The sequence below is a fragment of the Camellia sinensis genome, chromosome 13 (genome assembly GCF_055761805.1).
Source record: "Camellia sinensis isolate YWXY chromosome 13, ASM5576180v1, whole genome shotgun sequence".
NCBI lineage: Eukaryota > Viridiplantae > Streptophyta > Magnoliopsida > Ericales > Theaceae > Camellia > Camellia sinensis.
In genome coordinates this window covers 6,089,776-6,161,864 of record NC_138973.1, presented here as the reverse complement: position 1 = coordinate 6,161,864, position 72,089 = coordinate 6,089,776, and the positions used below count along the sequence as shown (strand labels likewise).

Genomic DNA, 72,089 nt, shown 5'->3' with positions numbered 1-72,089 from the left:
TATCAGAGTTAGGTTAACTACTAAGTAATTTTTTGTATAAATCCTGCGTTGGGATTGATCTCTCATATTAGTTAGTCAATACGGCCGGATATCAATCCAAATATATATATATATATATATGTATTTTTGAGATCATATTAGTCAGTCATTACGGTCGGATACCAATCAAAAAATATATATATTTTTGTAAGTGGGTTGAGGAAAGATTAAAAACAAAGGATAACAATGAGTTGCTTGGAGTTTTTGGTGATTGAACATCACATTGTTGTCCTCGACCCCCTACGGCCATTGATGGACACTTGGACTTCATAATTTTCTGAGACTTTACCTGTTGAGTGATCAACATGGAATTAATATGCCAAATGACCGAGGAATGGAGGGCCATATTTTAGAAGATTTAATTTTAATTTCTACATTTGGATTTTAAATTTGTCAATAGAAATGGCAAGAAAAAAAAGAAAAAACAAGATAAAAAAATTCATAATTCTACAAGTTTGGGAATAACAAATGCCTTCAAATAATAATATAATAGGTTTGAGAAAACTTCACAACAAACTTAACATATTTTTCCTTGTATTTTAATTACTTTTTTGTTAGTACATAAAAAGAAAATTATAAATATGTGCAAGAAAGATCCTCAAAACACATATAAAAAGAAAAAGCCCACATCTACAAAGGGAATCAAACCTTTTTTGAAGAAAGGAAAATTCTATAATTCAGAGCCTCTAGATATAGAAGTCTGGCCCGTTTGGACCAAGCCCTACAATAAGCCCACAATTTTCTTGTATGACCCCACAGCCTAGCCCAACCCATTACATCGTATGCAATAACAACAGATCTAAATCGAGCCCACAGCCTAGCCCAACCCCTTAAGCTTTTTTTTTCTTTTTTTGTTTGTTTGTTGTTAATTTTGGCTAGTACTTTGTTCGGTGGTACTGTATGGGTGTGCTTATGTGATGTCAAACTTGGGTTATAAATTGATGTTAAAGAAATCAAATGTTGTTATTAAAATGTGATAATTTTCCCGTCTTCTCTAATAGGATCAAAATTTCGTTTCCCTATGTTCTTTCAGTTAGGTTGGAAATGAAAATAGAATTGGAAACTTTTCAAACTTTTCGAAAAGTTTGAGAAATAACAAAAGGATTTGAAAGTGTCTGAAAATATTTAGGAAAAAAAACAAAAACTTTGATTGATGTTAATAAATTCTCAATAGTTAATTACTTGAACATGTTGAGTGTTATGCATGCTTAGTTGGATAAAGGGGTTTCCCATTTTAAGAAAAGTATATTAAAAGAAATTGCGAAATTCTCGTAACAGTAGGCATGGAAAAATAAACAATCGGTGCATTGCTCCTTAATGGATTCTAGACTACGAGCACAATTGGTAGCTAATTTGTTCTCACAATAAAGTCTCAAAAAATCTTTTTTGGTTGGTCTTAATTCTTGTGGTGATTTTTAGCCAAAAGACCCATGCCTAAAGGTACTCCTGTGCAATATATGTGGTGTTTGGTCTCAAATGTGCTTACTTCATTATTTTGAAATAATTGAGTTACTTTGAATGCAAAGTGTAGGTATGGAAGTTGTGAGCATTATGTTTTATTACAATGGCAACTCATCTTTTATTGATATATGTAGGATTCTCAATTCAGAAAGTCACATGGCAACAGTGAATTCACTGATGCACCTTACAGTGACCATGCCTTTATTTTGTCCGTATATGCAGATGGATTGTCAAGTCATGTGACTTGGTGCACAGGATTTGGTTTTCTCGATTTTTTCCTCGATTTTTTTTTATTACAGTGGCAACTCATCTTTTATTGATATATGTGGGATTCTCAATTCAGAAAGTCACATGGCAACAATGAATTCACTGATTTACCTTACAGTGAGCACGCCCTTATTTTGTTCGTATATGCAGATGGATTGTCAAGTCATGTGAGTTGATGCACAGGCTTTGGTTTGCTCAATTTTTTGATTACAGTGACAACTCATCTCTTATTGATAGATGTGAGATTCTGAATTCAGAAAGTCACATGGCAACAGTGAATTTACTGATTTACCTTACAGTGAGCGTGCCCTTATTTTGTCCGTATATGCAGATGGATTGTTAAGTCACGTGACTTGGTGCACAGGTTTTGGTTTTCTCGATTTTTTGCTCGATTTTTTTATTACAGTGATAAGTCATCTCTTATTGATATATGTGGGATTCTCAATTCAGAAAGTCACATGGCAACAATGAATTCACTGATTTACCTTACAGTGAGCATGCCCTTACTTTGTCAGTATATGCAGATACATTGTCAAGTCACATGACTTGGCACACAATATTTGCTTTACTCTGTTTTTCCATTCTAGTGACAACTCATACCTTGTTCGTATATGTGGGACTGTCATGCAGAGGCATCTTCCTAAAGCTGTTCATAACCAACTATATAAACAACTAAAGGTGAAGATACAACCTTACAACTTATTTCGCCCTACGAAATTATCATTCATTTGTTTTAAAAAGTTAGCATGGCTACATGGTTCATGGGAGGGAGTGGGAGTCGCAGAGGTGGTAGGAGCTTGCAAAGGGGTGACAGTTCACGACGAGGAGGGGGAAGGGGAAGTGACGATGCTGAAGATGAAACACCATTTGCTTTGTTAAATGCCTCTTGTGTTTATCATGATAGGTTTGGGAAGCGACATTTTGTTATGCCCAAGTACTATCGAGATCCATGTGGTTTTGTGGAGGATCCATCAGATAATCAAACAAGATATGGTTTAGCAAACGCTAGACTTTTGAAGTGGCCCGCACTATTTATAGAGCGAGTGCAAATGGAAAGATTATGTCGGGAAAATTGACTGAAGGTGCCAAAAGCACGTTCTGTTGAGATCCAAAAGGAAGATCCTGATAATGTTGATCGACTATGTGAAAGACTACAACGTGAGATTTCTCAAATGGGCCGTAGGTTAGCCCGTGATATGCAGCTACACATAGTAAGAAGGATGCCCAGAAGAACAGAACATAACCAAATGTTGCGGCTATCAAGGGTATCATGGAGGATCCTGAACTTGTCTCTGACGTTGAGCTTTCGGATTGTTCAGACTCTGAGCCACCTGCCGATTTAAGCGCGAATTAGGTGTTAATGTCTACACTTCGGAAATATAACAACTTGCATTAATATGTAATGTCTGTGTTAGACTAAGTGTTTCCGTAATGAGTTTGTCAGATTGTCTACCTAATATTTGTCTGTCTAACTATTATGTTTATGTATTGTGTGTTCAGTTCATGGTGTCTAGGATGTATGTATTGTGTGTTCAGTTCATGGTGTCCAGAATGTATTTTTGTGGGAGACTTATGTCTGTACTACCTATGTAACTGAAAACTGTTAGATTTACAACTTCAGTTATGTTGTTTTCACGCATGTATGAGTATTTAGTAAATTAGTGACTTCTTATATTATGTATTAAGTTTTATTACAAAAATGTTGACAAAATTTATTTGTGGAGAAATACACTTTTATTTGTATTAAGCTTTCAATGTTCATCAAATTTTCGGCCCCAAACAGTGAAAGCGTGTTCTGTAATAGCGCTTTAACCTAGTTTGGAAATTCCGTCCAAACTAGGCCTAGTTTGCGAATTAAGATGATAAATTGGCTTAATATATGAAAAGCCCCGAAATATAGTGCACATTAAAAAAATAAAAAAATATTTAAAACATAAAATATTTATTCCCACTCCAGGGTGGGTTTTGTAAACACTTTGAAATTTTGAAAATTTTTTAAAAGTGATTTTGGATTTTTTTTTTTCAAAAAATTTCAACTGCAAAAATTTGTTTTTTCTGTTTGTTTGTATTTTTGGCATTTAGTGTATTTATGCTAGGTATGTTTAAAAACTTAAAATATTAAAAAATTCAACAAAAACAAAAAAAATATGAAAAATAAGAAAGTAGAATTTTTTAAAAAATGTTTTAGAAAACTCAAAACAAGCATTACGTTTTAATTTTTATTTTTATTTGTGCTGTAATTTTCTAAAGAAACTCATCTTTGAATGCATTGAAATTGCTGCTCTCTTACTCATCTTTTCATTCCCAAGTTCAACCTTCCCACATGAGAAAACATAATTAAAAAAAAAATTCTAAAACCATTTTTTATTAAAAATATTTGTCATCAAAAAATATTTATGTTGAAAATATAAATTTAAAAAATTAATGTAAAAACTTTATATTTTAAAACCACTTTTTATTAAAAATATTTTTTGGTAGTTTTCATATTTAAGTTGAAAATATAAATTTTAAAAAATTAAAAATTAATGTAAAACCGGTTTTTCTAAAACGATTTTTCTAAAACCGTTTTTTATTAAAATATATTTTTGGTCATAACATATTTATTTTAAAAAAATTAATGTAAAAACGACTTTTCTAAAACCGGTTTTTATTAAAAAAAAATTTTGAACAAAAAATATTTATGTTGAAAATATTTATTTAAAAAAAAATTAATGTTGAAAAGCGACTTTTCTAAAACCGGTTTTCATTAAAAAAAAATTTGAACAAAAAATATTTATGTTGAAAATATAAATTAAAAAAAAATTAATGTTGAAAAACGGCTTTTCTAAAACCGTTTTTCATTATAAAAAAAAATTGAACAAAAAATATTTATGTTGAATATAGCGATCCCGGGTTTACCCTTGTTATATAGTGATCCGGACATGTGTCCGTGGATGTTGGTAGTTGTTTATTATCTTGTTTACATCCTTTCTTACGTTGTATTTGAGTTATAGGATGTGTTGAGCGGGTTGGTTACAGGTTGGTTGAGTTTAGAAACCAAAACTAGTTGCCCAGATTTTTGGCCTGTACGCTCGAGCGGAGGTGTTGGCGCTCGAGCGTAGATTACGTCCATCCAGTATCTTGTTGTGCAGTGTTGTGAGCTCGAGCGTAGGGTTGGGAGCTCGAGCGGAGTCCTGGTTCTGCAAAAGTGCTGGGCGAGTGCATTCTGCGCTCGAGCGGGAGGTTGGCCGCTCGAGCGGAAGTCTGTGAGTGTACGCTCGAGCGGGGTGTTTTACGCTCGAGCGTAGACCTGGGTTAAAGACCCGAAATTGTGACTTTCCAAATCACTTTTTGCTTTCTCTTCTCTCTCTTACTTTTCCAAAAAGCCATTTTCAGAGCTTCTCACTCTAAACCGGCCCTTCTCTCTTAGATTTGATCTAGTAAGGATCGTTTACTCACCTTTTGTCTTCACAAAAGTTGTGTTGATCGTCGAGAGCTTCCTTTTGATCTGAAAATTTTGAGGTTTGGAGCATTTTGGTTTTGGTCTTCATCTCCTTTGAGGCTCCGGATTTGAGGTAGGGATAACCTACTCCTCTCTATGGGTTTTGTCTTTAAATTTTGGTATTTTGAGATGTTGGGCTTGGTTTGGTAATCTTGTAAAGGTTTGGGGCTTTTGTGTAATTTTACAAAGGTTGGGGTTTTATTCATAATAAACCTAGATGCATGTTTGGCATAGAAAAATGGAATGATTGTTGAATCATTGATGAAAATGGGACCTAAGGGTTGAAATGGTAATTATGGAAAATGGCCTAATTACATTGTTTAATTAATTGGGATAATTAATTGATGAGAAATGAGGAAATGAAATGTTGACTGAATATCCATTTGTGCATTTATTTTCTGTTTTAGAAATAACTGCTTTGGGCTATCGGTGGAGGATAGTCGTGATTGTTGTAGACAATGTATGTTGATTAGGCAAACTGAAACTAATCAATGGAATGTGTCATGGAATTTGATGGTTGATAGAATACATTAAATGTGTGTATTGTGTGACTGTATATAGAACCAATGTGTTTATATACGTTATGTGTAGAGGAGGAGATAGGGGATGTACTCCGCGGTTTAGGGGAAGATAGGGGATGTACCTCTAAACCGGATAAGTATTTGGAGGAGATAGGGGATGTACTCCGTAGACAGAGCTCATATGCTTGTCTAGAGAAGTGAAGATAGAGCTCATATGCTTATCTTTGTGAAGTGAAATGTGGATACAGCTTGTATGCTTATCTGTGGATATTGTTGATATACATATCTGATGTAGAATGTGGATACAGCTTGTATGCTTATCTGTGGATATTGTTGATATACATATCTGTTGAGAATGTGGATATAGCTTTTATGCTTATCTGAATGTGAGATATAGTTTTTATACATATCTGTGGAAATGATGATAGAGCCAGTATGCTTATCTGTTGTTAAAAGGAAAATGAAAAGTAATTGGGACTTGTAAGTCGTTGACATAAATATGTAATTTGTGTGATTGTATCAGTGTTGACCAACTATCAATTGCTAATGTTTTAGTCATTGTCCATGGTTGGTTTAGTGTATTTCTACTGGGCTGTGGCTCACCCTATATGGGAATATCATTTTCAGGTGCAGGAAGCATGCCACCTCCAAGGACATAGCTGGGAGGCTTGTGGCGGGCATAGTTTTGTCGTTTCACTTTTGATGTGTTATATGTGTAACTTCAAGCCAAGGGCTTAATGTGTAAACGAGTTAGAACTCTTGTTGTAACCAAGTGTTAACTTGGAAAGCTGTAAGCCCGTAGGGCATTTTGTTTTGATGATAACATGTAATACTAATGTGACGGAACTCTAATGAATAAAGGAATGTGGTTAGTTTATATATCAATGCATGTCTTATCTGATGGGTTTATTGTTATTATTTTGAGGGCGTTACAACTTGGTATCAGAGCGTACCGGGTTCGAATACTTTGGGTACGTGGGAAGTGATTAGTATCACAATGGGTTTGTCTCGTTTGATAGAGACTTAGATGTAGTACCATATGCTATGTACTTATTTGATAACATGCTTATGTGACTATGTGGGTATGGGATTTAATTTCTAGGATGTTGATTGGATCCTTGAGTTTCTGGGAGTCTTGTTGGAAAAGCACTTGATCAATGCTGTTTCTAACCGGAACTCTAGTAACGTCTCGGGACTATCATTATCCGGAAATGAAATTCGTAAGTGCTTATGTGTTTATGTGCTTATGTGGAGTGAATTACAGTTGTCCATGTATTAGGACGTGAGTGTATAGTTTCGGCACATTTATGAATGTGCTAATGTTCTGTGTTGCCTTTATTAGGATGTCAGGACGAGGAAGAGGTGCTAGGCGTGGTAGACCTGCGAGGCAGGAAGTACCGTTACCGGGTGAGATTCCGGCAGTGCAGGAGGGAGTTGGGCAGGCCAATGTGGCCGAGCCAGTAGGTCAGCAGGCTATGGGTGCCTTGGCCAGAGAGATAGCAGGAGCTTTAGGTATTCTTAGAGCTGGGAATCAGGCAGCTGAGACAGGGCCTTCCTTCTTGAAGAGGGAGTTCTTTCGGTGTAATCCGGACGAGTTTATCGGGGATCCTAAAGAGCCGCTTAAGGCAGATGAATGGCTCGAACAGACAACGAAGACGTTTGAGATGCTTGGCATCGAGGACGGAGCACTGAAAGTGACCTTGGCATCCTTCCAGCTGAAGGGAGATGCGGGTCAATGGTGGAAGTACGAGAAAGCTCGTGTTGGTGGTACTTGGGAGGCATTTGTGAATGCTTTTCAGGAGAGGTTTTTGTCTGCAGTAGCTAGGGAGAAGCTGAGGGATCAGTTTAGCCGGCTTAATCAGCAGGGCTTGTCAGTGGCCGAGTTTGAGGCTACTTTTACCAGTCTGTCTAGGTTTGCACCTGAACTGGTGGCGTCTGAGGAACGTCGTTGCTATGAGTTTGAGCGGAAGTTGAGGCGGGGCCTCAAGTTGAGAATTGGTGGGTCTTACATTCGAGAGTATAGACACCTAGTGGATGCTGCAGCTCATATGGAGCTTATGATGCAGGAGGAGGATGAGGGGCAGAGAGGCTCCAAGAGGAGCCAGGATAGTCAGGGTGATGGCAGGAGGCAGAGGGGTTCTAACCCTCAGCAGTTGCCGAGTGGTGTTGCTAGATCGACCTTCCCAGTGCCGAGTGCAGGCTCCGGGAGAGGTGGTCTGGGGGATTTCACTTGTTACAAGTGTGGCCAGCTGGGTCACAAGGCTTCTGTTTGCCCGCTGAAGGGTGGAGGTCAGAGAGCTGTTTCTTCTTCAGCTAGACCGCAGAGTCAGAGTTTAGGCAGGGGGCAGCCCTTGTCTTGTTATCAGTGTGGACAGCCTGGGCACCTGAAGAGGTTTTGCCCGCAGTTGAGTGCCACTTCGGGAGCGTCTGGTTCTAGGCAGACGCAGGGTTTTCAGCCAGCTCAGTCTGTGCAGGCCTCGAGGGCCAATCCGGGAGTTTCGTCATCCCAGTCTGTGCAGCAGTCTTTTGCTCCGAGAGGTGAGCAGGTAGACCAGGGGCCTACGGGGCGCGTGTATGCTGTTACCGCGCAGGATTTAGTACCGGCTCCATCAGTGGTGAGAGGTACTTTTCTGTTTTGCAACTCAGTTGCTAATGTGTTGATAGACACGGGTGCATCTCATTCTTTTGTATCTGCTGCATTTGCATCTGTTTTGGAATTGGAGTTAGCACAGTTAGCATCTCCTATTTGTGTGGTATCACCTTTGGGTGGTGAGTTGATCCTGAAACAGGGTGTTAGAGGATGTGATATAGAGGTCGCCGACTATAGGCTTCCTTTTCCGTTTGTTGTCATGCCCATGAAGGGTTTTGATGTTATTTTGGGTATGGACTGGTTATCGTCATACCGGGCTGTTATTGATTGCTACCGCCAGAGGGTTACATTGTGTACCTTGAGCGGGGAGTGGTTCCATTTCTTGGGAGACCGGGTTGGTAGTGTTTTGCCACCGGGGTATGATTCGCGAGGGCGAAGTGAGCTTAGTAGTCTATTTGCTAGCTTTGAGAGTGGTGGGAGTGGTGAGACCCAGCATGTATTGCCGAGGGTGGTTTGTGAGTATTCGGATGTCTTTCCCGAAGATCTTGTTAGTTTGCCACCTCACCGAGAGATAGAGTTCTCTATTGATTTAGTGCCTGGTACGGCGCCGATTTCTATGGCACCTTACCGTTTTGCTCCAGCAGAGTTGGTTGAGTTGAAAGTTCAGCTCCAGGAATTGCTCGATAAGGGCTTTGTTCGCCCTAGTGTTTCACCGTGGGGAGCACCGGCCCTCTTTGTTAAAAAGAAAGATGGTGCCTTGAGATTGTGTATAGACTACCGGAAGTTGAATCGGGCTACGGTTAAGAATAAGTACCCTATGCCCCGTATAGATGATTTGTTTGACCAGTTGAAGGGTTCCCGTTGTTTCTCTAAGATAGACTTGAGATCGGGTTACCATCAGTTAAGGGTCAGGGAGGAAGATATTCCTAAGACGGCATTCCGTACGCGGTATGGCCATTACGAGTTTCTGGTGATGCCATTTGGGCTTACCAATGCACCGGCAGTCTTTATGGACTTGATGAACCGGATTTTCCGGGAGTTCTTAGACCGCTTTGTGGTTGTTTTTGTGGACGATATCCTTATCTATTCGTCATCTAAGGAGGAGCACGAGGAACACTTGAGAGTGGTGCTTGAATTACTTAGAGCCCATAGGCTGTATGCCAAGTTTGGGAAGTGTGAGTTCTGGCTGGGGGAAGTCAAGTTCTTAGGCCATGTGGTATCCGGGGAAGGGGTGTCTGTTGATACATCCAAGGTTGAGGCAGTGCAAGATTGGGCACAGCCTAAGAGTGTGTTTGAGATCCGCAGTTTTCTGGGATTGGCTGGGTATTACCGTCGGTTTGTGAAAGATTTCTCCAGGTTAGCGTCACCATTGACTAGGCTGACTCAGAAAGGAGTCAAGTTTGTGTGGAGTGAGATTTGTGAAAAGTCGTTCCAAGAGCTGAAAGTTAGATTGACCACCGCTCCGGTGTTGATTATTCCGGAGAGAGGGTTGGGTTATGCGGTTTATTGTGATGCCTCACGAGAGGGTTTGGGTTGTGTGTTGATGCAAGAGGGGAAAGTGGTAGCTTATGGCTCACGTCAGTTGAAAATACACGAGAAGAATTACCCCACACACGACCTAGAGTTAGCAGCAGTGATCTTTGCCTTGAAAATCTGGAGGCACTACCTTTATGGTGAGAGGTTCGAGGTATTCTCGGATCATAAGAGTTTGAAGTATCTGTTTACACAGAGAGACTTGAATCTGAGGCAGAGGAGATGGATGGAGTTCATCGAGGATTATGATTTTGAGTTGCATTATCATCCGGGAAAGGCCAATGTTGTGGCCGATGCCCTTAGTAGGAAAACCATTAGTGATGTAGCTTGTATAGCCATCCGGGAATGGGTGATGTTGGAAGCACTTGGCGAGTTTGATTTGCTACTGGGCGAATCTGTCGAGGCTGCGGCCTTGTTTTCTGTTGTTGCGCAGCCTACACTTGTGACTAGAGTGTTAGAGGCACAGAGAGGTGACCTTGAGGTAGAATCTCTCCGAGAGAAGATCTCCAGTGGGAAAGTTGAGAAGGGTTTGACGGTGTATCCCGACCTGAGTGTGAGATACCGAGACCGTTTGTTTGTACCGGAGTCTTGCCGAGAGGAAGTACTCCGAGAGTTTCATCATTCGCGCCTTGCGGTGCATCCGGGAGGTACTAAGATGTATCAGGATTTGGGTCGCCAGTGTTGGTGGCGGGGTATGAAGAGAGATGTGGCTGTTTTCGTATCAAGGTGCCTTACTTGCCAGCAAGTGAAGGCCGAGCATCAGAGGCCAGCGGGTTTGTTGCAACCCTTGCCTATTGCCGAGTGGAAGTGGGAGTATGTCACTATGGACTTCGTTGTAGGTCTTCCGAGGACTCAGCGGGGTAGTGATGCTATTTGGGTGGTTGTAGACCGGTTGACTAAGTCGGCGCACTTTATTCCTATGCGCGTGAGAGATTCGGTAGATCATCTTGCCGATTTGTATATTCGGGACGTAGTGAGATTGCACGGGGTCCCAGTGACGATCGTCTCAGATAGAGATCCTCGTTTTACTGCTAGGTTGTGGCAGAGTTTGCAGAGTGCCTTGGGCACTAAGTTGACCTTTAGTACGGCTTATCATCCTCAGACTGATGGGCAGTCCGAGCGTACTATTCAGATCCTCGAGGATATGCTTCGGGGTTGTGTCCTGGATTTCAGTGGGACGTGGGAGAGGCACTTGCCATTGGTAGAGTTTGCCTACAACAACAGTTTTCAGTCTAGCATCGGTATGGCACCGTTTGAGGCCTTGTATGGCCGACCGTGTAGGTCTCCAGTGTGTTGGGCCGAGGTGGGTGATGCACCTTTGTTGGGTCCGGAGTTGGTTAGGGAGACGACGGAGAAAGTTGAGCTTATCCGTAGGAGGCTTGTTACAGCCCAGAGTCGGCAAAGGAGTTATGCCGACCGTAGGAGGAGACCTTTGGCGTTTGAGGTAGGTGATCATGTCTTTCTGAAGATATCACCTAGGCGAGGTCTGATGAGGTTTGGGAAGAGTGGGAAGTTGTCCCCTCGGTTTATAGGTCCTTTTGAGATCCTTGAGAGGATAGGTGAGGTTGCTTATCGGTTAGCCTTACCGCCGCAGTTGTCCGGAGTGCATGACGTGTTTCATGTGAGTATGCTTCGGAAGTATGAGCCAGATCCATCACATGTGTTGGATTGGACTGATTTAGAGGTAGATGAGGATGCCTCGTATGAGGAGAGACCGGTTCGGGTCTTGGATAGGCGGGATCAGGTCCTGCGTGGCAAGACCATTCCTTTGGTGAAAGTCTTGTGGAAACATCACGGAGTGGAAGAAGCCACTTGGGAACGTGAGTTGGAAGTCCGAGAGAAATATCCGGACTTGTTTGTTGATATGTAATCTTGTATTTAAATTTTACATTTCGTTGAACTTAAGAGCTTTTATATATGTCTTAAGTTGTGAAACATTGAAAATGTTTTGGTTATTGGAAATATGTTTTGGGAACTTGCCTCATATGGAAGTTGAATATAACATTATATATGTTGATTATATTGTTGAAATTGGAAAGTTAATGCATAATGTTGATGCATGTTGAAAGTACATATGTTGTTTACATATTGTGATATGTCTCTTGTTAAAGGGATGGGATGACCGGTAATGGGTCGAATTGTTGAATGTTAAAATGTACCATTGTTTAAAATGGAGGAAAACTCGTTTTGAAAACTTGTGCTTAATTTCGGGGACGAAATTCTTTAAGGGGGGGAGGTTATAGCGATCCCGGGTTTACCCTTGTTATATAGTGATCCGGACATGTGTCCGTGGATGTTGGTAGTTGTTTATTATCTTGTTTACATCCTTTCTTACGTTGTATTTGAGTTATAGGATGTGTTGAGCGGGTTGGTTACAGGTTGGTTGAGTTTAGAAACCAAAACTAGTTGCCCAGATTTTTGGCCTGTACGCTCGAGCGGAGGTGTTGGCGCTCGAGCGTAGATTACGTCCATCCAGTATCTTGTTGTGCAGTGTTGTGAGCTCGAGCGTAGGGTTGGGAGCTCGAGCGGAGTCCTGGTTCTGCAAAAGTGCTGGGCGAGTGCATTCTGCGCTCGAGCGGGAGGTTGGCCGCTCGAGCGGAAGTCTGTGAGTGTACGCTCGAGCGGGGTGTTTTACGCTCGAGCGTAGACCTGGGTTAAAGACCCGAAATTGTGACTTTCCAAATCACTTTTTGCTTTCTCTTCTCTCTCTTACTTTTCCAAAAAGCCATTTTCAGAGCTTCTCACTCTAAACCGGCCCTTCTCTCTTAGATTTGATCTAGTAAGGATCGTTTACTCACCTTTTGTCTTCACAAAAGTTGTGTTGATCGTCGAGAGCTTCCTTTTGATCTGAAAATTTTGAGGTTTGGAGCATTTTGGTTTTGGTCTTCATCTCCTTTGAGGCTCCGGATTTGAGGTAGGGATAACCTACTCCTCTCTATGGGTTTTGTCTTTAAATTTTGGTATTTTGAGATGTTGGGCTTGGTTTGGTAATCTTGTAAAGGTTTGGGGCTTTTGTGTAATTTTACAAAGGTTGGGGTTTTATTCATAATAAACCTAGATGCATGTTTGGCATAGAAAAATGGAATGATTGTTGAATCATTGATGAAAATGGGACCTAAGGGTTGAAATGGTAATTATGGAAAATGGCCTAATTACATTGTTTAATTAATTGAGATAATTAATTGATGAGAAATGAGGAAATGAAATGTTGACTGAATATCCATTTGTGCATTTATTTTCTGTTTTAGAAATAACTGCTTTGGGCTATCGGTGGAGGATAGTCGTGATTGTTGTAGACAATGTATGTTGATTAGGCAAACTGAAACTAATCAATGGAATGTGTCATGGAATTTGACGGTTGATAGAATACATTAAATGTGTGTATTGTGTGACTGTATATAGAACCAATGTGTTTATATACGTTATGTGTAGAGGAGGAGATAGGGGATGTACTCCGCGGTTTAGGGGAAGATAGGGGATGTACCTCTAAACCGGATAAGTATTTGGAGGAGATAGGGGATGTACTCCGTAGACAGAGCTCATATGCTTGTCTAGAGAAGTGAAGATAGAGCTCATATGCTTATCTTTGTGAAGTGAAATGTGGATACAGCTTGTATGCTTATCTGTGGATATTGTTGATATACATATCTGATGTAGAATGTGGATACAGCTTGTATGCTTATCTGTGGATATTGTTGATATACATATCTGTTGAGAATGTGGATATAGCTTTTATGCTTATCTGAATGTGAGATATAGTTTTTATACATATCTGTGGAAATGATGATAGAGCCAGTATGCTTATCTGTTGTTAAAAGGAAAATGAAAAGTAATTGGGACTTGTAAGTCGTTGACATAAATATGTAATTTGTGTGATTGTATCAGTGTTGACCAACTATCAATTGCTAATGTTTTAGTCATTGTCCATGGTTGGTTTAGTGTATTTCTACTGGGCTGTGGCTCACCCTATATGGGAATATCATTTTCAGGTGCAGGAAGCATGCCACCTCCAAGGACATAGCTGGGAGGCTTGTGGCGGGCATAGTTTTGTCGTTTCACTTTTGATGTGTTATATGTGTAACTTCAAGCCAAGGGCTTAATGTGTAAACGAGTTAGAACTCTTGTTGTAACCAAGTGTTAACTTGGAAAGCTGTAAGCCCGTAGGGCATTTTGTTTTGATGATAACATGTAATACTAATGTGACGGAACTCTAATGAATAAAGGAATGTGGTTAGTTTATATATCAATGCATGTCTTATCTGATGGGTTTATTGTTATTATTTTGAGGGCGTTACATTGAAAATATAAATTAAAAAAAAATTAATGTTGAAAAACGGCTGTTCTAAAACCGATTTTCATTAAAAAAAAATTTGAACAAAAAATATTTATGTTGAAAATATAAATTAAAAAAAAATTAATGGGAAAACGGTTTTACAAAAACCGTTTTTAATTAATTCAAAATAATTAAAAACTTAATTAAAAACGACTTTAGAAAAGCCAGTTTCTATTTTCAAATTTTATTATTATTTTAATCGATGAATACGGTTTTTCAAAAACCATTTTCTGAAAAACGGCATTACAAAAACCGTTTTACCCTACTTTGGGAATAAAGATAAAAATACACCCTAAAATGAGACTAAAGTGTTCAAAATAGCACAGAGGGAAATTGGCCCATTTAAGTCGGTTTGATTTGGTTCTGTACTCAACATAAAACCGAATTAATCCATATAAATTTTTAAAAATTCACCCTAAAATGAGACTAAAGTGGGAATAAAGATGAATACGGTTTTTCAAAAACCATTTTCTGGAAAACGGCATTACAAAAAACGTTTTACCCTACTTTGGGAATAAAGATAAAAATACACCCTAAAATGAGACTAAAGTGTTCAAAACGGCACAGAGGGAAATTGGCCCATTTAAGTCGGTTTGATTTGGTTCTGTACTCAACATAAAACCGAATTAATCCATATAAATTTTTAAAAATTCAACCAAGGTCAAACCATCACCCCATATGAGCCGAGCCAAACCAAAAAATATCGGTTATTTGGAACCACTATTCGTAACAATTGAAACGAGCCAATTATGCGCCAAAGCCCAATTCTCATAGCTGGTCTAAGACATATTTTAGCCCTCATATTTAAAAAATTCTAAACATATATAAAAGTTATACAAAAAAAAAAAATGATCAGAATTATATAACAATATTATTATTGTAAATAAATTTATTTTCAATGATATTTTATTTTGAAGTGAAATGTCGAAATAAGTCACACTACAAAAAAATTGGTTTTTTGCGACGGCACAGTGCCATCGCTAATACTCTTAATGTCGTCTCAAAAAAGTTATAGCGACGGCAAATGACTTTTAGCGACGCAAAAAGGGGGTCACAACAAAATGCGTTGCAAAAACCTTTTAGCGATGGCATCATGCTGTGGCCTTTTTTTTGCAACGACAATTGTTACCTTTTGCGATGGCAACTTACTGTCACATATAATATGTAAAAAGTCAGACCTTTTGAGACGGCACCTTTTTACCGTCGCTAAAAGTTTTATTTGAGATGACAAAACATACCATCGCGAATGGTTTTGTTTTTTTGCAACGGCATGCCCACCGTCGCCAATGATTCTAATATTTTTTGCAATAGTGTGGTGCCGTCCCAAAAACTTGTTTTTGCGACGGTGTGATGCCGTCGCGAAAAAAAAAAACTACAATAAAATTATTAAAAATACTAAAATTACCTGTATTAAATGAAAAACAATTGAAAAAAAAAAAACTAATAACTACATAATAATATAAAAATTCTTGTATAGAAAAAATAATTTCTCCATAATAAAAATATTCTTACATTCATAACTACACATCAACAAAATTACCCCATTACATAATATTCCATAATACATATATAATGTTTAAATACATAATGTTGTTCATAATTCAAAATAACATAAACTAAAATTACAAGTTTTGCTCATCATTCTCCATGGGTAACAAAAACAAACGCATTCCACAAGAAGCAAACTCCTACTCGGGAAATATCTAAAAACAAAAAATAAATATATTTAGTGACAATATAATCATGTGTTAATATGTTAATTACAAAAAAACATAAAAATTTAATTACTATACAATTATAATGATAATTAAGTAAATAATTTTGCCTAGAACGAAATCCGGCTCTAACTCTCAGACCGGGAACCCGATTCGAGTCTCGTCTTCTCCCACAAGTCTCTCGTGCCTAAGCGGTCGTGTGTGTCAAGTTTCGTGCTACTTCGACGCCGTTTGGTGATTTTGGGACGTTAACATCTCGAATTCTAAGTTTCTTAAGAAACTAGTTTATCTAGAGTGAAATCCGACTCTAACTCCCAAACCGGGAATCCGATTCGAGTCCCGTCTTCTCCCACAAGTCTCTCCTGCCTAAGCGGTCGTGTGTGCCAAGTTTCGTGCTACTCTGACGCCGTTTGGTGATTTTGGGGCATTAGCACCTCGAATTCTAAGTTTCTTAAGAAACTAGTTTACCTAGTGTGAAATCTGACCCTAACTTCCAAACCGGGAACCCGATTCGAGTCTCGTCTTCTCCCACAAGTCTCTCGTGCCTAGGTGGTCGTGTGTGCCAAGTTTCGTGCTACTCCGACGCCATTTGGTGATTTTGGATCGTTAACACCTCAAATTTTAAGTTTTTTTAAGAAACTAATTTGCCTAGAAGGAAATTTGGCTCTAACTCCTAAACCGGGAATCCGATTTGAGTCCCGTCTTCTCCCACAAGTCTCTTCTGCCTAGGCAGTCGTGTGTGCCAAATTTCATGCTACTCCGACGCCGTTTGGTGATTTTGGGGTGTCAACACCTCATGAAAATTTATTTTTTTAGTATGTGTTGGTTAAGATAATTTTTTTGAGAGAAAGTTATAACATATAGCAACTTTTGTGAGAAAATTAATTTTCTTGTATTTTTTGCAAGGAATTAGAACCTAAATTACAATATTGATGTAGGTCGTCTCAACTAAAAACGAGAGACTAAAGTGAAATTTTAGGAGGAAGTTAAACGGTGGAACATGTAATTACCCAGAATGTAGTTTCAAAACTGATGTTAACTACACATTTATTATATAAGAGTACATACCCAAGAAGCCCATGCCAAGCCATAAAACAATGTCTGTGCATTTAAAAAAAAACACAAAAAACACTTCCATGAGATAAAATTTATACATACTTTCGACTATGATTAAGTCCAGAGCTGCAAGGACTTAAATTAAGTAAATAAAGGACAACTCACATAAGCTATTGATGAAAATAAGGTTGTGCAAAGTATCAGTTTCTCTCCAACAAATGGATTGATGAGAGGAAGAATCAAAATCTTGAAACAATGCCATGATAAGAAACATATGGTGAGTAAAGAAACTATAGATTTGAAGAACATTTCAAATAGTAGAGTTAATGGGCTCCTTCCGTTAAAGTAACAAAAGAAAAGAAAATGATCTTTAGAAAGAATACCTGGGAAACAATTGATCCTATTCCCACCGTCATCAGAATTTCTGAAAATTGATTTTTGTTGAAACCAAAGGCTGCCTTCAGATAGTACTGCAGAGGTAGCAAAGGGACTTTAATAACAATTGCATGTCTTGAAACCAAAGGCTGCCTTCAGATAGTACTGCAGAGGCTGCCTTAAGATCCGACAAAATTTAGTTGGGACTGGGCACTAAAAGCATAACTGATGGTTTGCAGATAAAAGCACCTGCTTACAACAATAGTTGTTGCATGCCTCATTGAATTGTATCATTCCTTGACAATCTTCAGTGCCTTGTGCAACCAAGGAGCATGTTGGTGATGTCTTGTGCGACATGCCGACACGACGATTTCCAAAAAAAAAAATGCCGGACATGATACGCCTACGACGCTTGTTCAAAAGTAAAATAAAAGCAACATGACATTAGTTAAAATTAAAATGCCATATATTCCATAACTTAAAAATCATCATTCATGTAACAACATGAAACAATTGCACTATAAAATGGAAAATAATTGCAGAACATTAATATACATAAGTGTCACGTCCAATATACACGTACAACACGACAAACCTCTTCTATAGAAATATCTGTGATTCTTAGCTTTCAAGTATCACCACTCTAGTTTATACCAAAGGAAATTTTCACAGCTAAATGCAGATACCAACATCAAATGCAGTTGGGATTCTTCAACATAAAGTTTTGGTCTATGTACAAATGTTCATAGAAACATACCAAAAGGGACTATAGTTGTAGATAAAGTGAGAATGAGCAGTGGTTTTCGCCCATACTCACCAGCAAGTTGGCCTAGGATTGGAAGGACCACCATCTTGAAAATTCCTACAACCTTTAAGTAGAAAAAAATTCAAAGTCCATGATAAAAATTCAGTTGCAACAATACAGTGATTAACAAAATGTCAACTTAAAAACTTTAAATAAAAAATAAAAACTTTAAAACTTTAAATGTCAACCTAAAATTCCGATCGAATATAAGAAACTTAACCTTCTAGGTTGGAGAAAATTCAGAAGAGACATACAAACTACTAGCTTTTCCTTTGAAACTTATAATCAAACATGAAGAGTGAATTGATTGCAATATTACCTGACTACCATCCCCAAGAATCGAAATGTAAAAACTTCTAAAACAATAGGACTGAAATATTATAATTTGGTAATCATATTAATAGAATAGAATATATTCGCACTATACACAATTATTAACTTTTTAGGAAGTCATTCAACTCAAAAAATAATTACTAAATATCACTAAAAAGTGATCAAGGTTAAAAATAAATAAATATTTAAAACAATGGATAGATAAGAATCAAAATTGAATAATTAGGTTTTCTTTTGAGTTACCATCACATCATAGATCTAAAAATTGATACATTTCCATTTGTTTCTTAGGTTCTCCAAGCAATCCTACAGTAAAAACGAACACCTATATTGTATAGCATAGTGCAATTATCAAAACCCACAATCTTACAACAACTCTGATATAAAAACTGTAAATCCATATTATATATACCTAACACAATCCATATTAAACCAAATTAGCTCCAGAAATTTACCTCAAAGTCGTTCTGTTGTGCTCCGGAGACCTCAAGTGCTTTGACATCGAAGGAATCGATCTGAGAGCCTGCCGAATGAATCTTTGCTCGGAATTCGAGGTGGCAAATCTTCATCATCCTCCTCGTCCTCGATCTCTGACTTGTCCTCGTCCTAAAATACCGATCGAGATTCAATCGAATCCATTGTCGATAGCCCCCCGTTCTCTCTCCGATCCATCCTTCACCATACTTTCTCTCTTTAGATTCCAAGCCGAGGTTGAGATCGATTAACGGCTGTGTCTAATCTGTGAAAACTGATGCTCCATTTTTGTGTATGCAAGTATGAGTGTGGAGACTAGAACCCTAGAAACTAGTGCAAAGATTGCCGATTGAGAGAAAGAGATAGGGTTTTCCTATTCTAATATTTTAACTTCTTTCGGTGTTGAAAATTGCTTATGTTCTTATTTGGCGCTTATTAATTTTCATTTTGGCGCCTTGGTTTTTGTGGTCCCAAATGAAAATTTAAGGTAGTGTTTGATAACGTTTACCTTTTTAGTTTATGATTATAATTTTTTTATAAATTAGTTTTTGTTTATTTTTAGAAAAACATAAATTATACACGTGTTTGGTTTAAACAAAACGTTTAAAAACATAAACTAAAAAACATGTTTGTCTAGGCCTAAAATATTTATATTTATTTTTTATTTATTTATGACAATGGGATCATACGCATTATAATTGAAAAAAAAATATTTGAAAATAAAATTATTTGAACAAAAAATAATTAAAAAAAAAATTGTTAGTCAAATTTTTATATTTCTGTTTAAAAACCAACGTAAACTCATTTTTTGAAATGAGTTTACAATTTTTTCTCAAATTTATAAACTGAGACGACCATTTATAAACGAAAAAAATTATCAAACAAGTTTTTATGATAGTTTTGTAAATTTTTGCAAATATAAACTGAAAACTAAAAACGAAATGATTACCAAATAGGCCCTAAACAATGAATTCATGGCTCATTTAGTAATTTTTTTTATTTGCGACGAGGGTATTGCCGTCTCCGATAACCTGTATTTGCGCCAGGGGAAGGTTGTCGTAACAAAAAAAAAAAAACTCATTTTTTGGCCAAAAACCTCCATGTCCCTTTTGCTGCACAATGAAAGCTAGGAAAAGATAGAAACAAAAAATGAGAGAAGCAATAGATGATCAGCGAGAGAAAGAGAGAGAGAGATGAATGAGAGAGATATATAGAGAGAGAGGGACATAAATAAATAAAAAAAAAGAGAAGAGAGATGATCAAGAGAGACAGAGAGAGATAGAGAAGAGAGATGCGTGAAAAAGAGAGAGAATAGAGATGAGCGAGAGACACAGAAAGAGAGAGAGAGAGAGAGAGAGAGAGAGAGACCCGTTTCATTTTTTGACTTTTTCCTCTTTTAACAACAATGGGCTCAGAGAAAGAGATGAGTGTGATTGAGAGAATGAACGATTGAGAGAGAAGAGCGATGAGTGAGAGAGATGCAGAGAGAGAAACAAGATGAGCGAGAGATAGACAAAGAGAGAGAGAGAGATAGCAAAAAGAGATGAACAAGAGATATATAGAGAGATAGATAGATAAGACAGATGAGCAAGAGAGATAGAGAGCGAAGAGAGATGAGAAAGCCAGAGAGATGAGCGATGAGTGAGTAAGAGAGACACAACGAGAGAGAGAGAGAGAGAGACAGCAAAAAGAGATAAACAAGAGATTTATATAGAGAGAGAGAGAAGAAAGATGAGCAAAAGAGATAGAGAGCGGAGAGAGAGAGAGAGGCCCATTTCATTTTTTGACTTTTTTCTCTTTCGACAAGTGATTAAGAGAAATGAGAGATGGGCGATTGAAAGAAGACAGAGAGAGAGAAGAGATCGATAAATCGAGAGGGAGATCGGCAAATTGAGAAGAGGAGAAGGAGAGAGTGAGCAACGCGAGCACAGTGAGAGAGAGAGAGAGAGAGAGAGAGAGAGAGAGAGAAAGACATAGACAGACAGAGAGAGTGATGAGTGAGAGAGAGAGAGAAGAGAGATGAGCGAAAGATAGAGAGAGACAGGAAGATGAACAAATGGGTATGGACAAAAACAAGCAAGGACATAATTCTCATTTTATGAAGTTGATTTTGGCCGTGGCACTCATGTCATTGCCATGAACACTAGATTAAAGTGTTTAATGTTTGGGACCCAAAATGACGCCCCGGTTTAAATGGTTAGCTTCCTTTTAGGTGGCTTCAAACAAAGAGAGGTGGCACTCCATTTTCACTAGGGAGATCCAAGTCCCATGTAATTCAACCTCTACCAAAGAAATAATTTTAACAAAAATACTTAACAAGTTATTATCTCAATTATTATATTTAAATCATGGATTAAAGTAGGAGTTTGGAATGAAAAAAGAAAAGGCAAAGAAAATTGAGCAAAAATTCTGCTTAAACTACAAAAATTTTAATTTTTTGCGATGGCAAAATGCTGTCGCTAATACTTCTAATGTCGTCACATCAAAACCGTCCCCCTTTCTTTTTTTCTTTTTTTTTTTTGCGACGGCATCTATTACCGTCGCAAAAAGCTCTCTTATTTGCGATTGCAGTTCATGTCGTCTAAAAAAAAAGCTTTATTTGTGACAACATAGGTTACCGTCGCAAAAAATGCACATTATTTGCATCGGTAGTTGTTACCGTCTCACAACGTTATTTTTTTTGTGATAGGAAGGGGTGCCGTCGCTAAAAATCCATTTATTGGCGACGGCAAGTGGTGCCGTCACAAAAATCACTTTTTGCGACGGTAAGTGATGCCATCGCAAATGCTTCCGTGTTATAAAGCCTCTTTTCTTGTAGTGCTCACATCATTATGTATGTATTTTTTGTTAGAGATTTCAAAAAATTTATTAAAATTTTTATCTCTAACATGTTTCTTAGAATAGTAAGTGTAAAAAAAAAAGTCAAGCCCACCTACTTATACAATGAAAAATATAATAAAGTTTATAAACAAAATGGTGTGACTTTTTAGTATTTTTTTAAAAAATTATATCATAATTTTTTATTTTTCCGATTCGTCTTATTGAGATGAATCTAAAAAATATAATTTTTTTGAAATTTTTTTTAAAAATTTGGAAAAGTCAAAATAAGCCCAAATTTAAAATAAAATAAAATAAAATAAAATAAAACTTATTTTTGTCTTTTCTAAACTTTTTTGGAATTTAAAAAAAAATACGATTTTTCTATTCATCTTGTCGAACTAAATCTAAAAACTTAAAATATTTTTAACTTTAAAAAAAAAATTACTAAAAACGAAAAAAAATAATAAAAAAATAAGTAAACTTCTCGTGAGATCTAACAAAATTATCCTCAAGTGCATCCAAGTGTTGGTTTTGCAAGAACCGCCAAGGAAGAAGATCCATTCTACCATCAACCACGTTGGCCCATCATGAACAAGTCAATCCATAGACCACCATTTACTAATAGTATCAAACTTTTTTTTTTTTTTGTTTATCTTAATGATAGATGTAGAATTGTGAAATTCACCATTCAAAATCAATAACTTATAGGGAGAGAGGCTTTTCTCCAATTCACATAATGAATTAGCGTATATTGTTGGATTTATAGGGCTCACCAGGGGTCTTGTTTCAATGATCCAAACCGTTCAATATGTAGAACTCGTCGAGTATTTAATATTTGTAAAAAATCCAGTTGATCGGATATTAGTAGCCCGTTGATCGAAATACATTTTTGTTAACAATTTGTTTTTAAAATTATTTTTATCATTGATAAAAATGTGTTCCGACCAAGGGGCTACTGATATTCGATCAATGTAATTTTTTCCAGGCATAAAGTACTAAACGAATTCTACATATTGACGGTTTAGATTATCAAAACAAAACCTATAATGTGTCTTACAAGCCCAACAATACGCTCCAATCTAGTATATGAACTCCAGAAACCTCTCCTTAATTTATAATGCTCCAATTATATTACGCACAGACGCAATATGTCTGACACCAATATGGGTCTGGTAGACTTTTTTTTTTTTTTTTTTTTTGGTTAATTACAAATACATTCTCTGAGATTTGTTTAAAATATATATTGTCTCTTGTGGTTTTAAAAATTACAAACACCCCCTTGATAAAAAAAAAATTATTTAACAGAATTAACTAAAAAAATAAAATTCATAATTGCTCTCCTATATAATAATAAAATTACCTAAATTGTTAATTGAAATATATTTCTAACATCATTAAAAACCGTTAATTGATTTGATAATTTATTAACAAAATGGGCGATTTATTATAAAATTAGAAACCTCAAGGGGTGAAATGTAATTTTTGGAACTATAAGGGACAATTTGTATTTTAATCAAATCTCAAGAGCGTATTTGTAATTTACCCTTATTTTTTTGGTCATCCTAAAGCAACCACACAAAAGTGCGATTGAGAGCATTTTCAATGGAGCTGTTAAAAGAGTTGTCAAAGTTATAATTTGATGAGCGAAAAAAAAAAAGAAAAAAAGGGTTTTCAATGGCCTGTTATTCTTCCTATCAAATATAAGAATTTGGGGATGCTGCTGCGCGGGGTGCGCAGCAGCATCTACTGTGCGGCGAAATGGGCCCATTTCGGGGCCTATTTTAATAATCTGAACCGTTCATATTTTAGAATACATCAAGTAGAACATGCCTGCAAAAAATGAAGTTAATCAGATATTGTTTACCTATTCATCCATTTACATTTATATTCATTTTAATAATTTAAATTACAATTATTATTTATTTTTATAGATAGAAATATGAGTGAATGAATGGGTAAACGATATCCGATTAAATTGATTTTTTGTAAGTATATTCTACTTGATGTATTCTAAAATGTAAACAGTTCAGATTATCAAAATGGACCCCCAAAATGGGCCCATTTCGCCGCACAAATTTATATAAATTTCTGAAGCAATCTGAAACAAATTTAGAAGATAAATACCTCGATTCCAGCATGATTTATAAACTTTTTCTTCATTTCAACCTCCATCGACCTCTAGGGCTTATTCTTCATCTATTTGTAGGGCTCGTTCCCACACCGATTAAGCTTCATTGAAGGCCAATCACTGGTGTTCCATTGAATTTGGCGATCGGCCATCAATGTTGGTAGTACTGATTGAAATCAGAGAGAGAGAGAGAGAGAGAGAGACATTCAGAGATAGCCGACTGGTTTTGCCGATCGGTGCTGGTGGTGATGATGATCAAAATGAAGATGGAGACAAAGGAGGTCGACTATGGTGGGTGGTTCAGGAAGAAGACAGGTATGAAGATGGGGAGAGAGAGAGAGCCTCAGCCTTGATGAAAATGAAGAGAGTTTGGGGATGTAAAACAGTTAAAGAATAGTCCAGAGAGCCAATCTCAGCCGTTGGATTATGAAATCATCCAACGGTTTGGATGGTGTCTTGGAATGCAAATTTATGAAAAATTATTATTTAGACGGTGTCTTGGATGCTCAGCCTTGATTATTGCTTGTTTTAGAATTTACGAAAATTTATGAGAATTTATTAACTTTTTTTAATTTTTGATAATTGTTTAGTCAGCTAAAATGTAAATATTTAATTTATTTTACAAATTTTTTTATAAAGGTCATAAAAGACAAAAAATAAATTACAAAAAATTCACTAAAAATTTTATATCCAAATAAACCTACAAAATTAGAGGAAAAATTGATTGAGATTTGCTAAAATGACATGTGATTATTGAAATACTATTGCTATAATTTGACAATTTACTATTATTTGTTGCCAAATTATAATAATGACAATTCTATTACAGCAAATGCTATTGGAGATACTCTAATGGTATCAATTGATTACCAATAAAAAAATAATGTTTCCCAATGTGGAAGTCACCACTCATACTAATGTACCATATTGGACGAATTGAGATTTTATTGCTATGATATGCTAGTTTCATTATTTATTTTTTATATTTTATTTTTTTGGTGGGTGACTTTCATGGTCTTTTTGGATTTTTGTTTTTTGAGTTTTTTTAATAATCAAGTATTCGGACTAATTTATGTTTATTTGGACTAATTTCAAAAAATAATCTCACTACATACTTACAGAAACCCTATTTATATGAATTGACCTCAAGGAATTTATTAGGGTTAGTGAATATTAAACTTGAGACCTGAAGAGAATATACCCCCTGGCCTCTAGTTATGTTCACTAATCCAACCTCTTAAGATTGATTGTTGAGAGACATTATTCAATAATCTCACAATATTATATATATATATATATATATTGGTATCCATAATTAATAACATAGTGTGAATTTTTAAAAATAAAATAATGTTGACTCACATAACTTTTTGTCAAATGATATATGATTGTATTAATTACTTTGTCATAGTGGACGATATACTTGTGGAAATTTGAAAATCCATTACAAATGTAATTGCTTATAAAGCTAAACTAAGATAGCACTAAGTGCTTCTAGAAACATGATTGAGAGAAGTTGACAGAGAAAGGTTGGTTGATGGCCACTTCAATTTCCTCCATCCCCATTAGTTCTCTCTTCTTTGCTTGCCTTGTTTCCCTATTTCTTCACTTCTTAGAGAAAGGCTATGCTTTGCATGATGATAATACTCTACAAAGCCACCATCATACCCTTCAAGTTAGCTCTCTTCTACCAGCATCTGTTTGTAACTCATCTACCAATGGTTAATACACATACCTTCACATCTCTCTCTCTCTCTCTCTCTCTCTACACACACACAGACATATATATATTTATATATTACAAATAGACAAATTATACATGTAGCATGTGTGTATGAAAGCTAGGGATTTCTTTATTCTTTTATTTCTAATGCATTGTTAACCACACAATTTAGTGAGAATTTTAAAACAAGAGACTTTCAATACATAATCATAGATTGAAAATGCATTAAGAAGAGAGAAATTCAACATTACAAATAAAAATAAAAATTTACACGTGGGTAGGCTAAGTGGGGGGCAATTGCCCTGCTAAACTTATTAATTTGCCCCTTTGAGATTTTATTTTTGCTCCTAAATTTTATGTTGCATGAATTTTTAAATAAAGCCTTTGCAATTGCTTGTTTAATATTTTACTAAGTAGACATTTTTTTTGATTAGTAATGAAATTGACAAACCATTGATATTACGCACAGACGCAATATGTATGACACCAACACGGATCTAGGAGTAGACTACATTTTTTTTTGGGGGGGGGGCTCATCTAAAGCAATTATACAAGAGTGTTATTTAACGCGGTATTTGATTGAGAGATTTAGAAAGGAATTTGGAAAGGAAAAAAGAAAAAATGTGTGAAATTAGATTAAATATAAATATATTTTACTTACTTTTTTCCTTTCTGTTTCCAATTATTATTATTTTATTTTATTTTTCAAATCTCCCACTGTGGAAGTCACCACTCATACTAAGGGACCATATCGGAGCAATTGAGATTTAAAACATGTTTGGTTGATTCTTTTTTTTTTTTTTTTTTTTTTTTGAAAAAAAGAGAGCTACTATTAACACCTACCTTTATTCTTTGACATCCTAATTTTAACTCTTTTTTTTAAAATTTTTTTTATTACAATTATAACCTAAAGTAAAATTACAATAAAGGATAACTTTCAATGGAACACCCACTACCAAATGAAGACAATTAGAATCACACTCTACAACATTGTACACCCACTTCCACCCCCACCAAATCATTTGACAAAGACCATTCACCAACCTAAACCTTAAAAGATATTCATCTTCTCATCACCATCTTAAACCCTAGACCATAAATCATTGTCACTGTGGGTTGAAATCGTTGGTTCAAATCATTGTCACCATTCGTTAATTTCACCATTATTGATATAAGAAATCAATAATTTAGATGAGTCAAACAAACTATTTTTTCTTCATAAACCCCTAACCTTGAATCTACTAAAAAAGCTTAACAAATTATTTATATTCGACAACACAGTGCTGAACAAATTATTTATGTTCATCAACACAGTGTTGAACAAATCATATACATTCGACAACACAGTGTTGAACGAATCGTTTTGGTTCAATAACACAGTGCTGAACAAAGAACCACAGAGATGGAATGGTATAAAAGCGAAGAGCTATCGTTCACCGTCGTTTAGTTTAAGACGAGATGCAATGATGTTTTCACTGTTAATGGGTTTAGGGTTTCAAATAAATCAAAGAGAAAGAGGGATCATCGTTTTTCAGTTTGTTGAAGGAGAGGAACCGTCATTCGTCGTTCACTGATAGAGAGGATGTGCAAATGAGGTGGATGTGCATAAATTTGGTATTTAGGATTCAAATAAATGGAGGGTCCAAAGAATAAAGATAAGTGTTAATAGTAGCCCTCAAAAAAATTTAAAATTACTTTCTTTTTATTACATATTAATCAATCATTTTTTTTTCTCTTTTCTCATTTTCAATCACTTTTTCTCCCAACATAGATCTAGGAGTAGACTTTTTTTTTTAGTCATCCTATAGCAACCACACAAGACTGTCACTAATGGTGTCAATTGATTACCAATAAGAAAATGATATTTCCCACTGTTGAAGTCACCACTCACTACAAGAAATAACACCTTTGCCGACCAAAAAATTGGTCGCTAAAAGCCCATTTTTAGTCTGCAAAAATTATCCGCGACCAATTTTTTTGGTCGCTACTTTGGTCGCCAATTGAGGGTCGGCAAAAGAAATTCGCGACTAAATTTTTGTTGGTCAGGAAAAGTTGGATTTGCCGACTAAATTTTTGGTCGCTAAATATATCATTACTGCGACTAATTCATTTTGTCGCTAAAACACTTTGGTCGCGAAAAGTGATATTTTTCCGACCAAATATCTTAGTCACCAATTGTCAGATTTCACGACCAAACAGATTAGTCGCCAAAAGTCGAGGAATCGCCGACTAACAATTTAGTTACCGAAAGGTAAGGAATTGCCGACCAATGATTTTAGTTGCAAAAGTGTTGAATTTGCCGACCAATTTTTTAGTCGCCAAATCTTTTTTATTTTATTTTATGAGAACAATCAATTTTTATTTATAAACATTCAATCCAATATCGAACAAAGTTCATTCAACCCAACCACAATTAAGGAACAATAACATTTAACAATAATTAACAAATTTCCTTTCTTTCACTAAATCATCAAACAATAATTGAATTTCATTTAAAATAAAAATAAAAATATGTAACCAACAAAATTACAATAATTATTGCAATCTATATAATAAGGGAGGACTGTTTTTGAAAATGTCCCAAATGTAACAGAGATACATTTGGTTTTAACGGCCAAGATGAATCCTGAGTTTAGATCAATGGTCTATATACATTTTCCCACCCGTTTGAGTTCATCTCTCCCTCTCTCCCACGTCCCCAAACACGTTCTCTTCAGCTCCCTCTCTCCCACGTTCTCCCTCTCTCCCAAGTTCTCTGTCACAATGTCTCTAATCACCACAGCCATTGAAGACCCTTCGAACCCTTCGATACCCACCCTCCCTCTTCGATACCCAACCCTTCGATACCCACCCTCCCTCTTCGCTACGCTACTCCTCCTTCCCTTACAACCCTTCTCTTCGACCTGACCGAGGCTATCACCGACCAGGCCTCCTTCCATCCGACGATCGAGTCGAGGCTCTCTCTCCGACGATCGAGTCTCTCGCCTGACTCGCTTCTCGCCGCTCAGTCCCGCCGGACTCTCTTCTGTCGACGCTCTGTCTTCTCTCGACTCTATCTCTCCGACCAGCCCAGTTCTGTCTCCGACCCGACCCAGCGACTCCAACCTACAGGTATATAACTACAAATTGAAATCTGTTGTTGTAGAATTTAGGTTTTTTTTTGGATTTTTTTAAGGGGGAAAAAAAATAAAAGTTAAATCTGTTGTTGTTGTTGTAGAATTTGGGATTTTTTTTTTAGGGTTTTTTGTAAGGGGAAAAAAAAAGAAAATTGAAATTGAAATGTGTTGTTGTAGAGTTTAAAATTTGTTCGACGCTCTGGTCGCTAGCAGAGACACAGCTCCCCCAAATTCTACAAATTGAAGGTGAGCAAATTTAATTTGTAGTGGCTATGCATTTTATTCTCCCACAGGGTTATTGGAAATGAGATTCTCCACTGCTATTTATGTTTGAACATCTAATTCATGTCGTTCACTTCATTGCATAAAGCTGCATGCTCCTTCTTTAAATTCTGAAACAAAAAATAAAAATTAGAGACAACTACAAGAAATTTATAACCAAATATGTCATTGAAATCAATGTTTAAGAGTATAAATTTCAAGATTTACCTGAACTTGGTATTTGCAGACTCATGTTTCTTCTACCCTTAAAGCTTCCCTTAGATTTTCAGCTTTAGTAAATGCAATTATGCTCAAGAATCTCATAAGGAAGGGAATTCCGGCGGTTTTACGGCCTAAGGTCTGGTTTTCGCTCTCCGGGGTAGCTAAGAAGAAATCTACGGTGCCTGAGAGCTATTACAATGATTTAATTAAGGCTGTCGAGAGTACGATCACGCCCGCTACAAGGCAGATTGATCAGGTGACTTTTTTCTTTCAGCATTACATTGGTTATTGTGGCACATTTATCATCATGTGAAAATTGGATGGTTGATCAGTTGTTTCAGATACAATGTTTATGATATAATGATCATTGTAAATTTGTAATGTTTGATGTTTGTGGGACTCCACTTCATTACAAAAGATGGATTGTTTTGCAATTGGATAACGGATTCTTATCTTAATAATGCTATTTGTTTGATCCTGAACATGAAATCTCCAGGTTCAATTGAGCTTATTTAGTTTGCATTACATTACTTAACGACATAATTTTTTATCATACATGATGCTTGCTTGAGGACAATGTTTACTGAGGGAAGAATTTTCTGTCATTGTCAATATCCAGAATGGAATAGAAATACTGGAAATGGCTTTGGAAACCTCTTTCTGCATTGAGTCAAGTGGCTGATTTTATTATAGGCCAATTGGGGAATCTCTTGATTTAGTTTAATATTATTCGAAGGAATACAAATGTCAATATTTTCTAAGTTAAAGAGTTAATAGATATAGATGGATTTAATAATTATGGAGATGAATATGAGATCATAGCCTATTTTAGGTACACTTCTACTTTTTTTTGGCAACATTTGATGTGATATGTAAGGACTGTGGAGACTTATAGCTGTTTTTTCTCTGAGAAATTTCTTTTTGTAATTTTTCATTTGTTTATGTCTTGGTAATGCATTTATGTCCTCAAGTTGAAGCTTATGGGTTGTGATCAAGCAGTAAGAATAGAGCATAAACAATATCTGTTTGTGTATGTATATGTTTGTAATTGGCTTTATTTAGAATATGTTTGTTCAAATTTCTGCAAAATTGGAAGAGTCTGCACTTCATCAGAACACATTTCTTGGGTTCCATGTCCATCCGAAACATCGCTATCGTCCATCAAAGCTGTATTTTCCCCAATAAATTCTATTTTTATTTATTTATTTATTTATATATTTGTGTTTTCAATTCATGGCTATATTCAGAAAAACTTTATGGATTACCTACTAGATCTGTTTGAATGATTTTGATCGATTTTGGTGTTTAACTGACTATCTTTGATTGAGTCTCAATTTTTTTTTTTTTGATTGACTATTTTCCGTCTGTTGCAATTCGGGTTTAAACTATGTATAATATTTTGTTTTACCTCTGATTTGGAGATATTATCTGCTTAATTTTATGGTTTCTTTGTGTATGTGGGCTATGTATGTATGTATTTACTTCATTTGTGAGGATGTGGAGGATTGCAAGGCAAAAACTTGGAGCTGGAGGATTTCCTGTTCCGGTAGGTCTTTCAATCGTATGTTTTGATTTTGAAAAAGGAAGATTTTTTTGCATCTAATAGATAGTATTTAATTTCAGATTTTAGAACAATCCTTGCAGAGGATACAGCAGCCTGCAGTATCCGCATTGAGATGTTATTCATCTGCTACCAAAGAGGTAGTTGTGGATTATGTTCGTTGTGTTCAATTTTTTCGTTTTTCTTTGATGCTTATTTGGTTGTTTAGAGATGTTAGAATTAATTTTATTTCATGAGCTGATTTTTCCTATTTTGAAAATCATGAAAACATCAATTAGGTTATTGAAAACTTAACTTCTCACTTTATTTTTTTAGTTAGTTATTTATTTAGTTCAAACCCGTTAGTTATTTAAATAACTTAACTCCTCTGAAGGTGTTTAACTGACTATCAGATAATATTTATTTATTTAGTTAGTTATTTATTTATTTAGGTCTCAATTTATTTATTTATCTGATAATAACTTCTCACCTTCAGATTCAAACTTAACTTCAATTAGGTTATTTATTTAGTTAGTTATTTATTTATTGTCAAATACCATGACCTGATTCTAACATATCCCTTTTTGGTAATGTTTATTGAGATGTTGGTAATGTTTATTTATTGAGATGTTGGTAATGTTTTTTTTTTCCAGTTAAATTCTCAAACTTAGAACTTTCTTTGTTTTTTTAATTCTGTTGTATGTGTATTTTTTATTTTTATTTATTTATTTATTTTTGTTCTAATTCTCAACCTTAGAACTTTCTTTTGTTCTAATTTATTTATTTAATTCCGATCGTACGAACTTTACTCTCTCTAATTGGATGTACTTACATTTGTTATATATTATTGCGAGAGCTTTACTTTATGGATTACCTATTGAATCTGTTTGAATGATTTTGATCGATTTTGGTGTTTAACTGACTATCTTTGATTGAGTCCTGTATGAATAGGATTGCTTTAACGGTAGTCTATGATAAAAAAAAATTTAAAACAAATTTTTTTTTTTTTTTTTGGATTGACTATTTTCCGTCTGTTGCAATTCGGGTTTGAACTATGTATAAAACCAGGCAACTCAAAGGTAATACTCTCTCTCTCTCTCTCTCTCTCATAGTAGTAGCAGCAGCAGTAGTAACAATATTCTCTCAAATTCTATCTTTAGATGGGCATATCCTTGCACACATCCTGGCTGCAACCTCCATTGGAGTCATCTCTGCCACTGCGTTTCACTACTACCATCGACAAATGCCCCAAAAACAGTTAGAAGATCAAACCGTAGTTCCATTGTTAGACAGGAATAAGTCTGGCTGTGTTGCCAAACTTGAAAAATTCTCCAATTATGTCGGTAAAAATCTATTCATCTCCATTCTTCTTTTCTTCTTTTTTTTTTTCATAATGTTTTTCCACTTTACAACAACTAAAATGTTTTATTGTTTTTGTTTTTTGGATTTTGGGGATGGGGATGGATCAGCTAGGCAGATAGGATTTGAAGATGGAAGTGAATGTCCCCAACTTTGCAAATTAGCATATGAGTACCTCAAAAAATCCAAAGAGTGTGAGAGTACTATCTATGAGTATTTTGCTGATGAGCCAAATGTTGATGAGCTGTATGTGAAGTTGGTTGAGGAGTTTGATAGGTGCATCCTTGCCTATATTGCATTTCATTGGAGCCAAGCTTCTCTCATGATCAGTCAGGTATATGCATATATATGTGTTTATAAATGTTTCAACAGAAATGTTTGGTAATCGAAAATTTTACTTCAAAAATTAGTCGGAAAAAAATATTGAATCGAAAGCTTTACTTCAAAAATTAGTCAGAAAAAATATTGGAGTAGTTGAGATTCATTTTAAATTAGGTCCCACTATATGTGTGTATGTTTTTATAAATGTTTCAACAACAATATTAGGTAATTGGAAAATTTAATTAGAAAATTACAAATTTTTTTTTTTTAATGATGGAGATTCATTTCAGGTTGGGCTTTTGATGTTTCAATTGCTTATTTTTGTGTTTTTGCCAATGTTTCAATTCAACAGCAATGTTAAGGAATCAGAAATTTTAATTAGAAAATTACCCAAAAAAAATATTGAATGATTGAATTTCATTTCAGATTGGGCTTTCTGATGTTTCAATTGCTGAATTTTCATTTCTCCTTGAAAATCTTTCATTCATTCTCTTCTTTTATTTTATTTTGGGAATGTGTGAATTGCAGGTATTGAGTATTGATTCTAATAAGAAAAAGTTGTGTTTTTGCAAATATATTTATGTTTGGGTACTTTTACAAAATGAATTTCAAAGTCAATAAATTTAATAAATTACATTTTAAATCAATACTTTTAAATTTAATTATATTTTAATCTTATAATTAAATTAGACACGGATATACATTTTTAAACCTCCAAATCAACCCTGGGGACTTGCTTGGTTAGAATCTATTAGCAGATAAATCAGTAGTTTGAAGGTGTTAAAATCTGAAGGTGTTAGAATCTATTGACAGAAGTTAAACTTTTTGAGCACTTTCAAGTTGTTGTAAGCTTTAAAGACTTTGGAAATTGGGTCATCAAAACAAAGACCATGCGGGCGGAATGTGATTGGTTGGACAGAAAAAGCAAGCAGAAAAAGCGATAGAGAGTGAAGTCTAAAATAATAAATAAATAAATCTATATAATAAGGGAAGATAGTTTTTGAAAATGTCTAATTTGTGTTAGAGATACTTTTGATCCAATGGTCAATATGAATCCCGGGTATATATCAATGGCTCAGATCTATATAGCTCCCGCCCAAACATTTCTCTCCCTCAGCCTTCCACCTACCCACGTCTCTTCCTCTCTGTTCTTCTTCTTTCCTACCCTCCCTCTTCTGCTGCTCTCCAGTCTTCTGCCTCTCGAACTCGGCTTTATCTCTCTCTCCCTCTCTGTTCTTCTTCTTTCCTACCGTCCCTCTTTGCTCGCTCCCGACTTTGCTCTTCAGTCTCGCAAGGTAAGATTTCTGCCTCTCCCTTCTCTCTCAGTCCGTGTCTGCCTCTCCAGTCCTCGAACTCGCATTTTGGGCTATTTGATTGTAAGATTGATTGTTGTTTTGATTTTGAAATCAAAAATTCGGATGTTAGGTAAATTACATAATCTATTGTATGCCCAGATGGGATTTTTGGTAATGGTGATTTTTGGAATTATTAAGTTAGGTAAATATCAGAGTTCCAATCACCCCGCATCGACTTCATCCTAATCTCTTTGTTCGTCATTTGTTTTTTCTACGTTTTATGCTTTCTTGATCTATGTGATTTTTATTTTATTTTATTTTATTTTGAAAATGATCAATTGTTGGAAATTTTGAAGAAAATAAACTAAAGGAATTTGTGATATCTCTCTTTTCTTGAACTGCAAATATGATTTCTAATTTAGTTGGTTGTTTAATTTATTTGTGAGCGAGTAATTAATATTTGGGATGTGTAACTTTGACATATTTTTTCTAATTTTGTTTACAAGAATACGTTTAGATTATCCTTAATTTGTTTAGTTACCATTACATTTACGTATAGGCTCCATTTGGATGGGTGGATTTGAAATGAAAGGGTTTGAGGAAGAAACTTCATAAAATTGTAGGAAGGTTATCTATTGCATGTATAGATTGATAATATTAAAATAGGTGATTGAATAGAGAATATAGATAGGAGAGTTGTATTTTGGTAAGATCCCTGTATAAGAATAATTCGTATAAGGATTTCAGGTAAGCTATATTTACCAACTATTTAAAATCCATCAATCTACAGCTCTTGAATCCATTCTTGATATCTAAATTTAAAATACTACACTGAATTAATAAGATATACTTCTTGAATGAATGATGCCAAATGTATTAATCTGAAACCCATAAATCCAAATGTAACCTCAAATTTTCATGTCATGTTGTGGTGTGCCTGACCTTCTGGATGTTGATGGATATGTAAATGGATGAAATTTGGATTTGAATTAAGAATGGAGCAGATTTGGATGAGGTTGAGCCATAATTATCATATTTCCAAACCGATAGAACAAGTTGATTAAAGGGTTTAGTTTAGCTTCCCTACCTTTTCTTTCTGCTGTGATTTGAATTTTTTTTAGAGAGAAGTCCCCCTGTATTTTGGTAAGATCCCTATATAAGAATAATTCATATAAGGATTTCAGGTAAACTATATTTACCAACTATTTAAAATCCATCAATCTACAGCTCTTGAAACCATTCTTGATATCTAAATTTAAAATACTACACCGAATTAATAAGATATACTTCTTGAATGAATGATACCAAATGTATTAATCTGAAACCCATAAATCCAAATGTAACCTCAAATTTTCATGTCATGTTGTGGTGTGCTTGACCTTCTGGATGTTGATGGATATGTAAATGGATGAAATTTGGATTTGAATTAAGAATGGAGCAGATTTGGATGCGGTTGAGCCATAATTATCATATTTCCAAACCGATAGAACAAGTTGATGAAAGGGTTTAGTTTAGCTTCCCTACCTTTTCTTTTCTTCTGTGATCTGAATTTTTTTTAGAGAGAAGTCCCCCCCCCCCTCTCCCGCGGCTGAACCGGGCTGCTCAGAAGACTAGGTTCACTGTGTTAAAAAGCTGGATATGTCAATTTGTTGAATTTCCTGTTAATGTGTAAATTATTCAGTCCTTATGTTCCTTTTGTGTAGGATGAGAATGTAGCATCAGATGATGCTGAGGATGATGGTGACGCCAATGGTAGTAGGCAAGATCGGAAAGGAGATGAGGTTGAAAAGGAAGATGAAGGCAGGCATGCAAAGATGTTGCAAGAAATCACTGGGCTTCCAGCTGAGGCTTTCGAAGGTAACATTAGTCATCAAAATTTTAATAAATTCTGAAGAGGTGACTGCTGGATTTTTAAACAGCACCTGTATCCATCATGACTTCATTTTTTCCTGCATCTTTTGTGTGCAATGGTTGATTCACACAGGCAGATTTTTGGCTGATTGTAGAGATGTTTGTTCAGGGGGAGTTGTTACCCATTAAAATTTTAAGTCCTTTTTCTAATTTATGTATTTTTTTACTACTAGCTTTCTATTGTCACTTTCCTAACATGAGAATTAGACGAGAGCTATGAAATTGGATCTAAAGTTTGCTCAACATCAAAAGTGGGTGATGTCATTGAATCCATATTTATTGAATTTGTAATCACAACTATCTTGATTTATTTGAATTAATTATATGTTATATTTGATTTATATTGTGATTGCATTAATTAAAATAAACTTATAATGCTAAGGACATATTCCCTCAAGCATTTAGAAGTCAATTTAAACTTACACAGTAAATTAATTTTCTAAGGAAGGTAATTTTCCTACGTAAGGATCACTTCTTCACCCATGAAGAACTTAGGTCGAGTCTTAATATCCTATTTCATCTAATATGTGAGGCTATCAAGTAGTATCATATATATCCAGTTTGCCTAATGTTCCTTAATCATAAATTGTTTTATGGGTGGAAAATTGGTGGGTTTGGCGTATGTTATCATACACTTGAGCCACACCATATCACAGAAATATCCACGAATCCCATTTTGATTTGTGGGTGGAAAATTGGTGGGTTTGGCGTTTTCCACCCATAAATCACAGTACCGGCCCGAAATGGAGTACTTGGGTTATGTGTAGAATTGTGGATACTTTTCTCAAGGTTTCAAATATTTTTTCGAGTATCACTGTAATTTTCCCAACATGAGAGTTAGGTTACACTACACTACCCAAAAAAATAAAATTGAATAATTTGAGATGTTCTAATCTGTTCAAACACGCGTCTGTTGTTGTGGAACTTTTCTCCAACATGTAACCTTCTAATGAAAATAATTTTGTTGAATGATAGAATTTATGTGTGTGCATTGTATTTTTTGTAATCAATTTCTTAGTCTCTACCATTTCTACATCCAAAAACTACTCTCTTTTTTTGTTTCTCTAAAAAATAAAAAATTAAATGATGAGCTTATTTGAGATTCTACTACTCTCTCTCTCTCTCTTACCTAATTTGAAAACAACCTCTCCAGAATATAATAATTATGTAGTTTTCTCTGTATGGTATATTTCTATTTGGTATTTTTTCATGTTTTTTTCTCCTATTAAATTTTTTTTCTCCTATTAAATAGTGTTGGGATTAAATTTAAATTTAAATAGAGTTGGGATTAAATTTAAATAGTGTTGGGATTAAATTTAAATTTAAATAGTGTTGGGATTAAAAAATAAATTTAAATAGTATTGGGATTAAATTTAATTTTATCAAATTAAAAAATAAATTTAAATAGCGTTGGGACTAAATAGTGTTGGGATTAAAAAATAAATTTAAATAGTGTTGGGATTAAATTTTATATTAAATTTGTAATTTTATCAAATTAAAAAATAAATTTAAATAGTGTTGGGATTACTTGAAGAACCGACCCGATTAGCAGAATACGATGGGGGAGGTTTCGACCACTCGGTTGTGGTTGAGATTGATGAATTTAATTCTTATTTCGGATAGATATTGAATTTAATATATAAAAAACCATATAATCGACCCAATCAACTTATTCATATGCGTACAAATTTATTAAATGTGGCATTGTCCAAATGTACATCTTTTGATCGTATAAGTATTCTTCTCCCTAAAGATAGTTTGGATTCTACTACAAATATTGTTTATCCTGAAGTATTGTTGTAGTGTTCCATGTTCATAAAATCACGTTTTATCAAAAGGTAATCATGTAAATTTATTTCTATTGATTATATATCTTTTTTAATAAAATTTCAATTTAATAATAATTGGAAATATGGATTTTTTTTAGGATTGGATCGAAAAATTTATGGAGTTTAAAAGGAGAAATACAACTAGCTTGCTTCGATGGGGATGTAATAAGATAATTTCAATCTCAAAGTATTTTGATATGTATAATTCCAACAAATATACCGGCTTATATAGATATTTTCTTTGTTTCCACAAATTACCAGATTGTTGTGCATGTTCCTCATTGGGGATACATACAAGTTGATACAAAGACTTTTTCGAGAGTAATGATGAGGAAGTTTGGGCAAATACATGTTTGAAGACATGCTATTGACACATCTTCTGTAAAGCATACAAATTTTGGAAAGCTTTAACCCACTTTTTTTAATAAAGTTTTAATCCACTCTTTTGGTGTATGACAATATAATTTTTGTTTTTCTTATGTAGTTATAATTTGATTTGCAACAGTAGCACTAACTGGTGTGCATTTTAGTTTTAATTTCTTTTAAATTGTAGAATATAGTCAGTTAAATATATTTTATAACTGCATTTTAATCTTAATATTATTTACACCGTGCCTTTAGGCACGGGCATACACTAATAATTGAATATGAGAAGAGATGTCACGTTGCAGTTCCCAAGCCCTTCAACTGATTTGCCATGCATTTGATCAATCCTAACATCTTCACCAACTAAATTAACTCTCAACAGCAACAGCATACACACACTAGCCTGCCTTCACTAGCATTGCAAATTGACACTGAGAAACAATACAGAATAGACCAGTAGCATTGCAAAAAATAATTTAACACATAGCAATCCACATAATTTAACACATTGCAAAAAAAAATAATGCATTCTTAGGACAATTTGTTTTCCTCTTTCACTTGAAAACAAGATTTTTTCCCCCTTCAATTAAGTAAATGTAAAAAATAGAGAATACACCACACCAATTACATAGATCTGCAGAGAGAAGCGAACACAGAAGTTTGCCAATAAATCATTATTTAACAGCAACTTTTAAGTAAAGAAAAAATACATACCCATTCCCGATGCACTAATTGTTCCAAGAGAATCAATAGTTATAGTTCTTGCCCTATGGAAATGAACAACGGATCCTTCTATACAACCTTCAACAAGGATATCCTCAACTCGGCAAATCTAAAGAAGCAGATGGATAAAGATGTTAAAATGACTAAATAAATAAACACCGAACCCTATCAATAAAAGAACCGATCCATAACCAATCAGTAATTCTGGGAGGGGGAACTAAATACTTTAAATACCCTCAAAGATAACAATAAAAAATGAACAATTATAATCAGACATCCACTTGCATGGATACTATAGAAACTACCTTCATGGGATTTGTGGCCCCCACTAGGTGTTTTGGAAGGTGAACTGCATACCACAGGCCCATAAGGCCCATGGTAAATCAAATATTTTATATTGGGTATTTTAAAATCCTAATGGTCAGGGTTGAACATGCAGTATAAGAAATCATAAAACGCAACCAAAATATGGTGAGACACAAGTGCTTACATACAGTTTGCCCATTTATAAAAACCATTCTGTTCAAGTTTCAAATTAAAAACAATCAAAGATGGCCATATACAAGGTTATATAATTACAGCTCTGAGTTATTCAGGGAGGATAATATCATCTCCAACACATTTAATAGTCTGTAGAACAGCTTCTTTTTCATTTGAAAAATCTATCATGATAAATTTAATAATGATCCCAGTTTTCTGAAAAAAATAACAGTCACCCTAGTATAAAGTATATGAGGATATACTTCAATAAATCCCAATATCATACTATATTTGTTGTCAATAATTAGAATACAAGATCACCATTGCCAACAAATTGAAATTTGTTTTGTCAACTACTAAAATTAGGAACTAAACAATGGAGAATCATGATAAATTTTACTTCCACCTCAGATAATGGTCACCGTAAGGTACTCACATAGATGTCTTCTTGAAGATGTATGGCGTTTTCTCGTATTCAATCTCAATATAAGAAGTGATACAATTGCGGATAATGTAACTGCACCTGCAATCGTCCCAAGTGCAATGCCAATCAGTGCTACCTTGCTAATACCAGATTTTGAAGAGGAGGGGTTCGCTGCAACAGAAACTAAAATTATGAGAAAAACCCTAAGAATTACAACAATGAAACACAGAAACTGCTAAGTGTAAGAATCAAGTTTAAACATAAGAAATAGGAAGGAACAAATCTAAGAATTACGATTCAGAGCTAAATCAGGATAGGCAAGCAGTGCTGGTTTGTCTTGGTCTCCATACACAATAACAGACACAGGACCATGGGCAATTCGTACAATACGTTCATACAGTAAAAGAAAAAAAAAATTTGTGCATTAGAAACACATCAATCATGGATAGGGAAGAAAAAAAGAAGCATTAATCAACAGAAGAAGATAATTTCCAAGAATTCATCGAAATGGTAGAAAACTATCAAGGTCCATCAAAAATTTAAAATGGGAACACCCTTGGTATAAGCAATCATTTGTTTTGTGTATATACCATTCAAATAAAGAAAAACTGCTGCTTGTTAATCTTATTCCAAGAAAATGATTGGCATGTGCACTGCCCCCTTTAGAGCCTGATTGCTAAATCAACATAATATTTATTTCTAAATGGAGATTAAACAAGTATTAAAGCACACACATATAGTTTTAGAAGATTTTGAACTTGTGAAACGTAGAGAAGCTGGAAACAAATGAAAATAAACCAGTTTCATATTAATTTAATAAACATAAATAAAGTTTGGAATTCAATCCAGAATTCGGTTATGTAAAATCTCATTGGCCCAATAAGAAAATCTAAATTTTCTGTTCTTCTTGTTTATAAGCTCTGTAGTGTGCATCATGCTTGATTACAGTGCACAAAACTTGGTCTTAACTTTGGCTACGTTGTGGCACAATATACCACAAGCAAAGAAGCTGCAAGCTGCAACTTTGCTGTCATGATGTCTAAAATTGATTTGTTATGACTCTACCTTTTCAAAGCAACAAGGCCTACCATAAGAAGCCCATCTTCTCTGTTACACCATTCATTGTATCTGGAATAAGCAAACTAATGGTGGAATAGCTTGCAAATGAAACTAATATCCTAGTCTTGTTGAAATCTGAAAATTGAGTCATTAGAACCAACTTGGGCAATTTATTCATGTCCTTCTCTCATTCATAATGTCTTTATGAAATGGGTAAGATGGCTCTTCTACTGTGCCTGAGTTTATGTAATTCTATATTAAGTAATTGGGATATTGCCGTTGTATGTACTTTAGGATTGGGGGTTGAGAAAGATTGTTTTTGTGATGGAAAGAAAAAAGAAATGAAGTATGGTGATAAGATTGTTAATTTACCCCATGTTTTCTTATCACCCATTAGTCAGATTTATATCCTCTCCTCTACTCATTGTTAATTTTTGCATAATTGGAATAAGTACAAATCTCCCAAATTCTGCTAAAATCAGATTGTGTTGATTGTAATGAGCTCCTTATAGAAGTGATCTGGACCATTTTCTAAAGGCACTGCACAATGCAGAGCAACATGAATGGATAACCTGCATTTGTGGTAACTGGTAAGAAATAAATATAATAAACAAAGTCTTAAAAGGTTCTTGAAGAATTGTGTTGAACTGTGTAGATTTAACTTCCATCATTTTTGCATCAACCAGGAGGATAATATAACCCATTTGAAGTTATTGGTAGCTATTGATGACTATGTAGGTTATTCCTCTTCTTGATACAAGAACTACAGAAAGAAGGAAGTATATACTTTATTGCTAACTAATTCATAAAGAATATTCCGTACTTATTTTCTTTAGAATAAATTCAGGGTATTTGTTCATGTAACAATCAGTTTATTTTACTTTGTTTGTTTGCTTTTTTGTATTGGTAAATTGAGTTGAGAAAAAAAATCAAAAGCAGTTGCTCAAAATCAAACCCATTAAGAAACCCATTAAGAATTCAGATTGAGTTGAGAAAACACTTCAGAGCTACATAGAATTGCATGAAATCAAATGGGCGAAGGATACAAAGTCCACATGAAAAGAAATTCTCAGTGTGGCATATTTACAAACACGTATGGTGCATTCGATTGGTCAAAAATCAAAAGCAGTTGCTTAAAATCAAACACCATATTTAGATTCCAGAAACAAAATTCTTCATATTTAACATGTAACTTTCCACTTTGATCTTAACTAACCAACACATAATAAATAAATAAAAAATCATCTTTCAGCTCAAAATTCAACATAGTGAAGGTTAGAGATAGAGGCGTTTGATCTAAGATTTGAGGGCAAAGCAAAGCAGAAAATCAAAGAGTTTTGGGCGAAAAGTGAGCAGAACAGAAGTAGAACAAAGAAGCACAAAATGAAGATGTAACATTAACAGAGTCAAAGATCTAAAACCCTTGAAAGAGAGGACAAAGATGTGAGATTTAACTGATGGAGAGAGAGAGAGAGAGAGAGAGAGAGAGAGAGAGTATGAAGAAGAAAAAGAAGAAGTAGGGTACCTTGATCATGTCGATGGGTTGGATAACACAGGTAGCGAGCGAGGCTCCGCCATTGACGAAGGGTTTCACTGCGGGCCATACTTCTATGGATTTTGGCTTCCCCTTTCCCATTTCTTCTTTTGTTTCTCACTGAAGGAAGAGGTCGTAACAATGGTGGAGCAAGGCTTTGTGTGGTCAACCACTACATTAGGGCTTTTTTTTTTAATTTTTTTTTTCTTCTATTTTGCTGGGTACAAAACGACGTCGTTTTACAATAGGCGACCAAATTTTTTTGTCGCAAAAAAATTTGAATTCCCACCTCCACGTTTCAAATTTCCCTTCCAAACTTTTGGCGACTAAAAGACCAGATTAGTCGCAGAAAAGGTACCTTCTCCGATAAACTTTTTTAGTCGCCAAATCTTAATCAACGGCGACTAAAATATTAGTCGCTAAAAGTACTAATTTGGCGACTAATTTTTTTTTGGTTGCTAAAAATAAGTTTTTGGCGACCAAATTTTTGGTCGCCAAAGAAAAAAAAAATTTATTTTTCATTCAGCGACTAAATTGTTTTAGTAGCCAAAACTTAATATACGGCAACTAAAATATTTTTGGTCGGGGAAAATATGTTTTTGGCGACTAAAATTTTGGTCGCCAATTCCACAACCAATTATTTTTTATCTTCCACGACCAACTTATTTTTTAGTCACCAAAATGTGACCTTCCGCGACCAAATTTGTAGTTGGTCGCCAATATATGACCTTTTGCAACCAACTCATATTGGTCGCCAAAAATAATGACCATTCGTGACTAATTAATATTTGGTCGCCAAAAGGTAACTTTTAACTACAAACTTTTAGATTAATCACGAAAAGTGGTCGCTAAAAGTGCAGATTCTTGTAGTAACTCCACACTAGGGGACCATATTGGAGCAATTGAGATTTAAAACATGTTTGGTTGAAAAAAAAATCTAAAATCATTTTTCTTTCTATTACATATCAATCAATTACTTTTCTCTCTCCTTTCTCATTTTCAATCATATTTTCTCTAAATTTTCTCCCAACATAAATCTAGGAGTGACCCCTTTGTTTTTTTTTTTGTCATCCTAAAGGAACCACACAAGAGTGTCACTAATGGTGTCAAATGATTACCACTGTGGAAGTCACCACTCATACGAAGGGACCATATTGGAGCAATTGAGATTTAAAACATGTTTGGTTGAAATTTTTTTTTAAAAAAAAATTAAAATCATTTTTCTTTTATTATATATCAATTTTTCTTTCTCATCTCTCAATCACAATCATTTTTTTCTCTCACACTCATTTATTCAATTAAAAAAAAACATCAAATCATGTCGAACTCTAAAACTCCAAAACCATTTTTAAAATATACAGTCAATTTTTTAAAAAATATTCTAAACTCTCTCCAAAAAATTATTTTTGAAATAATATGTTAAAACACAAACCAAAGAAGGCCAATGTGTGACACCCGAATGTTTTAAATTTAACATTACAATAAATAGAACTCAGAAAATAAAAATAAAAATAATAATAATAATAATAATAATAATAATAATAATAATAATAATAAATGCATAATTTAGGAAATTGAGAATTTTATTGTTAAGGAAGTACGTTGTGAAACACCACACATTAAATATTTTAATAAGTGGTAAGTGAGGTTTTATAGTTGGGTAGTGAGGGTTTTAGACATGAACCTAACTTATAGTCATATATAAATTTAGGAGTCATCATGAATTACCAAAGCAGGTAATAACTTTTCCTAAGTCCTAAGAGAGCCGAATGGTCCATGGTCAAAGTAAAAAAATCAAACAAGTTATTAAGTAATTAGATAAGGGTGGAATGGAGTGATCAGTAAGATTTCCACGCGTCAAATATACAGAACTTTCCGTATACTTGTCACCCACGAATTACTTCCTATAAATAGAGAAGAATGGCATGTTTAAGGCAACGGAAATAGAAAGCAGAATAGAGAACGGCGGGTGAGGATCTTGAGTGGTGAAAAGAAACAAATTAATTTAAGGTGAGTTATATTATACCTTGAGTCTCCAAAATGTATTTTACTTATGTTTTGACTTACCAAAATTTATTTTATACAAGGTATATTTTATTAGTATATTAATAAAAGTTATGTTTTATAAAGGTTCAGTTACGTGGATTATTTTCTGAGCCCTATTTGCCTAAAAAGAAACCCACTGATATGTTTGTTTATATTTTAAAAAGTATTTGTTTATGACCTTATAAGCAATTATGTTGTGTAAGTACCACCACGGGAGTCCCACGCCATGGGGGACTTAAATAACCATTGGCCCCTATTTGACCACTTTGGGGTCCCGTGTTTGTCATGGATCCATTGACCTCTATAGTGATTGTCACTTAGTGACCCTTATTCTGTTCCACTATGTACCGTGGTTATAGTTAATTATTTCAGTTTCTGGCACTTAATTAATTTGTGTATTCATCTCAAATTATGTTAATGTTTTAATGTTTTAGCTTAAATAAATATCCATGGCTATTTTGTACCCTTACACTCACAGTATAATATTTCTCACTCTGCTATGTGCTTATAGCTGTTACCCTTTCAGGTGACGAGGTTTAGCGGGATCAAGATGGAAAATGAATCGCTGTGTTGTTTTGTTTTTTTAAGATTTCTATCTTTTTATTAGCAGACTCCTGTAATACAATGAAGTTCAAATGACTATGTTTTGTTTCCTTTTAAATAAACAGTTGGTACCCAATTATTTTATTTAATTTATCCGCTTGCGTTGCAACTACAGAATTATCCGAATTATTTTGTTTTTATCTTGTTACGACACCGAGCCTTTGGGTACCGGGTTTGGGTTGTGACAAAAGTGATATCAGAGCAATGGTTTTTTTTATATAAAAAAATATATATATATTAACAATAATAATAATAATAATAATAATAAATAAATATATATATATATAGTATAAGTTTTAAATCTTTTTATAATTATTTACAATTCACATTATTTAAATTGAAATATAAAAAAAAAAAAAAAACATATATATATATATATATTAAACTTGCATTATTTGGTATTATGTGGTATGTCTAACGCAAATAAACCATGTTATATATATGTCTAGGCTAAGTTTTCTTGTGTTGTAGGAAATGGCGAACCTAATGGAGTTATTCTGGTACGAGCCCCCAGAAGCTCATCTCCTCCCGAACCAATTAGAGGGCTGGGGTGACTAAGAGAGTCTTATCAGGCAAGCCCATCCAACACTTGACCATCTCATGGGAAGACCCGCTTATTTGCAGGCTGACCCTGATGAGGGTTTATTATTCTGGAGACTTAGCCAAGGTAGCACTCGTGAAAGGTACATAGGACCGACCCACGTTGTTGGTCTTGCTCCGGACCTAGAACCGCCACATTTCCTGGTCGCACCTCTACCCGTAGGCTTTGCAGAGAGAAGGGGACCCGCATATCCTAGTAGCCACATTCGTACCACGACACCTCCTCCTCAGCACGTTGCCTATACCCCAGCTGTGGACTTTACTGATGGTGCATCATACTTGGAGACACCGATATGGATCACTGGACGGGAATTTTGGGGTTATGATCACGGTGCTCCTGTTTACATAGTCCAGGTAATATGGAGCTGCTTCGGAGTGGAGCTCAGTGGGTGGGAGTTTGAGTCCATCATGCAGAGTGAGTTTCTGGGGTTATTTCATGGGCCAGTGTTCCGAAGCCAATTCTCCTGGTAGCCTAACGGTCCATTCTAAACATAGGACCAGAAGACCCTTTTTGTGAGCTGACCATGATTAGTCTAATCCTTATATTTTTTGTATTAGTAGGATTAGACATTAATTTGTGACCGCCAGACTAACGCCCTGTGTATGGTAACAATGATGTATATATATGGTAATAATGTAGTAATATTAACGCGATGGTAAAACTAATATGTATATATGAATGTAGTGATATTAATGTGATAGTAAAACTAAAATGTTATATATGAATGTGGTGATATTAATGTGATAGTAAAAATAATGTGTTATACATGAATGTGGGAATAATAGAACTAACATGTTTGTACGGGGAGCAAATATTCAGGCAAGCCCACACTCCTTTCTTCCAAGCTCCGTTTCTATCCGATCACCTGCGTGCACAACAGCAGTGAGCTACCCGGCGGTGTCTGGCCGGAAAACCCCTCCGACGATCAAGTTAGCACACACTTGAGGATAGAGAGAGTGAAGAGAGAGTTGAGTGTAGGTATTTCTCTCACCAAATGTTTGTCTGTCCAGGCATGGGGGACGCAGACTCGCTTATATACCTTTTGCCCCCCAAATCTACTCTCATCAGTCTCTCGACACGTGGTGCTTCTATCCCATCTGTCAACACAAATCCAGCAATCACCACCTAACGAAACTGTTAGGATACCTTGGCGGAGCTCGGCAGACCGGCAGAACCTCCTCGGTTTCTCCTGACCGCGCTGCGCGGCATACCTTAATGAACCATTTGTCGAGCTCCTGTACAATCGAACTCGGTTGCATTCCGGCAAGCCGAGCTTGAGGTAGGTCGAGCCGGGTAGCCGTCGGTCTTCCTGTTGAGCTAAAGCATGAACCGTGGAACCCATGGAGACAAGCAGACATCTCGGCCGAACTCCCAGTAGACCGGTCCGCACCAACAAGCCAAGTAGCTCGGTCCCACATGCCATGTGCCTTAACCAAGCAAAACCCTTGCGGACAGGCCCAAGCTATCACGGCCCAATTATGTTCGGCCCAAAATTTGCCCGGCCATTACCACGGCCCAATTCAGCTCATAAATCTCCCTCTCAATTGCCCCTTAATTCCGTCCGCGCAAGCGTGACTGGGATTACATGATCTGACCGGGGCAGACTTTTCCTCGATCCTTAGTTTGCAAGACATCAACCGCGATGTTCCTCTTGCTCGGTTTCTTGGCTTGCTCGGCTGAAGCCTCAACTTGCCTCCCTAGCGGGCAAAATCAGCTCGGCGAGGAACTCCAAAGAAGGTAACCAAGGTCCGCTCTGCGACTTCCTTCTTGGCGAGCAACATCATCTCGGCAAGGAACTCCAAGGTCGGGGAGTAAGGTCCGCTTGGCGACTTCCTTCTTGGCGAGCAAGATTAGCTCGGCAAGGTACTCCAAAGAAGGCGAGCAAGGTCCGCTCCGCGACTTCCTTCTTGGCGAGCAACATCAGCTCGACAAGGAACTCCAAAGAAGGCGAGCAAGGTCCGCTCCGCGACTTGCTTCTTGGCGAGCAACATCAGCTTGGCAAGGAACTCCAAAGAAGGCGAGCAAGGTCCGCTCCGCGACTTGCTTCTTGGCGAGCAACATCAGCTCGGCAAGGAACTCCAAAGAAGGCGAGCAAGGTCCGCTCCGCGACTTCCTTCGTGGCGAGCAACATCAGCTCGGCAAGGAACTCCAAAGAAGGCGAGCAAGGTCTGCTCCGTGACTTCCTTCTTGGCGAGCAACATCAGCTCGGCAAGGAACTCCAAAGAAGGCGAGCAAGGTCCGCTCCGCGACTTCCTTCTTGGGGAGCAACATCAGCTCGGCAAGGAACTCCAAAGAAGGCGAGCAAGGTCCGCTCCGTGACTTCCTTCTTGGCGAGCAACATCAGCTCGGCAAGGAACTCCAAAGAAGGCGAGCAAGGTCCGCTCCGCGACTTCCTTCTTGGCGAGCAACATTAGCTCGGCAAGGAACTCCAAGGTCGGCGAGCAAGTTCCGCTTCGCGACTTCCTTCTTGGCGAGCGACATCAGCTCGGCAAGGAACTCCAAAGAAGGCGATCAAGGTCCGCTCGGTGACTTCCTTCTTGGCGAACAACATCAGCTCGGCAAGGAACTCCAAGGTCGGGGAGCAAGGTCCGCTCGGCGACTTCCTTCTTGGCGAGCAAGATTAGCTCGGCAAGGTACTCCAAAGAAGGCGAGCAAGGTCCGCTCGGCGACTTCCTTCTTGGCGAGCAACATTAGCTCGGCAAGGAACTCCAAGGTCGGCGAGCAAGGTCCACTCCGCGACTTCCTTCTTGGCGAGCAACATCAGCTCGGCAGGGAACTCTAAAGAAGGTGAGCAAGGTCCACTCCGCGACTTCCTTCTTGGCGAGCAACATCAGCTTGGCAAGGAACTCCAAAGAAGGCGAGCAAGGTCCGCTCTGCGACTTCCTTCTTGGCGAGCAACATCAGCTCAGCAAGGAACTCCAAAGTCGGCGAGCAAGGTTCGCTCCGCGACTTCCTTCTTGGCGAGCGACATCAGCTCGGCAAGGAACTCCAAAGAAGGCGAGCAAGGTCCACTCCGCGACTTCCTTCTTGGTGAGCAACATCAACTCGGCAAGGAACTCCAAGGTCAGGGAGCAAAGTTCGCTCGGCGACTTCCTTCTTGGCGAGCAAGATTAGCTCGGCAAGGTACTCCAAAGAAGGTGAGCAAGGTCCGCTCCGCGACTTCCTTCTTGGCGAGCAACATCAGCTCAGCAAGGAACTCCAAAGAAGGCGAGCAAGGTCCGCTCCGCGACTTCTTTCTTGGCGAGCAACATCAGCTCGGCAAGGAACTCCAAAGAAGGCGAGCAAGGTCCGCTCCGCGACTTCCTTCTTGGCGAGCAACATCAGCTCGGCAAGGAACTCCAAAGAAGGCGAGCAAGGTCTGTTCCGCGACTTCCTTCTTGGCGAGCAACATCAGCTCGGCAAGGAACTCCAAGGTCGGCGAGCAAGGTCCGCACCGCGATTTCCTTCTTGGCGAGCGACATCAGCTCGGCAAGGAACTCCAAGGTCGGGGAGCAAGGTCCGCTCGGCGACTTCCTTCTTGGCGAGCAACATCAGCTCGGCAAGGAACTCCAAAGAAGGCGAGCAAGGTCCGCTCCGCAACTTCCTTCTTGGTGAGCAACATCAGCTCGGCAAGGAACTCCAAAGAAGGCGAGCAAGGTCCGCTCCGCGACTTCCTTCTTGGCGAGCAAGATCAGCTCGGCAAGGAACTCCAAAGAAGGCGAGCAAGATTCGCTCCGTGACTTCCTTCTTGGCGAACAACATCAACTCGGCAAGGAACTCCAAAGAAGGCGAGCAAGATTCGCTCCGTGACTTCCTTCTTGGCGAACAACATCAACTCGGCAAGGAACTCCAAAGAAGGCGAGCAAGGTCCGCTCCGCGACTTCCTTCTTGGCAAGCAAGATCTGCTCGGCAAGGAACTCCAAAGAAGGCGAGCAAGGTTCGCTCCATGACTTCCTTCTTGGCGAGCAACATCATTTCGACAAGGAACTCTAAGGTCGGCGAGCAAAGTCCGCTCCGCGACTTCCTTCTTGGCAAGCAAGATTAGCTCGGCAAGGTACTCCAAAGAAGGCGAGCAAGGTCCATTCCGCGACTTCCTTCTTGGCGAGCAAGATCAGCTCGGCAAGGAACTCTGGTCTTTCCACCAAAATGATTGTCAATTGCCCCTTTTTCTCGGCCTTCTGACTGACGTCTTCCAAAACCAAACTCCTTAGATCTTTTCCATGGTTGTTCGCACCGCCATCTTTTGAGCTTCCCACCAGGATAGAGCATCTCGGCTAGAGCCTTGAGTTGAGCAAATCATCAACTCATTTGGCCAGAGTAAATCATCTCGACTGAAACTTCAGAGTTGAGCAAATCATCAACTCATTTGGCCGGAGTAAATCATCTCGACTGAAACTTCAGAGTTGAGCAAATCATCAACTCATTTGGCCAGAGTAAATCATCTCGGCTGAATCTTCAGAGTTGAGCAAATCATCAACTCATTTGGCCGGAGTACATCATCTCGGCTGAATCTTCAGAGTTGAGCAAATCATCAACTCATTTGGCCGGAGTAAATCATCTCGGCTGAAACTTCAAAGTTGAGCAAATCATCAACTCATTTGGCCGGAGTAAATCATCTCGGTTGAATCTTCAGAGTTGAGCAAATCATCAACTCATTTGGCCGGAGTACATCATCTTGGCTGAATCTTCAGAGTTGAGCTAATCATCAACTCATTTGGCCGGAGTAAATCATCTCGGCTGAATCTTCAGAGTTGAGCAAATCATCAACTCATTTGGCCGGAGTAAATCATCTCGGCTGAATCTTCAGAGTTGATCAAATCATCAACTCATTTGGCCGGAGTAAATCATCTCGGCTGAAACTTCAGAGTTAAGCTAATCATCAACTCATTTGGCCAGAGTAAATCATCTCGGCTGAATCTTCAGAGTTGAGCAAATCATCAACTCATTTGGCCGGAGTACATCATCTCGGCTGAATCTTCAGAGTTGAGTTAATCATCAACTCATTTGGCCGGAGTAAATCATCTCGGCTGAATCTTCAGAGTTGAGTAAATCATCAACTCATTTGGCCGGAGTACATCATCTCGACTGAAACTTCAGAGTTGAGCAAATCATCAACTCATTTGGCCGGAGTACATCATCTCGGCTGAAACTTCAGAGTTGAGCAAATCATCAACTCATTTGGCCGGAATAAATCATATCGGCTGAATCAGAAAAGTTCTTCAGCAAAAGTAATTCACTTCTATTACATTGACAAAAAGAGTATCACATTCAGAAGTGTAGGGGAAACGAGTTCTTCCTCAAAAAATTACTTAAGAACGATAAGAATATAATAGTTTGAGGTTAGCCGCATTCCATAGCCGGGGTGTGTCTTTGCCATCCAAATCTTCTAAGTGGTATGCCCCCTTACCCGCCAGACTGGCTATCTTGTAAGGCCTTTTTGTCTGTTGCCACCGGGGTTATCTTCGCGGTGGACGCCGCTGCATCATCCTCTACTCAGATGTACTCATTGATGCGCTGCATTAGTTGCTCCATGGATGGCGGCCGGTTCATTGTAAGCGAGTCCCCCAGCCTATGTCCGACTGGGAGACCTTCCTTGTATTGGGTGATTGCCAAGTTGACCGGGCAATCCAAGATCTCGTTGAAGGTTTCCCAATATCTGGAGTTGTATGCCTTCAGTGTGTCGTTTGGCTCCATCTTGACACGGAGAATGTGGTCAACTTCCTTTGGCGTTTTAGTGTTGGTTTTGAAGCGCGTCACAAAGGCTTCGGCCAACTACTGCCATCTTTCTATGCTCCCCTCCGGCAGCCTCTCAAACCATTTCAAGCCCAGCTCGCCCAAACTTGACGGGAAGATAAGGCACATAAGAGCGTCATTCCGCCTATGTCCGGCCATGACCTGTCGGAAGTGGCTTACATGCATATAGGGATCGGTTTTTCCGTCGTAGAGCGTGAACTTAGGCTGGTGGAAGCCGGCGGGAAGCGGTGTTGTTTCTATCCCCACGGAGAAAGGGGTGGCGCTCAGCCTTGCCAAGTCTGTGTCTAGAAGGAGAGGCGCAGCTAGGCGAGGTGGAGGCATTCCGACCTCTTCGCTGGCGTGAACCCCATAGGATAGCCGTTGGAACACCGGCACCCTCTGAGCCTCCCGCCGACAAGCCCGTTCCTTCAAGACTCCCCGCAAATCCTCTGAATGAGCGGAATAAGAATACCTCAACGTCGTCACCGGACGTGAGGGTTGATAGGTGCTATCTTGAGCGCTGGACTTCTCTACGTGCGCATCGGAATCTCCAACCTTGTAATTTCTGGTGATTGAGATGGACGGAGTACGCCGTTGGCTCTGACTGCATGAACGGCGGGGTTGGGTGCGCTCACTGTGGTCTCCTACTCCAGTTACACCCTTCCCTTTGACATGTCGCTTAAGATCCTTCATCTCCGCCGCCATTCTCCGGATGACGGCGTCTTGGTCCCTTAGCTTGTGTTCCAGTCGCCTGGCGTACGATTCTCTCAGCCGCCGGTGACCGTCTAGACTCCGTGAATATCCAAAGCTTCTTCCGCGCTTATCCCGCCCGTCTCTTGAATGTCCTCCTGGAGAAGTTTCCAGGTCCGCCATAGGAGGAATGGCGGGATGTCCTTCTCTCCGTCTAACTGACTCCGGGGTAACTCCGTCGATGGCAGACAACGGAATCTCATCGTTGTTCGCTATGGACGGCGATCAGATGAGCCTGGAAGACAAGGTTTTGTCTTTCAAAGTTCCCACAGACGGCGCCAATTGTGCGGGGAGCAAATATTCAGGCAAGCCCGCACTCCTTTCTTCCAAGCTCTGTTTCTATCCGATCACCTGCGTGCACAACAACAGTGAGCTACCCGGCGGTGTGTGGCCGGAAAACCCCTCTGACGATCAAGTTAGCACATACCTGAGGGTAGAGAGAGTGAAGAGAGAGTTGAGTGTAGGTATTTCTCTCACCAAATGTTCGTCTGTCTAGGCATGGGAGGCGCAGACTCGCTTATATACCTTCTGCGTCCTAAATCTACTCCCATCAGTCTCTCGACACGTGGTGCTGCTATCCCATCTATCAGCACAAATCCAACAATCACCACCTAACCAAACTGTTAGGATACCTCGCCGGAGCTCGGCAGACCAGCGGAACCTCCTCGGTTTCTCCTGACCGCGCTGCGCGGCATACCCTAATGAACCATTCGCCGAGCTCCTGTATAATCGAACTCGGCTGCATTCCGGCAAGCCGAGCTCGAGGTAGGTCGAGCCGGGTAGTCGTCGGTCTTCCTGTCGAGCTAACGCATGAACCGTGGAACCCATGGAGACAGGCAGACATCTCAGCCGAACTCCCAGTAAACTGGCTTCTGCACCAACAAGCCAAGTAGCTTGGTCCCACATGCCATGTGCCTTAACCAAGCAAAATCCTTGCGGACAGGCCCAAGCTATCATGGCCCAATTGTGTTCGGTCCACAATTTGCCCGGCCATTACCATGGCCCACAATTTGCCCAGCCATTACCACGGCCCAATTCAGCTCATAAATCTCCCTCTCAATGTTATATATGACGTTGTATCAAAATTATATCAGTATGATGTCACGTTTATATCATTTTACCTTGTAATAATGGCCAACGAAGGAAATGAAACCGGATCATCAATCAACGGTACCATCCCAATGGAACAAATCATGGAAAGAGCAGTCATCAACTTTTTGCAGGCCTTGCAAACCAGCATAACCAATGGGACATTAGAAAGACGAGAAGAATCAACTACGATTAAACAATTTCAAGATCTGAAACCCACCACGTTTATTGGTAGTCCAAACCCACTAGTAGCAGAGGCTTGGGTCAGGGACATGGAGAAAATCTTTCGCACGCTACCTTGCACAGAAAGACAGAAGGTGACTTTTGCCACATTCACCTTCAAAGATGATGCACAAGAATGGTGGCTTCTTACCCTGGAGAAGGAAGATATTGTGACTTGGGCAAGGTCTTTTGAGGTATTCTATGAAAAGTACTTTCCAGATTCACTATAGGAACAAAAAGCATCAGAATTCATACACCTCAGGCAAGCAACCATAACAGTGGCCGAATATGAAAGTAAGTTCACACAACTGGTCCGGTTCGCGACATATGTCATTCCTACCGAAGCTCGAAAAGCCAAAAAATTTGAAGCAGGATTGGATCCTGAAATTAAGGACAGGCTGGAGGTTTTTAAACTACCAACCTATGCGGCAATGGTAGATTGAGCATACATTGCGGAAAAAGGGATTAAAGCCTTGCGTTCCGAAGAATCAAGCCAGAGGAAGCGATTTTGGGAAAGAGATAACAGAAGGCCCAGTGCCGCGTCTCCCAAGAAAGCAAATATGAGCACAACCAGTTCAACCGGTCCAAGCAATCAAAGTCTTGCAGACCCTAAAGGTGGCACCATTCCTGCTTGCTCTACCTGTGGAAGAACTCATTGGGGACAATGCCGTCAAGATACGGGAGCATGCTTTAGATGTGGCCAAGTTGGCCATTTACTGAGAAACTGTCCAAAGCTCGTTCGCCCCTTTGAACCAGTCCGAAAACCCGCAGTACCTGGAGGAGTGAGAAAGGACTAGAAACGCCAAGGAAGAGCTTTTGCCCTAGTGCCTGGAAACCAGAAGTTACTGAGAATGTCGTGTCAGGTACACTTTCTGTTTGTGGTCACTTAGCCCATGTTCTCTTTGACTCCGGTTCAACTCATTCTTTTGTTACACCACACTTTGCTACCAAGTTGACATCAACACCCGAACCCTTAGCGTATGTATTGTCTGTGTCTTTTCCTTCTGGTAATTCCGCCCTTAGTACTAATGTGTACAAATCTTGTACTATATCCTTAAAAGGCGAAACCTTACACGTAGACTTGATACCCCTTTGCATTAGTACCTTTGATGTAATCTTAGGAATGGATTGGTTAGCTGCCAACCGTGCCTCTATAGATTGTAAAGCCAAAAAGGTCTTCCTCAGGACGCCAAACCAACTCGAGCTTGTCTTCGAAGAAACTGGAGCCTCTTCCCCTCCATGTATTATATCCTTCATGACAGCCCAAACACTGCTAAGAAAGGGTTGTTATGGTTGTATATGTTATGTGATTGATACTCAACAAGAGACCCCCACACTTTGATGCAATCCCTGTGGTTCGAGAATTTTCGGATGTATTTCCTGAAGACTTGCCTGGCACCCTAGTTGATCGAGAAATTGAGTTCACCATTGAAACCCAACCTGGTACACAACCAATCTCAAAGACCCCTTACCTCATGTCCATGGCAGAATTGAAAGAACTAAAAACTCAACTCCAAGAACTACTGAACATAGGCTTCATCCGATCGAGTACCTCAACATGGGGAGCTCTGGTACTGTTTGTAAAGAAAAATGATGGTACAATGAGGTTATGTATCGACTATCGGGAGCTAAATAAAGTCACCATAAAAAATCGGTACCCTCTGCCACGAATTGACGACTTGTTTGATCAACTGCAAGGCGCCCAAGTGTTCTCAAAAATTGACTTGCGTTCTGGTTACCATCAACTAAAAGTCAAAACGGAAAGCATCGAAAAGACTGCCTTCAGAACCCGTTACGGGCACTACGAGTTCCTCGTCATGCCATTTGGCGTCACCAATGCTCTAGCGGCCTTTATGGACCTCATGAATCGAGTGTTCAAACCCTATCTTGATGAGTTCATTATTGTCTTCATTGACGACATTCTCATATACTCCAAATCGCCAGAAGATCATGAATACCACTTGCGAAAAGTTCTACAGACATTACATGATCACAAACTTTATGCCAAGTTGAAGAAATGCGAATTCTGGATCACTAGTGTGCACTTCCTCGATCACGTCATAAACAAAGATGGCATTTCAGTTGATCCCCAAAAGGTTACAGCAATCGTGGATTGGCCACGACCTACTAACGTATCAGAAATTCGAAGCTTCTTGGGCCTAGCCGGCTGTTACCGGCACTTTGTGCAGGATTTCTCGAAGATAGCTTCACCCTTGACCCAGCTGACTCAAAAGAACACGCCCTTTGAATGGACGGACAAGCAGGAACGTTGCTTCTAAGAATTGAAGGACAGACTTGTGACGGCTCCAATACTAGCACTCCCCGCAGAAGCAGAAAGGTTTGTAATTTATAGTGATGCCTCATACAATGGTTTGGGTTGCGTTCTCATGCAAAACGGGAAGGTCATTGCTTATGCCTCCCGCCAACTAAAGACTCACGAAAGGAACTATCCAACTCATGATCTAGAATTGGCTGCGGTGATCTTCGCCCTCAAAATCTGGCGTCATTATCTCTACGGAGTAGCTTGCAAGATCTACACTGATCACAAGAGTCTCAAATATCTGTTTACACAGAAGGAATCGAATATGAGGCAACAGTGATGGCTAGAATTTATGAAGGACTACGATATAGAGATCCATCATCATCCCGGCAAAGCTAACGTAGTAGCAGACGCATTAAGTCGAAAAACGATCAAAAGTTTAGCATGTACCCTCGTTCCCCACAAGATCTATGAGTTTCTCGCCAACATAATCGTGGAACCCGATTTGATTGAAGAAATTAGAGCCCGCCAATGTGAAGATAAACTTTTGAAGAAAAAGTACGAGGAGCAAGAAAACACGCCTGATCCTGACTTTACAATAAGCAATGGGATGCTAAAATTTTGAAATCGAATTTGTGTACCCAACCTTCCAGAGCTCAAGAAAAGGATATTGGTAGAAGCTCATAGCTCGAGGTTTGCGATCCATCCTGGTAATACGAAGATGTATCACGATCTGAAGGAACACTTCTGGTGGACAAGAATGAAGAAAGACATAGCAAGCCATGTCTTCAAATGCCTGCGTTGTCAACAAGTTCAAGCGGAACATCAGAGACCTGCAGGAATGTTACAACCACTCCCTATTCCTGAATGGAAGTGGGAATACATTACTATGGACTTCGTGGTCGGGCTACCGCAATCAGTCTCGAAGAATGATGTAATATGGGTTATCGTGGATCGATTGACGAAGTCGGCGCACTTTTTACCAATCAGCATATGTACTCCCTCTCTAAGTTCGCTACTCTCTGCATTAAGGAAATCGTTCGCTTGCATGGCACCCCAGTTTCAATCGTATCCGATAGAGACCCCCGCTTCGTGGCTCATTTCTGGAACAAATTGCAAGAAGCTTTGGGAACCACTCTGAAGTTTAGCACGGCTTATCACTCTCAAATTGATGGGCAATCCGAAAGGACGATCCAGACTTTGGAAGATATGTTATGTTTGTGTGTGTTAGACCTTAAAGGTAACTGGGATGATCATCTACCTTTGGTGGAGTTCGCGTATAATAATAGCTACCATGCAAGTATTAGAATGGCACCGTACGAGGCACTGTATGGAAGGAGATGTCGATCACCTCTGTGTTGGACGGAAGTCAGAGACGGAAAATTATTAGGCCCCGAGATCGTGCAAATAACAAGCGATAAAATCCAACTCATCCAACAACGAATTCGCACTGCCCAGAGCCGCCAGAAAAGCTATGCAGATACACGGAGACGAGACTTAGAATTTCAAATAGGAGATCATGTGTTCCTTAAGATCTCACCGATAAGAGGGGTTATCCGATTTGGAAAGCGAGGAAAATTAAGACCACGATACATCGGCCCATTCGAGATACTCGAAAGGATTGGTCCTGTAGCATATCGTCATGCGCTTCCACTCGAACTATCCAATGTCCATAATGTGTTTCACGTTTCGATGCTTCGTCGATATCTTCGAGATCCAAAGCATGTTGTCGATCATGAGAACTTAGAAGTTCAAGAAGATCTCTCTTACGAAGAGCAACCTGTACAGATTCTCGATCGTCGTGATCAAATCCTTCGAAATAAGACTATACCCCTCGTAAAGGTCTCATGGAGAAACTATCGTGTCAAAGAAGCAACGTGGGAAACTGACAACCAAATGCGAGCCAAATACCCACACCTCTTCGAAAACCAAGGTACGTCAAGTTAGGGGACAAACTTCTTTTAAGGAGAGGAGAAATGTGACACCCGAATGTTTTAAATTTAACATTACAATAAATAGAACTCAAAAAATAAAAATAATAATAATAATAATAATAACAATAATAATAATAATAATAATAATAATAATAATAATAATAATAATAATAATAATAATAAATGCATAATTTAGGAAATTGAGAATTTTATTGTTAAGGAAGTACGTTGTGAAACACCACACATTGAATATTTTAGTAAGTGGTAAGTGAGGTTTTACAGTTGGGTAGTGAGGTTTTTAGACATGAACCTAATTTATAGTTATATATAAATTTAGGAGTCATCATGAATTACCAAAGCAGGTAATAACTTTTCCTAAGTCCTAAGAGAGCCGAATGGTCCGTGGTCAAAGTAAAAAAATCAAACAAGTTATTAAGTAATTAGATAAGGGTGGAATGGAGTGATTAGTAAGATTTTCACGCGTCAAATATACGGAACTTTTTGTATACTTGTCACCCACGAATTACTTCCTATAAATAGAGAAGAATGGCATGTTTAAGGCAACGGAAATAGAAAGCAGAATAGAGAACGGGGGGTGATGATCTTGAGTGGTGGAAAGAAACAAATTAATTTAAGGTGAGTTATATTATATCTTGAGTCTCCAAAATGTATTTTACTTATGTTTTGACGTACCAAAATTTATTTTATACAAATTATGTTTTATTAGTATATTAATAAAAGTTATGTTTTATAAAGGTTCAGTTACGTGGATTTTTTTCTGAACCCTATTTGCCTAAAAAGAAACCCACGGATATGTTTGTTTATATTTTAAAGAATATTTGATTATGACCTTATAAGCAATTATGTCGTGTAAGTACCACCACGGAAGTCCCACGCCATGAGAACTTAAATAACCATTGGCCCATGTTTGACCACTTTGTGGTCCCTTGTTTGTCATAGATCCATTGACCCCTGCAGTGATTGTCACTTAGTGACCCTTGTTTTGTTCCATTATGTACCGTGGTTATAGTTAATTATTTCAGTTTCTGGCACTTAATTAATTTGTGTATTCATCTCAAATTATGTTAATGTTTTAATGTTTTAGCTTAAATAAATATCCATGGCTATTTTGTACCCTTACACTCACAGTATAATATTTCTCACTCTGCTATGTGCTTATAGCTATTACCCATTTCAGGTGACGAGGTTTAGCGGGATCAAGATGGAAAATGAATCGCTGTGTTATTTTATTTTTTTAAGATTTCTATCTTTTTATTAGCAGACTCCTGTAATACAATGAAGTTTAAATGACTATGTTTTGTTTCCTTTTAAGTAAACAGTTGGTATCCAATTATTTTATTTAATTTATCCGCTTGCGTTGCGACTACAGAATTATTCGAATTATTTTGTTTTTATCTTGTTACGACACCGAGCCTTTGGATACCGGGTTTGGGTTGTGACACAATGTGACTAAAAATATTATGGCTGTATTTAAATTTTGAATTTAGGGAGGAAAAAAAATAATTTGATGACCTTTTTAAGTGGCTAATATGACCAATCTAAAGTAATTAAAATAATTTTATCTCTTCTTATTTTCTTTCTATAGGTAAATAATTGGTTTCATTTTGTTCATGAATTTTGTGAGAGGAAGCAAAGGAAAATATAAAACTGTTTTCCTCTATTTGCTTCCAACAGAAAAACATAGAGGTAAAGAATTTTACTTCTAGTTCTAGAAATTATTTTTCTCTCAGCAATATTAGATATCTAGAAGAAAAAAAAAAAAATTCTAAAAGTGTTATAAATTTAAAATATATTGATCAAATTATCCTGAGTGTGACACATGCCACACTGAATTTAAATCTCCGCAACACATTCATTATTGACATTTTTCTAAGTATTTTTTTTTTCTTACGGGTAAATAGAATTTCAATTTTTTTATTTTTTTTTATTTTCTCTTTGGTTAAAATTATATGTTAAATTACTAGAAATTATAAGAAATTAATAATAAGAGAAGGAAATGTGAAGGATGACCAGAGAAAATGTTATCAATAAGATAAATTGTTACGTCCAAACCATAATCATTTCACTTTTTCCATTTGAATTTTTCTTTTTTGCTTTTTTTAATAATCGTATGTCCGGACTAATTTACGCACATCTCGACTAATTCCAAAAAACTAATCTCACTACACACTTACAGAGGCACAATTTACGCTCACTTGCGGGGGCTGATTTAAAGTCAGAGCAAACGCACTGTATGGATTAGTTTTGAGAAACTTATTAGAATTAGTGAATATTGAACCTGAGACCTAAAAAAAAAATACACCCCCTTATCCCAAGTTGTGTCCACTAATCCAACCTTGAGAAGCATTATTCAGGCCTCGTTTTGGCATTTTGGCATGCAACACTTTTAACTTAAAAGTAAAAAGTTACTAAAAAAACCACAAAACCTATAATCTATACTAAAAATTCAAAGATTTCTTTTACTCTTTACTTTTTACACATTTTTTCGTAAAAAATTAAAAAAGTCACTTCAAACATACTAGTTTTTTTATCTCATATTTTAGCTAAAAAGTCAAAAAAATTATTAAAATAACATGTTTTCAAATGAGGCCTTAATAATCTCATAATATTATATATATATATATATATATATATTGGTATTCATAATTAATAACTTAGTGTAAATTTTTAAAAATAGAATAATTTTGACTCACATAACTCTTTGTCAAATGATATATGATTGTATTATTAACTTTGTCATAGTGGATGATATACTTGTGGAAATTTGAAAGTCCATTACAAATGTAATTGCTTATAAAGCTAAACTATAGCACAAATGCTTGTAGAAACATCATTGAGAGAAGTTGAAAGAGAAAGGTTGGTTGATGGCCACTTCAATTTCCTCCATCTCCATTAGTTCTGTCTTCTTTGCTTGTCTTGTTTCCCTATTTCTTCACTTCTTAGAGAAGGGCTATGCTTTGCATGATGAAAATACTCTACAAAGCCACCATCATACCCTTCAAGTTAACTCTCTTCTACCAGTATCGTTTGCAACTCATCAACCAATGGTTAATACATATACCTTCATATCTCTCTCTCTCTCTCTCCACACACACACATACATATATATATATATATATATATTACAAATAGACAAATTATACATATAATATGTGTGTATGAAGGCTAAGGATTTCCTTCTTCTTTTATTTTTAATGCATTGTTAACCACACAATCTAGAGAGAATTTTAAAACAAGAGACTTTCAAGGCATAATCATAGATTGAAAGTGCATTTTAAGAAGAGAGAAATTCAATATTAAAAGTAAAAATAAAATTTATGCATGGATAGGCTAAGACCTCATTTAAGAACAGATTATTTTAGTAATTTTTTGATTTTTTACAAAAAAATATGCAAAACAAATAGAAAAAATGATGTAACAACTTATAATAACTTTTTAGGTTTTTAATGAAGGTTGCTAAACGAGACTTAAGTAAGGGCAATTGCCTTGGTAAAATTATTAATTTGCCCATTTGAGATTTATTTTTGCTTCAAAATTTTATATTGTGTGAATTTTTTAAATAAAGTCTTTTGCCTTGCTTGTTTAATATTTTGCTAAGTAGACATTTTTATTTTTTTATTTTTAATGAAATTGACAATCCACTGACACAGAAGCAATATGTATGACACCAACATGGCATTTTTTTCCGCTCATCCTAAAACAATCACCCAAGTGTTATTAATGTTGTATTTGATTGAGAGATTTGAGAATGAATTTAGAAAAAGAAAGAGAAAAAGTGTATAAAATTAGATAAAATATAAGTATATTTTATTTACATTTTATCTTCATTTTTTTTTTTTTTTTTTAATCTCTTTCTAAATCTTCTAATAAAATACAACTTAATGGTGTCAATTGATTACTAGTAAGAAAATAATATTTCCCACCGTAGAAGTCACCACTCATACTAAGGGACCTTATTGGAGTAATTGAGATTTAAAACATGTTTAGCCTCTGTTTGGCAAGTTGATTCTTGGGCTTTTTTGGCTATTTTAGCCACAAAAGACAAAATAGGCTATTTTAGCCATAACAAACAAAACATCACATCCAACCCATAATCATTACATTCTTCTCTCACAAAAAAACTCAAAAAAGCCAAAAAGCCAAAAAGCCCTTCCCAAACCAAGCTTTTAAGCCCAAGCTAAAATAGCCAAAAAAGCCAAAAAGCCAAAAAGCCAACCCACTCCCCAAACGAAGGCTTAGTTGAAATTTTTTTTAAAAAATATTTTAATCATTTTTCTTTTTATTACATATCAATTATTGATTTTGCACTCCCCTTTTTTCTCCCAACATTGATGTAGGAGTAGACCTTTTCTTCTTTTTCTTTTTTCTTTTTCTTTTTCTGTTTTTTTTGGGTTTCTCTCACTTTTTCTCCCAACATCGATGAATAGACCTTTTGTTTTTTTTTCTTTTTTCTTTTTTGTGTGGTTTCTCTAACTTTTTCTCCGAACATCGATGTAGGAGTAGACCTTATCTTTTTTTTATTTTCTTGTGATCATCCTAAAGCAACCACACGAGAGTGTCATTAATGGTGTCACTTGATTACCGATAAGAAAATAATAATGTGCGTTTGATAGAATTTTAAAATTATGATTTAAAATATTTTAAATTTGTGAGTTATGAAATTATGATTTAAAAAAAATTATTTAGTTATGAGTTTTGAAAAAAGTTTTGAATTTTTAATGTGATATATGAAATGAGAAAAGTTGTTTGATTATAAATTTTGAAAAGAGTTTTTAAAACTTAATTAAAAAGCTTATAACTCGTAACCAAATACATAACTCAAAACTCTATTGAAAATTGTATTCAAAATTCATAACCAAACTCTTTTTTTAAAATTCAATTAAAAAAAATAATTTATCATTTTGGCGTTAGAATTAATTTTTGAAAATTTCAACCAAATATAACATTAGAATGTAGGAATGAAATCAAAATTTAAAAATTATACCAAACATACGAAGTCACCACTCAGACGAAGGGATCATATTGGAGCAGTTGAGATTTAAAACATGTTTGGTTGAATTTTTTTTAAAAAAAAAAATTTAAATCATTTTTCTTTTTATTACATAATAATTAATCATTTTTTCTCTCTCATCTCTCAATCACAGTCACTTTTTCTCACACCTATTTATTTAATTACAAAAAAAATATCAAATCATGCCAAGCTTCCAAATTTCAAAATTATTTTTAAAATATACAACCAATTTTTTTTTTAAAAAAAAATTCCGAACTCTTTCCAAAAAATTAGTTTTAAAATAATATCTCAAAACATAAACCAAACAAGGCTAATGTGACTAAAAATATTACAGTTGTATTTAAATTTTGAATTTAGGGAGGAAAAAAAATAATTAGATGACCTTTCTAAGTGACTAATGTGACCAATCTAAAGTAATTAACATAATTTTATCTCTTCTTATTTTCTTTCTATAGGTAAATAATTGGTTTCATTCTGTTCATGAATTTTGTGAGAGGAAGCAAAGGAAAATATAAAACTACTTTTCTCCATTTGCATACAAGAGAACAATATAGAGGTAAAGAATAAAATAGGAAATAATATGGGATACATTTTTACTTCTAGTTCTAGAAATTATTTTCTCTCAGCAACACTAGATATCTAGAAGGAAAAAAAAAATTCTAAAAAGTGTTATAAATTTAAAATATATTAATCAAATTATCCTAGGTGTGACTCATGTCACACAGAATTTAAATCTCTGCAACACATTCAAATTGTTGACATTTTTCTAAGTATTTTTCTTTTCTTAAATAGGATTTCAATTTTTTAAATATTTTTTTTTCACTTTGGTTAAAATTTATTGTTAAATTACTAGAAATTGTATGAAATTAATAATAAGAGAAGGAAATGTGAATGACGACCGGAGAAAATGTAAATTTAGAGCTTGCTGGGGAAGAAATAAAATATCTAAATAAGTATAAAAAAACAAAATAAGTTAATTTAGTCAATAAGATAAAATGTCACATTTAAATCATAGTCATTTTACTTTTTCTCTCACAACCATCGCATTCAAAGTCAAAAATTCTTTTAAAAAGGAGCTAATTTAACTAGGTTAATTTAGCCAAAAAGTTAGGCCAAATTAAATCTTCTTAAACGACGGCTTAGCCCTCATTTGGTTTTCATTTTGTGGCTAAAAAAGCACAAAAGTCCAAAATAGGCTACATTAGTTAATAAGACAAAATATCACATCCAAACCATAATCATTACCTTTTCTCTCTCACAAAAATTAAAACAATAAAAAAAATCCAAACCAAATAAGGCAAAAAAAAATCATGTTAAAAAAATCCCAACACAAAAAAATTGACTATATTAATCAATATCAGACAAAATTTTAATAACATCGAAAATTTTGTCTTAGGAAGTGGAAGGTTGAGCATCCATTATAAATTTAGTAGTTTTTTACAACACTCATAACACAAGAAGTGCTTTGAAAAATAATATAATCGAGAGAGAGACGCTTTTTGTCAATGATGGCCACTCCAACAGCTTCCTCCATAACCATTAGCTGCCTCTTCTGTGTTTCTCTTTTCCTTCTTCTCTGTTCCTCAAAAAATGATGCTTTGGGTGATGGAGAGAGAAAGGCTATGCAAAGCCACTTTCATACATTTCAAGTCAACTCTCTTTTACCAGCTTCTGTTTGCAGCCCTTCTATCAAAGGTCAATTACATTAACTCTGTCTCTATATATTATCATATCATACCATGTTATATTAAAAATAATGTGCTTAAAAAAAAAAAAAAAAAAAATTCCCTCTCCTTTGAGGTGGAAGGAAAGGGCTTGAGGGTGGCTATGCCGCACCTCAATGTTGAGAAAGTCTTTAGAACGGTGTTTGACGGTCTTACAGTCATACTTTGCACAATTTAATATGGAGTATAACAGTTGTTATATTATCTCCAAAAAATTAAATTAAAAATATTAAGTCTCACTATTTTAACCAATAAAAGTCATAAATTTTCCTTTGCTTATGGAATATGCAATGAAACATCACATGATCGCCCAAGTATGAGACCACAATTGACTTAGATCTCTATCTACTTAAAAATATATATAATTCATTCTCACATACTTTCGTGTATAAAAAAGTTGTTAATGCAATAATTCTTTTGTTTAAAAAAGGGTGATATTAGAAATTTTTTAAATTTATCAACGTAATAAATTTAGGTCTCAAGCATTTTTATAAAATTTTACGTAATTATTTTTAATATTTTGTCCATAAATCTCTCCTAAACAATTCTTCCTACTAATCAAACTGGAACAATTCCATTATCTTTGTATAATTTTTTTTATTTAAATATTTATATTTATAATTAATCAATTACATTAAGTTAATAAAGTTTCATAAATTTATCATACATATAATTTAATATTAGAAAATTTAATCATACAAATAAAATAAAGAATCACTTTTTAACTTAGGTTGTTGAGAAATAATTAATAATATTTTATTTCATTTAATAAGTATGAAACTTCTTAAATTTTAAACAATAGGTTAAAAATAGAAAGTTACCAAACCCAATAACAAATTAATACAATATTAAATAAAAATTAACAAGTTCAAAATATAAAACAACTACAAATTAATATAGATTAAATGCGTTTTTATAGGGTTCTTACAGCCCAGTGGAGGGTAGAAAAAATATATATATATAAATTCATGAAAAAATTTACAATTTTTATTGTTAATATTTATAAAATTTCTCACTGATTTATAATTACTTTTTCAGAACCTCATTGATGTGGTATTTTTTTCTTATTTTTACTCATTATTTCTACTATAAATGAATATGTATTTCTCTTTTCTTTTTTTTCTTTTTTTCTTTTTTTGAAAGATCGGTTATGAATACATCAATATGAGAAATGTGAGAGATTGTCAATTTAAATTCCATAATTCAGTTTTTCATAATCCTTTTTCCCATAATTTGAGATAAAATTGTTATATATATATATATATATATACAATCATTATGCTGTGTTTGGTTAGGGGATTTGGGGAGGGATTTGGAAAGGGAAATGAAAAAGGTAGGTGAAATGTGAATAAAATATGTATACATTTCACATAGTTTCACACACCTTTTCCCTTTCCCTTTTTAAATCTCTCTCTAAATCCCCTAACCAAACACACCATTAGTAATATTATAAGAATGAACTTAGTTATGGTTTTTATTGTTATGTTATTTATAATTTGGTTAAAGTATGATACTATCGGTTAGAGATTTTTTTGACTAAAATAATAATAAAAATAAAATAAATTAAAATAATTAATAAAATAAAAATATTAGATAAAATATATATATATATATATATATATTTTATAACTTTGTTTTATTTTTATTTATTTATCAGATAAGAGGAAAGGGAGGACAGTGTCATTGAAGGTAGTTCACAAGTACGGTCCATGCTCTCATCTACGCCCAGAGAAAACGAGTGCTCCTCCAACACTGACTGAAATTCTGACTCGTGACCAGTCCCGAGTCAACTCAATCCAGTCTCGACTCAGGCAAAACAGTCTAGAAAAGGACTCCTCCTCCTCCAACTCCAAGGCCACAACCACCATCCCTGCGAAGTCGGGCATCCCAATTGGCAGCTTCAACTACATCGTCACAGTCGGACTCGGAACCCCCAAAAAACAGCTATCCCTCGTCTTCGACACAGGCAGCGCTTTCGTCTGGACTCAGTGCAAACCATGCACCGTCTTCTGCTACAAACAAAAACAACCAATCTTCGACCCATCCCACTCAGCAACATACAAAAACATCACCTGTACCTCCCGACAATGCTCTCAGCTTTCCTCCTCCACCAGCACCACCCCTAGTTGCTCAACCAACACCTGCGTCTACGGCATCGGGTACGGCGATGGCTCCACCTCCTTTGGTTTCTTCGCATCCGAAACTCTCACACTGACACCCTCCGATGTTTTCCCCAATTTCCTCTTCGGTTGCGGCGAGAACAACAAAGGTAAATTCGACGGCGAGGCCGGGTTGATCGGACTCGGCCGATCTCGATTGTCTCTCGTCTCACAAATATCTTCCAAATATGGGAATTACTTCTCGTACTGTCTTCCATCAACTCCCAGCTACACCGGATCCCTAACTTTTGGAAAAGGAGGAAGAAGCTCCGCTGGATCATCTCTGCAATTCACTCCATTGCTATCGAAATCGAAAGATCCTTCGTCGTACTACGTCGATATAATCGGAATCAAAGTCGGTGGCAAGACATTATCGATCTCTCAATCGGTGTTCAAGACCCCCGGATCTATAATCGATTCCGGCACCGCCATCACTCGGCTTCCTCCGGCGGCGTACGATGCGTTGAAAACGGCTTTCCGGCAACACATGACGCAATATCGGTTGGGTAAACCCGTGTCGGGATTCGATACATGTTACCGTGTGAAAAAGAACACGACGCTGAAGATACCGAGTATAAGCTTTGTGTTCAGCGGCAACATCGAGGTTGCGATTGACTACTCGGGGATACTCCTTGCAGATTCGTCCAATGCCTGCTTGGCGTTCCTCGGAAATAGTAACTCCTCCGATCTGCTTATTTTCGGAAATGCACAGCAGAAGACGTTGGATGTGGTCTATGATGTTGCAGGTGGGAAGCTGGGGTTTGGCCGTCGAGGTTGTTCTTAAGCTTGCTTAGACCTCTATATCACAAGGACGGAGAATGAGAAAAATAAATCATACGGTGGAGTAATATAAATGGTATGTGTATTATATGAATCCAGCGTTGAATGGCATGTAATTCTAGTCTTATCGTTTGAGCGAATGGTATGTATTGTTTGAATAAATCCTATGAATCCAGAGTTGAATGGTATGTATATGTATTCTTATTGTTTGAATGGAAGGAATGTAAATTAAATTTTTACTATCAAGAATCATGTTGGATCTGGTTTTTTTTTTTTTTTTTTTTAGTTTTCTTAACTTCTAGTTTGATCATGTAATAATTATTCTGGTGTGGAGGGTTGTTTCTCTTCTTTATGTTCGTCTATGGAAACTTTTATCTTTCCTTCTATAGAAATTATTTATCTCTTTTTTGAGATGATCTTGTAATATTGTTGTATGAGATTGGTTCGATTTTACAATGAATATTTTGTTCTTGATCTAAAAAAAAATCATATTACTAGAAATAAAAATTAAGTGTTCATTCAAGTTCTAAATAAAAACTTATAAAATTTTAGATAAATTGTATGATTCTCCTTTGATATTTTTAACAATTACGAAAATCAAACTCTCATGTAATTTTTAAAATTACATCTCATAATATGTCTTCAATAAATTTTATGAAAACAGGTTAATGTTACCTTTTTGGGCCTATTGGTGTAATTTTTTTTTTTTCAAATCATCAACTTGTTTGGCAGTTGAAAAATAGCTAGAAGTAAAATGGTAAAAATGTGAAATCACTTGAATATGTTATCAGCAATTACCTAATAATCTTATAGCCTCCTGTGGCATTATTTTATAGAAAGTTTTTAACTAATAACTTCATGAAAAAATTTATGAGTGGGCAATATTGACCCATCTCTAAAATAATCATGAAACAATAGAGATCATTCACTTGACATATTTTTGTAATTTCATTTACAGAAAACACCACATAAATATTGTCGTAAAGTATTCTGAGGCATTATTTAACAATTTTACTCAATTATGTTTTAAACTTTAGAATCATGAAAAACAAAAGTCACAATCTCATTCTCAAGTTTTTTATCATCTAAGATTAATCCAGATAAATTTTAAAAAATGCAACCAAGCCCAAACCATCACCCCATATGAGCCGAACCAAACCAAAAAATATCGGTTGAGTTTGGAACCAATATTCATAATATATGCAACGAGCCAATTATGCACCAAGCCCAATTCTCATAGCTGGTCTAAGACGAGGTTAAGCCCACATATTCCAAAATAAAAAAAAAAATTTAAACATACATAAAATTTATACAAAAAAAAAAAAAACTTGATAAAAATAATATGGTAACGTCATTATTATAAATAAATTAATCTTTAATGATATTTTGTTTGGAAATGAAAGATCCCCAGTGAACCACATCATTGTATATAAAAATTATGTATGAGCTTTTTATTTATATAGCATTACTCTTTAAATAAGAATAATATTATGGGCCTCAAAAGATTTATTAAATTTTTTAAAGATTTTAATAAATATTTTGGAGTTTCTACTTTTTTTCTTAAAATAATAGGTCTAAAACAAAGTCAAACCCACTTACTTATACAAATGAAAAATATATTAAAATTTATAAACAAAATGGTGTGACTTTTTAGTATTTTTTAAAAAAATTATGTCAATTCTTTCATTTTTCCAGTCCGTCTTGCTGAGATGCATCTAAAAATTACACTTTTTTGAAAAATTCCAAAAAAAAAAAAATAGAATAGTAACCCCCCCCAAAATATAAAAAACTACGATAGCGTTCGGTAGAGTTTTCTAAATATAATTTGAGAATAGAGTTGTATTTTGAATTTATGAGTTTTGGAATTATAATTTGATTGTGAAAAATTTGTTTGATGAATAAGTTTTGAAAAGAGTTTTAAATTGAGTGAGGAATTTTTGATGTGATATATGATATCTAATACAAAAACTTACAACTCATAACCAAACACACAACTCAAAAATCTATTAAAAACTCATAAAAAAATTTTTAAAAAAAACCCAAAAATATTGTTTTATTAAACATATAAAAAAAAAATTGTCATGTTCCGGTTGACCAGCCGGACGACCGGCAGGAAAACCGGTCAGAAGACCGGTTAAGCCAAATTTCATAAAAAAAAAAAAAAATTGAAAATCCCGCTTGACACAGAGTTTTCTGTTAGTTGTGAAAATATAATTTAAAAACCCTATCCAAACATGGTATTAGAGTGTATAGGTAGAATTATAGTTTGAAAACAATTCTAAACACACCCTAAAATACCAGGTAAAGTGAATATGATTCTTTAGCATAACTATTGTTTTACCTCTTGGGGTTGTTTCATGATTGAGTTTCTAAACAATCCATGGCACCTTTGCTTCTGTTCTAATAATGATAGATCAAAGAAAATAATAGGTAGCATTTGGTAGAGTTTTCTAAATATGATTTGAGAATATAATTGTATTTTGAGTTTATAGTTTTCAAATTATGATTTGAGTGTAGAAAATTTGTTTGGTTATGATTTTTGAAAAGAATTTTGAATTAAATTTTGAGTTGAGTGTTGAATTGAGTTTTGAATGTTTGATGTGACATGTTAAATAAGAAAATTGTTTAGTTACGATTTCAAAACTCAATTCAAAAAGTTATGACTCATAACTAGACATATAACTCAAAACTCTATTGATAATCAACACTCATAACCAAACTCTTTTTAAAATTCAATTCAAAAAAATAATTATTAACAAAAAATAATACTCATAACCGAACTCTTTTTAAAATTCAATTCAAAAAATTAATTATTAACAAAAAATAACATATTTTTTTTAATTGAAAATAACTCAAAAAGTTATAACTTATAACCAAACACACAATTCAAAACTCTATTGAAAATTCTATTCAAAACTCATAACCAAACTCTTTTTAACATTCAAATCAAAAAAGAATGTCATTTTGGTTTTAAGAAAAATAATTTTTATACTTAAAAAATATCAAAAACAAATATAATTTTTTCCCACCAAATAACATGTGGCGATTGGCGATTGCAAAAAAAAAAAGAAAAGAAATTACACTGTTCCCAACAACCAGCCGAACTTCTCGGAGGATAACCGAGTAGACCCAAAATTCAAAAATATTGGGTATTTCATATTTTTTCAGAATGGAGAACACGAAAGAGAGAGAGAGAGTAGCTAAACATGAAGGAGAATTACATTTTGAAATGTGTGGTGGAATCACATTTTGAAAACTCTATCTAAACATGAAATTCAAATTAAGGGGTGGTATTACATTTACAAAACACAACCAAACACATATTTTTTTGTCTTTTCTAAATTTTTTTGGATTTTGTTTTTTAAAAAATTATAATTTGTTGGTTCATATTATCAAACTGAATTTAGAAACTTAAATTTTTTTATTTTTTTTTAAATTCACTAAAATTTAAAAAAAAAAATTCAAAAAATAAGTAAACTCCTAGCTAGAACTAACAAAATTATCCCCGAGTGCATGCAAATGTTGGCTTTGCAAGAACCGCGCCAAGGAAGAAGATCCAATCTACCATCAAGGAAGAAGATCCAATCTACCACCAAGGAAGAAGATCCAATCTACCATCAACCGAGAAGTTATTGGTTAGTCTTGGGATATTGCCATGTGGTGCTTTAATAGTATAGTAATTAGTGGAGAGGTGAGGCTCACAAATTTTTATTAAGTGATTGGGATATTGCCATGTGGTGCTTTAATAATATAGTAATTAGTGGAGAGGTGAGGCTCACAAATTTTTATTAAGTGATTAAAAAACATGAGGTGCCATTGTAAATTATGATTGACATAAATTATAACCACTTGACGTTCCAAGACCAACCAATATTTTTTTCCATCAATCAGGTTGGTCCATCATCAAGAAGTCCAATCCATAGACCACCATTTATTGATATTATTACACCTTTTTTTTTTAATCTTAATGAGAGTATTTCCAGCTATTTATCATTTTTTTCATCAAATTTAAGTAAAAAAAAGACAAGTTCCTTGATTTGATATTAGCCGCTCTAATGGTGCACTATAACTTTCATCAAAAGACAGTAGATGTCTAGAGGGATGACCGGCCGGTTGATTGACCGGTCAACCAGAGAAGGAAATTATTTTATTTTATTTTATTTTGTTTGCGGCTGTTCTATCTCAAAGACTCCAACTTCTGTACCAAAAGCATTACTGTTTTATCTCTCACTCTTGTTTTCTCCCTCCAACCCTCCTCTGTTCTCATTTCCCTTTCTGCATATCACAAATTGAAAACTCTTACTTCCAAATTCTCTTCTCAATTTTTTTTTTCAATCTTTCTGTATCGTGATCTTTGCAAAGTGAATGAAACGCGATTTAAAAATTCACCAAATCCACTACCCACTTACTTAAATGTCTATTTTTTGAAACACCATTTTTCTCTCCTCCTCCGCTGTGAGCGACGGAGACGAAGGTTCTTTTCATTCTCAGTTCTATTCCATCAATGATGGGTCGTGCGACGATTATGGGTCTGATCTTGAGGCTAAAATTGTTTCGGATTCTCTGAGGTTTTCCTCAGCGGCAGACTCAGATTGCTCCGCTGATATCGAAAATGGGGTTCGTGAAATCAAGGTTCATTTGCGGAGAATAGAGAGAGATTGTCGAATTTGTCAACTCAGTTTGGAGAGTACTAATCCAGAGAATACCTCTGTTCATGCTTATCTTCTTGAGCCAGTGAATACCTCTACATTAGGAAACACAACAGTAATGAAAAGATTCCATTTACATCTCTTTCCTATCATTCATCTGTTGAACTATGTAGCTTGAAGGTTCAGCCTTCACTCTTTTCCTCACTGAGTTTGTTTTCTCAAAAAAAAAAATACAGAGGTGGTCAACCGGGTGGCTAACCTCCTAATGTAAAATTTTTACAAAATTTTGCTTGAGATGATCATTCGGAGGTCGTCTGGTAGGTCCACACTCAACGGCTATGCACAGTAAATTGTTAAAAGGTGCAATCCATCCTCAATTTGATGAAAGTTTTGCCTCGTTCTCAATTTGATATCATTTTAGTGAAATCATTAAA

General features: G+C 36.1%; 2 protein-coding genes, 2 long non-coding RNA genes and 1 other non-coding gene across 16 annotated transcripts in view; 2 read left to right on the top strand and 3 right to left on the bottom strand.

Annotated features, from left to right (window-relative positions):
- Positions 1–15,694: 15,694 nt before the first annotated feature.
- On the bottom strand, positions 15,695–24,298 carry LOC114319088 (uncharacterized). 11 transcript variants are annotated; one of them, XM_028266084.2, is made up of 7 exons: positions 23,928–24,298; positions 18,965–19,257; positions 17,621–17,782; positions 17,380–17,466; positions 17,162–17,242; positions 17,009–17,041; positions 15,695–15,928 (listed from the first exon to the last, which is right to left on the bottom strand). In XM_028266084.2, exons 2-7 carry the CDS (start codon positions 19,079–19,081, stop codon positions 15,914–15,916), a joined length of 495 nt encoding a protein of 164 aa, XP_028121885.1. In that variant the 5' UTR covers positions 19,082–19,257; positions 23,928–24,298; the 3' UTR covers positions 15,695–15,913. The 11 variants fall into 11 exon arrangements, 9 of the variants coding, with proteins under 9 accessions (XP_028121885.1, XP_082757463.1, XP_028121886.2 ...); XM_082901337.1 differs by having other exon boundaries at positions 18,965–19,115; XM_028266085.2 differs by lacking the exon at positions 17,009–17,041 and having other exon boundaries at positions 18,965–19,115.
- A 4,488-nt stretch (positions 24,299–28,786) lies between these two features.
- On the top strand, positions 28,787–35,922 carry LOC145805908 (uncharacterized). The gene is made up of 2 exons (XR_014348187.1): positions 28,787–32,136; positions 35,472–35,922. It is a non-coding gene; the product is annotated as an uncharacterized LOC145805908 (long non-coding RNA).
- A 2,427-nt stretch (positions 35,923–38,349) lies between these two features.
- LOC114319089 (uncharacterized) lies at positions 38,350–42,268 on the bottom strand. The gene is made up of 3 exons (XR_014348183.1): positions 42,086–42,268; positions 39,514–39,672; positions 38,350–38,706 (listed from the first exon to the last, which is right to left on the bottom strand). It is a non-coding gene; the product is annotated as an uncharacterized LOC114319089 (transcript).
- A 21,386-nt stretch (positions 42,269–63,654) lies between these two features.
- The window catches only part of LOC145805907 (uncharacterized), an 11,839-nt gene continuing 3,404 nt past the window's right edge, over positions 63,655–72,089 (bottom strand). The window contains exon 2 of one of the 2 annotated variants that reach the window (XR_014348184.1): positions 63,655–70,617. This is a non-coding gene — a long non-coding RNA (uncharacterized LOC145805907). The remainder of the gene's footprint in view (positions 70,618–72,089) is intronic. The other variant, XR_014348185.1, reaches the window with a different exon arrangement.
- LOC114319087 (aspartyl protease family protein At5g10770) lies at positions 63,849–67,252 on the top strand. Its single transcript, XM_028266080.2, has 2 exons — positions 63,849–64,038; positions 65,725–67,252. The coding sequence occupies exons 1-2, from the start codon at positions 63,849–63,851 to the stop codon at positions 67,008–67,010; spliced, it is 1,476 nt and encodes a 491-aa protein (XP_028121881.1). The 3' UTR covers positions 67,011–67,252.

Excerpts from the sequence above, each read along its gene's own strand:
- LOC114319088 (XM_082901336.1), bottom strand. Across the intron at positions 17,783-18,964 it reads CACAACAGAACGACTTTGAG|CGTCGTAGGCGTATCATGTC; the intron begins GTAAATTTCTGG and ends CTTTTGAACAAG. Across the intron at positions 17,467-17,620 it reads ACAACTATTGTTGTAAGCAG|TACTATCTGAAGGCAGCCTT; the intron begins GTGCTTTTATCT and ends CTACCTCTGCAG.
- LOC114319087 (XM_028266080.2), top strand. The coding sequence starts at position 63,849 with ATGATGGCCACTCCAACAGCTTCCTCCATAACCATTAGCTGCCTCTTC. Across the intron at positions 64,039-65,724 it reads TTGCAGCCCTTCTATCAAAG|ATAAGAGGAAAGGGAGGACA; the intron begins GTCAATTACATT and ends TTTATTTATCAG.